Source organism: Chamaea fasciata, unplaced genomic scaffold (genome assembly GCF_029207755.1).
Source record: "Chamaea fasciata isolate MVZ Bird 193981 ecotype frontalis unplaced genomic scaffold, bChaFas1.0.hap1 SCAF_9, whole genome shotgun sequence".
Taxonomy (NCBI): Eukaryota; Metazoa; Chordata; class Aves; order Passeriformes; family Sylviidae; genus Chamaea; species Chamaea fasciata.
In genome coordinates, this window is record NW_027094094.1 from 3,879,379 (window position 1) to 3,951,253 (window position 71,875).

At 43.9% G+C, this 71,875-nt stretch overlaps 1 protein-coding gene across 1 annotated transcript; it reads right to left on the reverse strand.

Moving 5' to 3' along the window:
• Positions 1-1,501: 1,501 nt before the first annotated feature.
• On the reverse strand, positions 1,502-12,094 carry GPR26 (G protein-coupled receptor 26). The gene is made up of 3 exons (XM_066190553.1): positions 11,427-12,094; positions 6,791-6,904; positions 1,502-1,733 (listed from the first exon to the last, which is right to left on the reverse strand). The coding sequence occupies exons 1-3, from the start codon at positions 12,092-12,094 to the stop codon at positions 1,502-1,504; spliced, it is 1,014 nt and encodes a 337-aa protein (XP_066046650.1).
• Positions 12,095-71,875: the final 59,781 nt, after the last annotated feature.

Here is a 71,875-nt window from a genome sequence, read left to right on the forward strand (position 1 = left end):
GATTTTATTGTAATTATGGTATTTTTAATAACTGAAATTTAGAATTAAGGTGAAAATTTTTGTTTACATGATATCTGATAATCTTCAGATGATAACTGAGGTGTTACCTCACATTCACTGACTTTGGGGTGAAGCCCCTCACTGAGTCTCTAGCCTGGGCTGTAATTCAGAGGCCAGAAAATTCAACAGTAGACATTTTTTGCAACATACCAAGCCCTTTTCTTGCATGAGAGAAGGTGGCAACTAAAAAGCAATCCCCCGTTTTTTACAACTTGAGGCCTTGTTCCCTCGGAGTGGCATTGACAGTTTGAATATGAGCAGGGATAAATGGCAGGACAGCCAGTTGTGTCAGCTGTTATTGAAGCTGCCATTGCATTCACGAAGCCTAATTAACCAAGCCTATTTTAAAATCCGGGCAGCCATGTGAGTGCATGGTAAATGTTAATAATGTTCCTGTGCAGAACTGCAGTCCAGAGCTATAAAGATTTGTACTGACACCTCCAGAGATTTGCACATTCAGATGTGGATTCAGATTATTGGCTCCACTTTCATGGTGGAGAGGGAGGCCTATTATTTGTGCTCCACTTGCTTTGGAAATTCTACTTGAAACTCAGATTTAGGCTCATCTTTCTTTTAAGTAGGGAAAAAAACCCATGATTAATAACTCCTCAGAAAAAGAGATTTGTTATTTTTCCTCCTGGGCACAGGGCCCAGATCTGCAGCTTTGGGTAAAATCCAGCTACTCAGAGCTCAGATATATGGGAGGCAGGCAGGAGGCATCCTGACCTTTCCACCCTGTCTACCATTTGTATTTTCCTGAAATTTAATGGGGAGAATATTAGTGGGATTCTATGTTAATAACTTTTAAAATTTAGAGAAGACATGGCTGAATGCAGTACACTCCAAAAGTGGTTTTTCTCTTCCTTCAATTCTATGGGATTCTCCGTAAAATATATATCAGGAGAGACTGGACTGCGATGGGTGCTGGATGAATATTTAGATTTTTTTTTAAGCTTTTTCCATTAGGATGTTTTCTACACACTTCTCAAGCCACTAGGGTGGGGTGGTTTTTGTAAAGCCACACTGGCAGCTACATCAGAGGGAGCTTCACCTGCAGCCAGTGACAAACACAGCACAAATATCCCTGTGCAGCTTTTTAGAATAATCTCACATCAGCAGCGGTTTGCTCCCGTTACTTCCATGAATTCCTCTGCTGAGGACTTAGTTTTTTATCTCTAGATAAAGCAGCTGCTGATGGAAATCAATGGGAGATTTGTACTTGTGGAGCCTGCAGGACCACGGATCAATAATGCTCTTCCAGCCAGAGGGAGGAGGTCCAGAGCAGCCTGCATGGCACGTGGGCTGCTGGAGGGATACTGGGCTTCACCCTGCCCCACAGCTGCCTCCCAAAACCTGCACAGCTGAGGAGAGCTGCTGGGGATGGGCCAGTTGCTGCTGTTTCACAAATAGAAAGCACTTTGCAGGTCCCATACCAGGCTCCTCACTCGTTGAGCTGCGGAAGGTTCCGGCCGTGCGCCTCGCCCGCCAGCGCCGAGGAGTTGATGGAGCTCCTCTTGAGGACCTTGTTTATGATGTCCTTCCACGTCTTCTTGTACTGGTGCCGCAGCAAAGAGTACACAAAAGGGTCTGAGACAGCTTTGCTGTAAGCTAAGCACTTGGAAATGATCCCCCAGTGGGCGTTGATGTGGACCACGGAGGATAATTCGACAAGTCTGGGGAGAGAGGGAGGGTGAAAGGGTGAACATTAAAAATTACATTAACCCGCCCCCAAAACCCTCAAATTACTGCTGGGCAATTGAAACAAAGCTAAAGAAAAGAAAGCCCTGCTCGTGAAAATGTGTGTGTTGTCCTCCTCTGATAAATTTTATAGACTGCAAATGTAAACTTGAGGCCTGTTTGCCAAAGTGCCATTGCTTGGTCCTGTGGGACTCAAATTCCTCTTCTATGAGCAACCTGAAAACCCGACATCAGTCTGAACTCGTGGTTCTAGGTCCCCTCTAGAGCATCTGAATCACCTCACCAGGGCTACCCAGCTCTCTTGGCCAGTCCAGCTCCTAGAGAAAGTTTGCTGCCTTTTTGCCCGAGTTTGCCCGAGTTGTGAAGGCACACAAGGAAAATTCATCACTCAGAAATGGCCTATCATACCTGGAATTAAAAAACAGTTCAAAGGGCAAGGATTCACTTTTGCAACGAATTTAGCAAGACAAAAGTTTTAAATCTTAGGGGAGGGGGAGAGGGAAGAGCTTCATATACTCCTTCATATGCTCCTCATAGCTACACTAGCCCAGATAGTTCACTGTGTACTGAGGGAGCATTTTTCACAGGGAAATATTGATAACTCCCCATGTCTTTGAGCAGCATCAAAGGGCAGCTCTGTTCAATATGCCTCTATAGCTGTTAGAAACTATTGATTTTTATAGAGGTCAAACAGCCACATGTACTGTTACAGAGCCCCACATGGCAGATCAGAGCTTTGCTGGACCTGTCTGCAGCAGCAGATGTTCTTAAATCTGCCTGGGAAATCTGCTTCAGTTGCTCACATTTCTCCAGACAAAGCACCACTTCCTAGGAGCATTCTGAAGGGTGGCTCCTGCAGCAGCAATGACAATAATGTTGGTACTTCAAGCAATTTAGAGATGAGGATTTTTTTTTTTTCCTCCGTCATTTTATTCCCATTCCGTAGCTTTTCACTACAACGTATTATTTAAAATAATGCTGGCAGGTGTCACAGTCCAGTTAGTGTGAGGGACACTTCAGGTGACCAGGGAATGTCACATGAAAATACTTGGGAATTTTTTGTGCCAGACCACTGGTACTGCTTGGAGGTCCCAAAGAACCCTCATCTGTCCCATTTCTCTCCCATCACAACTCAAAACATACTCTTTCAACCTCTGCTTGTAATTCATGGTTGTTATTTTTCCTACAAAGATCAGAACTGAGACATCATTTTCATCTGCTGGAGTTTCCAGGTGGTCTCATCTGGTGTGTTCTCTATAATAAAATGCAACTTATGGCATCCACGTTAATGTGTTCTAAAACGAGAATTGACAATTTGGAAATTAATCATCTACTGAGTCATATTTGCTTTGTAATCTACCATGAACCATCCTTGTTGTTCTCCACTTCATTTATTTGATGCATACTTCACATTTTGGATTTCATCGTGTTGAATTTCCTTTGGATGATTTATTTCTGCTGAGTGCTTTACAGATGTGAATTCGATTATGTGTAATTAAATTCAGTGGATGCCTTGAAAAACCAAAATATGACAAATTTATGTCTGAGGCTCTGTCAGTCAGTTCTATGAGACATTAACAATCTCCATTTAAAGCACATCAAACAGACACTTCAGGGTTGCAAGCTTAGACTTGCTAATTTTACCTTCATTGACTGATCAAATGGAAAGCCCACACTTTTATTAACAAAATCTTAAATATTTTCCTCGCGTTCTGCAAGCTTCCTTGGCATTTACACATTTTTCAATTCTCATGTATTATTTTTTACAGTAAATTACATTTGCTGTTATCAAGCAGCAAACACAGACATGTAGCCAAACCCTGAGCTATGCATTTCCATTTCATGTACAAACAATTAAATGCCAGCCTTTCAAGGCATATCACAGACTTTATTGCCTTTGAAAGGTTTTGTTTCTCATTTGTGAGGGAAATTATATGCACAGCTTCCATTTTCATGAAATGTTTCAGCCTAAAAGAAGACATTTTCAGTGAAGGAACATTAATATTTCAGTGCTACCTGTAAATTAAATTTTACAGTATCAACTACATAATTCCCTGGCTTGCTTTCATAAGCCTCTCTTCTGCTGTCTGATCTTCAAACCCTTTTTTATTTCAAAGCTGTAAGCTCTTTTTTCTGTGAAATTTTGTTCATATTTTAGAAACTTACAACTCTGTAGAGTGTGCCATTTCACACGGCTGTCCAATTATTTTTTTTCCCCTTCAGTAAACAAAGGAGAATGCCATGTTGAAGAGTGTGACCTTGATCTCTACACACATAAGGCACACTGGAAATCCTTTATTTACCTGTGCAGTTAATCACTACACTAAAACATTTTACAGAATGTGTGCCCACCCAACTGGGACGCTGAAGAACCCAAATTACAGAGGAATTCTGAGCTTCTTGTGTGACCAAGCAGGATCTGCATATGCAAAGGGAAAACAACAGCTTAAAACCAGGGTTTGCTTACCCCCTATCCCCCAGAGATGATACAACAGAATTTTAATCATCTTTTGCCTCTTGCACCATCCTCTTCTGTAACCTGAGGGCTTGGGACTATGAACTTCTGCCTGCTATTACTTCAGGATTTTTAATTTAAGGCCAATTTCCTCACACATTGACAGCACTTATTAACTTACATGAGCAAAGTTCTGTATATCATTATGAAACGCCTGGAGTTGGAAATGGATATTAGAAACTTGTATGACTTACCTTCATTTTTCTTATGAAAAAGCAGCTTGGAGAAAAGAGGTTTGGAACGAGTATATTTAATTGCACAATGATGAATTTAGCAAAGGAAGAGATGTGTGCCGGTAGATTATTTTACAAAACAAGAGATAAGATATGCCTGGAAATATATAATATGGGGGATTACACCTGTCATGCTGGTAAACTGGATCAAAGACAATCAGATTCTGATACACTACTCAAGGTCATCCACCGAACTAATTAGAAGGGTGTTTTCTTGATAAATGAAGTGCCTAATCTGATTTTTACCTCAGTGTGATCTGGAAAACTCTGGTTTACCCAGAGAAGCATTTATCTGTCTGGGGTCATGAGCACAACTCCTTCACCCGTTCACGGAATATTTTTAGAGTGGAAACAGGAAGATGTTATAGTAAAACCTTGTGATTTGCTGCTGTCAGCCCCCAGTTCAGGGAGTACTTCAAAGCCTGTTTAATTGAAATACATTGCTGATTAGGAGAGGCTGAGCAAGGCACTCCCTCTCCTGACTTCTGTCCACAGCTTGAACTCTGATTGATCGTGTCTCTCTTGAGAATGCAAAGCACTGGATGTAGTCCAGAAATTACTCCTTGCTCACACAATTAAAATCAAATTCTCCCGATCCCCTCAGTGTCCACAGGCTCAGCCCTGTGTGTGAGGCCCGGGGAAGGCAGGGATGAGTGTCCTGGAACACCCAGCCCTGCCAGTGTCCAGCAAGGTCTGTCAGGGAGCTCAAGAGGGAATTCCCCTTAGCCTGCCCTGCTGTGATCCTTTTACACAGGTCAGAATTTAAAAGGCCAGGAATGTGGAAGACTTCACCCCTCCTGACATGTCTGACCAGCTCTCACCCTACCCCAAAACATCCTCATGCATCCAGGGCCCTGCATTCTTCCTCTCCCCACCATCACCCACCGTGGAGAAGCTGTTCCTCAGCAGGGGAACATTAAAGTGATCCTTGTGCAGACTGAAGGGAGGAGGCTCAGGGTTTTTCTACCCCCTCTTCTGCATCTTAAGGCTACTAGGACACAAACTGGGATGCCACGGAATGAGGAGGAGGTGGGGAGGTGGTGCCTGAGTGCTGAGATGCCTTTGGAGGAGCACAAAAATACTCCTGACAGCTCTGGTTAGAGCACTTGGTGTCACTCGGGATGAGCCGCCAGCTATTCTGTGACTGGGAGGGTTTTCATTAAGTTCAGGAATCCAACATGAAATGAAAATCAGCCATTTGCAAAAAACCAAATATTTTGATATCTTCAGCTTGAGAATTAAGGCTGAATGTCCTTAATTACAAGTCCTTTCATACCATTTAAGTGCCTGGCTTGCAGTGGTGTCTTGTGGCCACTAAGTGAAAGTGAAGGTAATTCTGGTAAATTACTTCGATTTTCTAATTCTGGAAATTCAGGTTATTACACTGAACTGGAAAAGCTCAGGCTTGGCCAAATGTTTGGTTATATTGACTGTTAATCCAGATTTTTCAATGATTTTTTCCAGGTGGATCTGAGTTTGACTGAGGTCAGCCCCACTAATTTCTAATTAACAGTATTGGAATAGGAAATCCCTGAATTTTTTTTACTTTCTCTGTTGTGCATAGCAGCATCTCAGTTTTTCCAAAATCCTATAACAAGGAATGCAAGCTGTAAATTTCCTTTAACAACTAGATAATTTTTTCTAGACGTACTCACTTTCTTTTTATTTCATAGGAGTAATTTAGTGTTTCCCACTGGAGCCATTTCCAAAGATAAGCTGGTGGATAGACATCTACCATAAATCACGAGAAGATTTTTCAGCTATGAGCCAGCACAGCTTTGATATTCGGTATTTATGACTAATAAACCCTACCCATTCAGACAAAACTCTTGTTTAAGTCTGTGGACCGTGTTCTCAGCCCAACTGAATCTTGTTGACCAAATTTTTACAGTCTGAGATATTCAGGACAGTGTTTTCCTGGAGAACAATCCCTGGACTGGGAAGTCAATCAGAGCAGTAGATGATCAAAAAAAAAAAACCAAGTTGCAAAACGTTATGGGTTGACTTCCTAAATCCCTCCCATGCAAGCAGCACGTTGAGTGGGCTGAGTGAGCAGAGTCTGACCCTCAGACTGCACCAGGGCTGAGGGGAGGAGCATTGTGACATTTTACACCATTTGTTAGGATGCATTTACATCACAGCTCAGTAAAGGAAACCTCTGTCACAGGAGCGGAAACGGCGCATCAAACTTTCACAGGAGACTGGAATCCTGTTGTGGCTCAGAGCACCCTACTCCCCCAGGAGTTAGGAGTCCACCTTTCCCGGGATGCAGGCTCACACTCACCTTGTGATTACATAAGGTGCAAAGCAAAGTATGAAAGTACCAATGAAGGTGCTTATTTTCTTCGTTGCCCGCTGCCTCCGCCTCCTTTGCTCCTCGAGACAACGCTCCCGCACACTGTGTGACAATTCAACACAAACAAGGACATCAGTCAGAACACCAGGCAACAATCTGCAGTGGCTTCACCGTGGAATGATGGAGAACAATCTCTTTTAATCGCACAAACCAGTAACAAATGCATTTTAATGGGACAATACCAAATATTGATGCTCATCGTGCCCTCCACAAAGTTACAGATAGGTGGTCGTATATTTCTGTGCACACATCCCCATTTTATCAACTGATCTATAGAAAAATTGGTGGAATTCATCCTTGAATTCAGTTTGCAGCTCCTTTTCGAACTACTGTAAGCTGTATTTGCAGGCAAGATGATACTCAGAGATTTGGAAAATATCCAGAGTGGGATAGGGCAGCATGCTTCCTCCCTAGAAACAGCAATTCCAACACCACTGCCTTGGAGAGGAGAAACTTCCCAGCAAGAAAACCAATGAAACAATAAAATCATAATGGGATGAAGAACACTCTGAACCTTCAGGCCAACATGGGAGCCGTCACTGTATCCCACAGCTGTGAGCTGTGTGGCCACAAACATCCCATCAGATCTGCAGGGCTGCTGTGCTGAATGCTCCACAAAGCTGGAATTGTTCCAAAAATCCTGGGATATCCTCATTCCTCACCTCAAACCAGCCCTGTTTCTAACTAAACAAGTGCAAATTAGTCACACCTTGGGGTTTTTTCCTACCTATGGTATTTTAGGACAGGAGCTTTTCCTTTGAGTTTTCTGTTGGTGGTCTCGGCAACCAGAGAGCTCTGAATCCCCTCGGTGTGCCAGCAAGGAGCACAGGACTGAGCAAAAAATCCCTGAAATCAGCACATTTGTTGGTGAAAACAGTGATTAATGTGAAAGCTCATCCTCTTCCTCTGTCTGTATGAGTGACTCCTGTGCTCCCTATGATTTCTGAGGGAAGTGGGTGAGTTCCTGTCCACTCCAGGCAGGTGGATTGGGCAGCACTGGTATCTCCCACAGTGCCAGGACTGCCTGGACCTCAATAAACCCCTTTGGAAAGGGCGCAGCAAAGCCAGACTGCCATCCTGAACCCCTCTCCATGCACACGGCGGAGCTGCCGCGTGCTGACTCCTTGCACAGATCTCACAGGCACTTCTCAGGCAAACTGAACGGGCTGGCCCATGTCCTGTACTTCTATTTTTATTTCTTTAAAACCCAACTGTTTGGCATTGGCCTTTCCATTTGTGTTGTAAATTTTTAATTGATGACTCAGGCTCCACACTCTCACTGCTCTGAGGCTCATGGCCGTACCCTTACATTATTTACTTCATCTGTAAATGTTTTATCAACATCCAAGCACTTCTTATGTCCTGAGGATCACAGTGTGCTTCAGTGATCTCTGTGGCAATGAGTTCCTTTGGCTGTGTCAAAGCAAAAGTGTTTTTTTTCTAAATTTGGTCTTCCATGGCCAGGCCCCAGAGCAGCTATCAGGATGTGATGAAATAAATACTGGAGGAAAAGTTTGTTCTTCTAACAAATTGTCTTTCTCTTAAAGAATATGACACATTTAAAGGTGTTACATGTTCTATATGTGAGTTATTTGCAGCTAGAAATGACAGCTGAGAAGGGGAAAAAACAATTCACCTTTTCAAGGGAACGTATGTACTTTCAATTCTGCAAGAGCTGGGGAACTTGGGGTATTTTAATGTGCAGAAAAATGATCTGAGAATTACATAAGCTTTGTTTAAGACTTGTGTTCTTAAATTCATAATACCCCAAGCCCATGGCAATACAGGAAAGTGAATCTCCAAAACAGGTTCAATCCAGGTGCTGTTAGGAAGGAGAAAGTGCTGGATTTTTTGTCTCTGTTTCCCCAGTTACATCTTTTCCTTTCTGGCCCATGCAAAGCTGTCTCTCACTCCTGGAGCTCACCCACGACTGTCCTGGTAGACTCAAACCCATTTCTTTTGTTCAGACTTTCCAGATGTATCCAATAAAAACCACATCAGAGAAGAAGGCATTTTATCTCACTCCTTCATGCAGACAGTGTACACAGAGGAATATTTTGTTTTTGCACACACCTTCATGCGCTAAGATAAGACACATGTGAGTTCTAGCAGTGACATCAGTAATAGAAAGGGATTATTGACTAAGCTTTCATTTAAAGGTTTTAATATCCTGGGAAGGCAGAGCTATATCCCTTTGAAGGTTTGGTATTTTAAACAAAGTTTATGAGATGTTGGACCTTAAGATGTGTAGAGCTGGATCCACCAAAAAGATAGTATAGATAATTTGAATTAAGAAATACATGGGTTAAGCACTTAAGTGAAGTTTTGCCCAAATCTCCCACAATACCCAAGATATTTTGGTCTTAAGAACAAAGAAAAAGCAGGGTCCACTAGAGAAGCCACGGCTAACTTGAAATGCCACGTGCCCGAAGCATTCACACAAATTTGTAGGGTATTTGGAGGTTTCCTTTGTGCTCGTCTTGAATGATCTTCAGGAGATCACTCGTGTCTTTGTAAGTCACAGGTAATAAAGCCATCTGTCACAAGGCCTGTCACTAGACCCCCCCTGCGGGTGGATTCTGAGTCACAGGAAGCAGAAAATTGTCTGTACGCATTTCCCAGCGTGGAAACCGGACCCTGCAAAGAGCCAGAGGAGTCAGAGCGGTTCAAAGCGGGATTGCAAACTTTGTTCTCTCCTTTGGACTCTCCCAGCAGCCACGGCTGTGCTGCCAGGCACTACAGTGCACCCTGAAATTGCCTGTTACATAATGCAAACGATGCCTTTGCTCTGTCAGACGTTTCTGAGCATCGCTGACTCCCCCAGCAGAGCTGCAGCCCCTGTGCAGCTCTCACAGGAGGGAAGGTGACCTGAGATCTGCCCCTTTCAGCAGCAGGAACTGGGTAAAGCAGCCCCTCCAGGGGTCAAATCAGCCACCAGTTCTCTTGGGTAGAAAAGAAACTAAAACTCTCCTTTCTTAGAGAGAGGCATCAGAATAACCTGATGCCAGAGGTAAAAGTGGTGCGGGGTGCTCACAGCAAAGTGCCTGCACAGCTCTGTCTCCACCGATGAAAGGAAGCATCATTCCCACAGCCCCACTGAATCCAACACCCTCAAATCAACCTCAACCAGGAAAAAATGCAGAGGAGGAGAAGCAACGCTGGGATTTTTGCCCTTTTACTAAACTTTGCTGTGCACTCCAGGCATACTTTTAGCATTAGGCAAAACGAATGGAGTTTCAAAGAGCACTGGTGGGTTTATGGCACTTTCCTGGGAGTAACCACCACATCTCCTCATGCTGCAGGAACTAAGGCAGTGGAGGCACAGTTCATCAACCAGACAGCCCGTAGGGCAGGAGGGTGTTTTTTCCTCACTGTGACTTGGTGAACAAAGGAAGATTTATACCTGTATTTCTCAAGAGCAGCAACAAGACTTGCCCAAAGTTCTGCTCTGCATTCTTGGTCGAGAGACAGCTCTAATATCTTAACAGGAGAGTTCTGAGCAAACGTTTCTGTTCCTCTGAAATGACTTATTTGTCTTAGCCTCAGGCATCCCCAAAGCATGACCTGTGTTTGAGGACAGCCACATGTGCTGTGAGCCCTGCAGCTCTGCTCCTGTCTGCCTGCAAATGGAGAGGCTGGTGGAGCAAAGGGGAGCAGGGGTGGTCAGACGGGATGTGTGGCGTGGGACTGCCCTCTCTGTCTGCTCTCTGCTCTCCTCTCTTCCAGGCAGATTTCTTCCCTGTATCACACACCAAGCCTGCATCCCATCCAGATCTATACATCGATTATTCATGCAAGATTTAAGGCTTGTGCATAATCCCTGGCGTGACTTCTGCACACATTCCTCTCCCTGTTTGGTTCTTGCCCTCCAGCCCACAATCCTGCCAGTCCCTGGGGACTTTTCTCCTCTCCTCTTGAGGCACAAGGGATTTGCCTAACTTTGAAATGAGCTTTATACATCTCTTGTTTGTCACATTAACATTGCTACTGAATTCTCTCTCACTTAGGGTTTAAGTACAGGCATTCGAGCACATGAATTTTGCAGATGTAATTCCCTTAAGGATTCTGCCTTCAGGAATGATAAAGTTACAGAGAGAGCAGCAATGGGGAAAGTGCTGGGAAAAGGAGCAGCAGGCAGCGCTCAGCTCCCCTTCCAAACTCCAAGTGACATGTGCAGCCTCCTCCCTCCCAGGGATCCAGCAACGAGCTTTGGGCTGACAGTGCCCAAAATATGCAAAGCGATCGGCCACTAAATGCACCTTCAGAGACGAAGGGCAGTGACCTGATCGCTGTCTCAAAGGAAGTGCATGCTTAGCCAAAATTGCCTGCTCTTTTGCTCTCCCTCCCAAAACAAGTCCTTAAGCCCAACAAAAAAATTAGTTCAGCAATCAGAGAATTAAACACAAGAGAAAAGAAACACGCAGAATAGAAGCTGAGAGGCTGCTTGTTTTCTCCCCCTCCCTTTCCCCTGCTGTGAGACAGATCAGTCTCTATTTACCACAACACGGAGCCCCCTCCTCACTCCTACTGCCGCGAGCAGTGGCTGAGCTCAGGGGAAGCTTACCTGGGGTGGATGTCCACAAGCAGCACCAGGGTCTGCATGGTGATCACGTCGATCCGCTTGCAGTGGAACCGTGCCACCTTCAGCACTTTGAGATACGTGAAGCACAGGACCACGAGAGACAGGAGGAAGCTGAGGGCGTGAAAGACCCCAGTGAAAATCACAAACTGTGTCCTATCCTCCGGTCTCTTGCTGTAGAGCGTGCAGGAGGCGTAGAGGTGATGGAAACCCACCCAGGAGAGAGAAGCTGCCACTATGGGGAAAGACGCCGAGTGCAACCACGTGTAGCTGAGGATGAGAGCGGCGTCTCGGAACCTCATTTTGGAGTGGTAACTCAGAGGGAAGACCACGGCAATCCACCTGTCAATGCTCAAAGCTGCCATGCTCAGCATGGAGTTGGTGGTGAGGAAAGTCTCCAGGAAGCCCACGGCGTGGCAGACCTGATCTCCCGCCGGCTGACTTTTGTAAATGATCCCGGCCAAGGTCAGGGGCATGCTGGAGACGGCCATCAACAGGTTGCAGAAGGTGAGGTTGAGGATGAACAATCCCGGGACCTGCTTGCGGATGTCGGCGCTGTACAGGAAGCACATCAGCACCAGCACGTTGGCTAGCAGGGCCACGAGCATCAGCACCACCACCACGAAAGCCAGCAGCAGCTCCCAGATGCTCATGGTGCATGGTCAGGTCACAGCAGGGACATCTCGGAAACTGCTCCCCGCCGGCACCGGGGGACCACGGTGCGAGGTGCCCCCGCCTCGCCCTCCTCCCCGGCCCGCCCGCTCCCCTGCATGCCCTCCCTGTTCTTAGAGGAGCTACAGATTTCTCCTCCAACCTCCCCCTCCTCGCTGCTCCTTTCCACGTCAACGCTCCTTCCCGAGACGTGCACGAAAAGCACTGGGAATGCCCATCAAACTGCAAAGGAGGGCTTAAAAAAATATCAGCAGGACTGAACCACTGTGTGCCGTCGGTCCGTTCTGAGGAGGGCACGTTGTTCTGAGGAGCTGCTCTCCTGAGATCCCTAATTGTCAGCCCCAAGCTTGCAAGCAATCCACCGAGTGAATTGTGCTCTCTTTCTCCCCTTGCTTTTCTGCCTCTCTCTCCCCCTCTCTCTGTCTTTCTCTCCCCTCCCCTCTCCTCCAACCCTCACTCCCTTCCAGGCTGAATGTAACCTGCTTTTTATGATCACAGATAAAAACCCCATTAATGGATTAAAGCATGCACACTGCTGGTGATTCGCAAACGTGATTATGTCATCCCTGCTCCACAACCCCTCCCCTTCTCCCTGCGACCGTGACTAGACTTTCCTCAAGAGAAATCCCATGCCTTCATTTAATTGATTTAGCCATTAATTTGCGAACAAGCCTTGTAGCAGAATTCCTGCGCTCCAGCGTGTTCCCTACATTTCGGTGCATCCCTCGCAGTGCCGCTGCTTGCTCTCAGCCAGGGCAGCGGCTTTGTTTTCTCATCATTAGCTGTGCTTAAAGAGATGAGGGGGAAATGGATAGATTCTGCTACTTCTCTGGAGCTCTCATTAGGCTACGGGAATGGTTTTACTGCTCGGGTTCAGCTCTTTGCAGTTCGTCGTCTCTGAACACCACGCGGAGGAGGAAACTGATTGCTTCCCCTCCTGCTTTAAAAGCAGCGGAATCAAAGCCCAGATGCCAGAGCCACACGCACAAGGTCGCGGAGCAGGTGAGGGGCAGAGGCAGCATCGTGCTGCAGGTACCTTTATCCACTCAGCCTTTCTCGTCTCCAAGAGTTTCTCCTTCCTCCTAATCAAAGCCTCCCTCCCGGTGAGGGTGAGCACCCCGTGAGATCAAAACTAAAAAGCAGCTTGGCAAAGGAAACGGGAATGAGTCTGACTTGCACATAATTAGGCGTCAAAATTAAGTTTGTTTTAAAGGACGGAGCTGTTTTCTCATCGCTTTTCCTGTCTCTTTAAATCAGTTTTAACTGTGGAGGCTGCGAGTTTGTGAGCAATCAGGACAGCTTTCCGATCAAGGCAGCCAAGCTTTAATCCCTGCACAATAAGAAGGCAAAAGATACCCTGCAGCACACAGTTCTTGGGGCTCAGTAAGTGCCTCTGCACGTGTAGGAGAGCTCGATGCTCGGGCAGTTTTCCCTCGGAGCCCTCTGGAGCTGAGCATCTCCACGAGCAGCAGCTGTTCCCTGAAGCTCAGGAGCAGAGCTGGCACCCTGCTCGCTGCCAGAGCTTGGCATGTTGGAGAAAAACCTCTTTCACTTCAGCTTTTGGTTTGTTTCGTTTTCAAAAGCCAGGCTTTAAAGGGCTGATGGAGCCATCAAAGGAGCAGCTCAGGGTGCAGAGCCCAGGTGTGTCGCTCAGCCCCGGCAGCTCCCTGTCCCCAGAACACGACTCCTCATGCTGAGGGGATGAGGAGAGAACTGCAGTGCCTGTCTCTTTTCCAAAGTCAGTGAAGTGTTGGGGTGACCATCCCTGGAAGTGTTCCAAAAACGTGTGGATGTGGCATTTGAGGACGCGGCTTAGTGGTGAACCTGGTGGTGGTGTTGGGTTGATGGCTGGGCTTGATGACCTTAGAGGGATTTTCCAACCTTGGATTCTATGAGAAAAGCCTAAAAGTGACCCCTTCTTTAAATACAAGGGGTTGTTACCCTCTTGGAAGAGGTGAACTAAGGAAATGAGGGAGAAGATGAAGGTTTTGCTGCTGCTTCACAGCACCAGAACCTCAGCAAGTCTCCTCCTTGGGTAGGAGGCAACAGCCCAGCTGAGAGGGGTGTCTAAGGGACAGCCAGGGACAGCTTAAAGCCTTAAAGCTCAGTAGGCAAAGGCAGCTGCAGGACCACAGGAAGGTGATGTGTGAGCTGGGAACCACTGTGAAGAAAAATGTGGGAAAACTTGCTAGGAAGAACAGGGGGGAAAGAATGGGAAATCCTAGTGGTACATGTTTGTGAGGCAGGAACTCTGTGACAGTGGCAAAAGGGAAACTCACCCCCACTTGGCATCAAGGTGATTCCTGACCCTTCTTCCCGCACTCAGCCTCCTCCTGGGCTCAGATGAACCCTGCAATTCCCCAGCTGCACAAGGACTGGGGAGTTCAGGCTTTTCCCCGCCTTCAGTGCACGAGGCCGTGGGTTTATCAGGGAGGTTTCCTGACACAGCATGCTGTTATCCCTTCAGTGAGCTGTGGTGCCTCCAGGATTGAAAAGCTCTGCTCCTGAGTAATTCCCTGCTGTGATGGGAGTCTGGCATCAGTGTCAAGCCTGGGTGAACAGTGGGGAAGGAAATTCATGCCCGGAGAAAAAGGATTAGGGATGACAGTGGGGAAAAGAGGATTCTCCCTAAGCGATAGATGCGAAATAATGGGAGGCAGAATGAGAGACTCCAGTGAAGCTGTGATGGAATATGGAAGGAAAATCCACAATCAAGGGGGAAACCTTTGTAGATATCAGGAGGAAGCTGAAGTTTTCTCTCAGTGAGTAATTTGACTCTTGCTGTGTATTTTGTATTCTGAAGGCCCAAGTGATTTACATAACTAATTCCCCTGTCGCTAATCCCTGCAGCACAGGGGGTTTGCTGAACACTTCTGGGTTTATTTATCATGTGTACCCGAGGGAGCACGATGGACACATGAAACGGCTTCGTTTTATACAAACCAGGAGGAAAGAATCTGCTGGGCATCTGCTGAGGGCTAACCCCAGCTGGCAGCTGAGCACTGCTCAGTCACTGCCCCTTTCCCAGGGGATGGAATCCCGGGACAGAACTGTGGGATGGGATCACAGAGTCGTTTGGGTTAGAACACACTCCAAGACCATCGAGTCCAAGGAAGACAAGGAAGTTCGTTAGGCACTCGTGTGGGTCAACTTTGGTTTCTCTTCAGCCAGTACTGTGCAAACCCTTGACAGGCTTGCTTGATGGAGACTTGATGGAGACAAGCCACAGGCCTGTCCCTTTTTGGGGTGTCAGAGGTGATCTTCACACCTCCCCTGTCACCTTCCCTGACCAAAAATTAATTTACTTCATCCCCTACTCTCCCTAGCCCCAGATAATGAGCATCACCCAGTGGATTCTTCCCTGGCTCCTTCCTCTCCAACTGGTCCTGTGTGTGGCACACTGGGATTAACTGGGAGTTCCTGGCCAGCCAGATGGTTTCTCACGGGCCATGACTCTGGGGATGTGGGGGGAGAAACCCTCCACTGCTTCACCTCACAGCCCTGGAGCTGAGTGTGCCAGGACAGCTCCACAGCTGCTCCCCAGAGCCCTCCTGGTGAATTATTCACGCTCGGGCTGTCGCCGCTCCTCTGCTTCATGGAATTAAAGAAACATCAGGCACATGGCTGGTGCTCCTGGCACTTCTGCCTGCTGGATGGGCTTTTAAGGACTCTTAGGGCAGCTGAGGAAATCAAATCGAGCCAGGAAGAGCAGAAAGCCGTGGGAAGCTTGTGAGGCAGGGAGGTTTGTGGGCGGATGTGTGTGTAGGTGGATGGCAGAGCTCTCTCCTTCTCTGAGCTCCTTTGGAGCCAGGTGAGAGTTTCCTTCCTGGGGACCAATTAGGGGACGAGCAGTAACTCATGCCCTAACTCAAGCTCAGTGACTTGGTCTCTCTGTGTCATTCTGACAAATGCAGGATGTTAAATGACATATCCCAGCACGGGCTCTGGTTCATAATTCACATTTTAGAATCACTCCCTATCAGCACCATCAGTGATGCAGATATTGAGTCACACTTCATCTTCATATGGAGCTCTGTTAGAACAGCATTCTTTTAAAGGAGACAGTGCGTGGATGTACCTGCTTTATTTGGTTTACCTCAAAGACAAAAAGGGGGGCTCGAAATAGAGCTTGGGCATTAGATTTTAATTGCACTGCCATTTCTTACCCCAGGAAATATTTATTAACAAAAAATAATTAGCTACATTTTAATGCTTTTAAAGATATAAGAGACCTCTGGTTTGGTTTTCTGATATTTTTTTTTTTTTTTTGTTCTCAATCTATTTTTTCTCCTCGCCTCTTGCTTAATGCTAATGAATAAAAGAGTAACTAATGGGAAAATTAACATCTTTGAGGGATGCTGGAAAACTCCAATTAAACAAACAAAATTCCAGCTTATTTAAATGAAATTAAATTAGTGTATCCATAATATTACAGCCTGTAGAATTATTCAGCACACACCAACATCCTTCCTGTTTCAAACTTTTCTAGAAAGAATGATTTCCAGCCTCCAGGAAGTATTGAAATATTATTATGGAATCTTAGAGTGGTTTGGGTTGGAAGGGAGCTTAAAGATCATCCAGTGCCAGCCCCTGCCATGGGCAGGAACACCTTCCACTGTCCCAAATGCTCCAAGCCCTGTCCAACCTGGCCTTGGAAACTGTCAGGAATCCAGGGGCAGCCACAGCTTCTCTGGGCACCCCCTGCCAGTTTCCCATTTCCCTTTCTCTCTGGGATGCTTTTTGCAGAAGCTGAGAGAGAATTGTCTTTGCAATCAGAGCTGCCTTGTAAATTGACGCAGCAGCCTGAGCTTTGCTTTGCCTTGGGATTCTTGCTCTTGTTCAGGGGACTTGGAAAGGGCTTGAAGTGATTTAGGGACCTGTATCCAAGTGGGAAGGTGATGGGACTGGGAGGTTTTTATTCAGGGAAAGGAATTAAGCTCGGGGTGGCTTCTCATAATGCCACCTATGATGTGCTGTCACTCTGGGATTTACTCTGTCCTGGGTAAAGCACTGGATATTTGAAATGTCGGGAAGAAGGAAGCCAGTTGCTAATTTAAAGACCCCAAATATTTTTGGCTGTCTGAAAACAGGTAAAGCAAACTAATTCCCAATTTTTTAGGAGGAAAGGCAGGACTGAATTTGCTAGATGCTACATTTTATATTGGCCATATATGTGATATAAGTGATATAAGTGACACCTGTCACATCCACACTGCTCGAGATAGAACTTGTTCTCTTTACCCTGTACTCCTTCAAAATGTCAGAGCAGAAATCACTTTTGTCACACTTGCTCTTTTTAGATGTGTGGTATTTCAATTTCCTCTTGTTTTAAACTGGGCTGGCTCCTTCTCACTCAGCAAAGATGAAAATAGAGGCTTGAACAGAAGGCTTTCAAAATGATACGTAGATGTCAGTGCCTGCTTCTATATAAAAAGTCATACACGAGCATGCACCCTTGTAAACTGCCATTTAGCAATTAGGTATTTTATTTTTCAGAGTTTCCTCTACTATTGCAATTTGATGTAGGCATTCTTATCTATCCACTTATTTGCATGACATGCCCATTATTAATCTTGTTATCTTGCAATTGCAATATATGATTTTTGCATCTTAGTTGGTTTGGGGTTTGGTTTGTTCAGGGTTTGTTGTTTTTTTTTTTAAACTCAACAGAATAGCATTTCTGCTCTTTCTAATAAGTTCTGCAGGGGAGGAGGTTATGATACATATGGGGATGATCTAACCAAATATGTCTGCTTTATTAACGAAGGATATTTGGATCTTTGCCGCAGGCTGGGCAGAAGAGTTTGGGTTCAAAAATACATTTCATTTCCATGAGCATACACATTTTTTTGCAGAGCTTGGTTTTGCTTTGCCTCCCTTACTCTCCTGGGATTTTGGACTTCAGGGCTCAGCTCCTTGTGTGTCACCTGCAAATTCTGCACAACTAATTTAAACATACTGGGAAGCTTATTAATGTTATTCTAGCTCAGGAAGGGAGACATCCAATTCATTCTCTCAGAGACTAAAAGACTCATTGCAAAGCAGTCTATTAAAGGCTTAAATTATGTCCCTGTAACAGCTCTTTCGGGGTTGTGATTCCCTTGGATCTGTGATATATTGACAAGGTTTTATAAGGCTTTTTTCACCAGCAGCTTTTCTACAAGTCCAGTAGGTTTAAGGACTTTGCAATTCTAATTTTAATTATTGATTTAACTGGCTTACCGTGGTAATGAAGGAATTATGCAATCCCTTCAATAAACTCAGCAGCCTTTAAAAAATACATAAGTTATTTCCAGGCCACAGAATGGGAAGCACTATTAATGAGGTGTGGCCTGCCCTTGCCATCCGTTTGGCTTTTTCATTTTAAAATGTTATTGCTGTAAAAGGGTTTTGGTTAGAACCTGTAAATCTCAGTCAATATTTTACAAGCAAAATAGAATCATAGGATGATTTGGGCTGGAAGGGGCATTAAAGATCATCTCATTCCACTCCCCTGCCATGGGCAGGGACACCTTCCCTTATCCCAGGTTGTTCCAAGCCCCGTTCAACCTGGCCTTGGACGCTTCCAGGGATGGGGCGTCCACAGCTTCTGTGAGTACATGGAGGGCAAAAGGAAGTGAATACTCACCACACTTGTTTTCTGTGTCCATCAACCATAAACAGCAGGTTCTGAGAGGGGCACTGGAAATCTCCAGAAATGCAGCTGTGCTGGCATTTCCTCGTAATCCAGGAAGATGGATCAGTGGCTGCTCTTTGAAAACATCTTGTCTTCTTGTATCAAATCGTTAAGATCACAATAAACTGGAAGAACAAATTCTGAGATCCTTTATTGACCCCAAACAGGACTTTAGCTCTGAGATATCCCATCTGTAGCTCCACCAGTTGCCTCCTGCAGCAAACGTGACATTCATTTTATGGCAGGTTCATGTGTGATGACTCTCCTTGGGCCTGGAGCAGAGCACATCCCATAAAGAAATACAAATGCAAAACTGCTGAGTTATGTTAAATTCCACAAGGGTTAATTTTTTTCTTTTTCTTTTCTTTTCTTTTTTTCTTTTTTTTTTTTCATTTAGTAGCTCAACCCAAAGAGTTCTGAAGTCTAGTTTCAGGACTTTCATCCTTTGTCAAGATGCAGCTGCTTCAGTGTTTGTGTTCAAGGGCTCAGCAACATCCCTCATCTCTCTACTGGTGTAGAACACAGGGATAAAACCCGTCTAAAACAGTCCCAGCCTTTCAGTCAACTCTAACTCTGCCTTGTCATCTCCTTTAATTTTTTTTTTTTTCAGTGCAATAAATGTTCAAAATAACCCAAATAATGAAATAGGAAATATTGGCCACTTTCTAAGGTTTTTCTCAGTCATTGGTCCACGGAGGTTACCTGGAGTGAAAGAAAACTCAGACAGAGACAGAACCAGCCTGGTGTCCAAGCCCAGCAAGCTCCTGATGGAAAAATCTGGAAAACTACCCAGTCCACAGCAGTACTGTGCATTTATGAGCTGGAAATGAACAGGGATACCTCCAGCTTATTTTTACCAAGGACTCCTGACCTGTCTCGAGTGAGTTCTTCCCATGGAAAAAGTTGATTGAATCCACACTCATGTAGACTGTTTCCATGTCTACTGGCTAATCCATTTGTCTTTTTAAAATGTTGTCCTGATAAAGGTTCAGAGAAATCATGAGAAAAGAAGAAAAGCAAACGCACGGGAAGATATGAGATTTGTGGAAGGAGCAAGTGAGGACAGAGACTTAGAAGTGAGCTGTTATATCCTTTATATCATACTATTCTAGATTTTTTTTTACTTTTCTTATATTAAATTTCACCTGATAGCTGAGATTCTAGCCACAAAACCTAATTATAAGGCAGAAAAGAAGAAAGTGGTGAAATTTTGTCTATGTCCTTAATCACTCTCTGATTTTTATCAAGCCAAGGCATAATAAACATCACCTGCAATTATCTCCCACGCAGAAAGATGACTTCCTTTTGTCAGGAATATCTGTCAGCCAGACCCAGGAGCCCTGGGTTTTTATTACTTGGGGCTCCAGGAACACCTGCATTTTCTTGGCAGGCTCTGGAGATGAAAATGCTTTAACAGTGTTCATGTTAAGAATTTCCTCTGCAGTCCTGAGTGCCTCGTTCATCTGGTAGCTGCAAAGAGGGAAAAATTAAAGGAGGTGCTGACTGATTTCTTTTCCCAGTGTTGAGGATCTCCTGCTCTTCATCACAAGTTCCAGCTTTATTAAATTAACCCTAAGTCCCCACCTTTGTTATTTGTGTGAAAGTCAAACCCCTTAAAGATTTGGACAGAAAGCTACAAATGGGGATTTTCTTTCCTTACAAAATGATGATCTTTTTCTCTCATGTCAAAGAAAAAGTTAATTATCACTAACAAAAGGGGATTTTGAATTTCCATTTGAAATCAGTGTAATTCAATTAGCTGAAAGGAGATATTTCTCCTCATCCTCTGGCCCTAGGAGGTGAGGAAGCAGCGCAGGAGGAGCATCCCTACATCTGGAAGCACAGGAGATGTCCCTCAGCCCCGCAGCCAGATGACGCTGGAGCTTCTTTTTACTCCCAGGTACACTGTTTGAAATGGAAGCAATGACTTCAAAAGTGGCTTCAAGTGCAGAGAAATTGAGAAATCTTATTGCAAATCTCTACAATATTTCCTCATTTTCACACAGTGCCGTTGCCTTGGATTTCCAGCTGCCATCGTCCCTCCCCTCTGGACTTTGGCTTCTCCCCCTCTTTGATTCCAGCTGTGTAAGGTCACGCTGGATTTTCAATTTATTTTCTTCTAATCTTTCCTGCAAACCTTCTGACATTTCTTCCCTGTTAATGAAGGGAAGCAACCAAAACTCAAACCTCTGCTACTTTCCTTCACTTTTTCCCCTCATCAGGGCTCTTTAACATCTGACAAAGTCTGGCTTGGGTGCTGACTTAAGGGAAGGGAAGAACATTCCAATGAGTGATATTGGAGAGCGCACACAGAGAATTAAAAAGTTCAATCCAATTAGTAGAAACTGCGTGTCTGACCCTCAGGAAATCCCCCAACACACCCTGGCAGGGCGTTGAACCCTTTCAGATCGTGACATCACAGAATGGTTTGGGTTGGGAAGGATCTTTAAAGGTCATCTCTTTCCCTATGTGCTACATGCAGGTGGCAGCAGGATTGAAAGGGCAGAAAACCCAAATGCTTTGATTTCTTTAAGCTGAGCGATTTCTGCCCATGATTTTCATGGAGTCCTTGGAATGATTTTCAGAAAGAAATCTTGCGGGAATTTGCCCATTTTAGGGACAAGTAAAACCTGCCTTAAAAAGGTTTGTTGGGTTGTTGCAACCAGAGAAGATGAGAAAGCAATATTGAAACAAACTTGGGGGCTTTATCAACAAACAGCTTGCTTGGTCTAATGAAGTGTAATTCCAGACACAGCCAATCTCCCTTTGCAGCAGGGACACCCAAACTCTGTATTCCCAGGCTTCCCAAAGAAAGATAAAAGCTCATATTTATCCACTGAGCCAGGAATCAGCTAAAATCAATATTTTTATTTCAAAGTGTGCTTTGGGATTTGTTTTTTTTTTCTTTATAAACCTCGCAGGATGAGGCCTGCACTGCCAAGCCCCAGCTTTAAGATGATTTTTTCTGACAAGACATGCATCACTGAGAATATTCGCCTGTAATGGAAGTGATGGCCCAGGTTTGTGGCACCGTGAACACAAACCCGCACTGACAGAGGCTCAGGGAAAAGCTCTGTGTCCCACATGTGTGTTCCTCAAAAGCGATTTTGCCTCGGTGACACCGCACGAGGGTTTAGCCCACAACAAATTCGAGCCAAACTGTGATTTTCCAGCATTTAATGGAATAGTCTGAGCTGTGGTGGCACAGGGTGTGAAATCCCTGGTGTGGATGAGGATCCTGGGTGTGGCAGTGAGTATTTACTGCCTTTCTTGGCTCATGAGGTGTAGGGGCTGTAACTGGTGAAATCCTTTTTCCATCCCAGAAAGGACTGGAGGCTCTTTACAGCCTTAACTTTCTCCCAGCTGTCCACAGAGATCCCAGAATGAGGAAGGAGGTAAAACCCCCCTCAATTCTCCATCCCTTAGCTGATAACAGGAAAGGACTTATAATCTTGTTCTTTCTTCTTCCACCTCTCTCCTTCCTGAACATGAGAATAACCCTGGCTGCTGTAATTGCTCTTGGAAAATTACTGCAGATAGACAGAAATACAGGTAGAAATACAGATAAATCCATTAATATTCCAGGATATTACCTTTATCCACCAAAGGACAGGATTAATTGCTGTGCAATTTTATTAAGCACTGTGTTGGATGACTTTCACCATAGAAAACTGTATTATAACGGGGCTGAAACACAGCACAGGACCCACAATAAAAATTCCAAGAGGCAATGTGTTATCCAAACAGAACTTTATATATTTTAAGGGGTTCTGGTAGCGAAGTGCTTCGTCTCATTTCCTTAATTTTTTAATTGTCCCACTGTAGGATGCTGTACTTGGCATGCAGAGAGCCAAGGAGGCATTTTCTGATAATTTGATTTGGAGAGTAGCATGGAATTTCTATTCTCATTGCCCAGCTCCCGGGTCAGGAGTATCTTATCAGCTCCAAGACAAATTAAGAGAAGGGGTTTGCCTGTAAGGGCATTAAAGGAGCACGGATTCTGAGAAGGATTGGGTTTGTGTGAACATCTGTAGGCAGAGGTGGGTGTGGACTTGGGAAAGTGGGAACTGGGAATAGTGACACTCCTTACAAAAACCATGCTCAGACTTCCAGCCATCCCAGCAAAATATGACTTAACTCTATCCTTGGGTGACTTGGGCTCTCTCTTGATTGCAACCACCCTGTTTATCTGCTGCTGTCTCTACCAGAGGAAACTGCTTTAAAATATCACTAAATTCTCCTTTGGTGTTTGACTGAATTTATATGGAAAGAGCTTCATTGGGATTTTTTTTTTTAATAACAATATCCTTGTTCTGTTTTCTCTAAAACTGCTCCTCCTGAGTTGGCTGCCTCTGTTAGCCCTGAGCATTTCGTTCCCAGATGAGTGTGGCAGCATTTGCTTCTTTCCTCAATGCAGCAGCCTAAAAGGCACAAGCAAAACGTGGGCTTTTCTAATAGGATCTGAAAAGCTGCACTTTCTGGGTTAAGGTTGCTTTTTCTCTAAAGAAAAAAAATTTCATAGGTAAGAAAGAAAAAGGCTTTCTGAGCTGAAACACTGAAGAAAGTGTTCAGGAACAGTTAATCCCCCAAAAGATATTTCTTGAGCAATTCTGGCAAGGATTGACAGAAAAGGCTATTACTTATGTGTCTTGCTCTTATTTGCAGCATGGGCAGGAGTTGTCAGGACACAAGCCTACTGCATTTCAATATTTTAGGTCATTCCTTATGCTGGATCCAGGATTATTTCTCATTCATGGCACTTCTATCCCCTGCTCATTATTTGGTTTAGACATCCATCCCTATTACACACAGTATTTAAGGCCTGACCCTGAGCTGGCTGGAGTAAAGACTTATGTAAAGGTAAGTGGGAAGAATTTGAGGGCTTTTTATTAACCCTTGTTAAGCCTTTCAGCAAACAGGGGGAAACTTCCCAAACAGCCAAAAATAATTGGCTTTAGTTGCCTTCCTGCATTAATTGGGAAAGACTGAGTACTTCCCAAAGTGGCAGGACACAAATCAAGTTATGAAACTCAAATATTTAATATATTTATACCAAGTAAAATAATAATAAAAAAGTAAACCCAACAGTCAGTGTGCAGTCCATCATACAGGACATTGAGGTTTGTGTGATCTCAATCACCCTGAAGTAGAGAAACATGGAGTAAGAGACAATTTTCTCTTGATGGGATTGAAAAATGAGTGACAATTCAGCCCTGTGAGTGCCTGATTTAAAGGCTTCGCCCTCTCCCAACACACCTCTGTCAGCAAAGTGTCTGCCAGCCTAAAGGGTTTCCTCCAATCAATTTTTACATTAGTTGTTGATAATTGAAAATCTTCGGCGTGTCTGTGGCCATCTCTCCATCTTTTCATTCTTCAGGGGAAAATGAGGAGCTCTTCTCTCAGACTGGGTCCTTGTGAGTGTCAGATCTGCTCCAAGGAGTGTCCTGTGACCATGGCCAACCGTGTCCAAGGTGTGATAAACACCCTGATCACCTTGGAATTTAATGTGGAGAATGAAATTCGGCAAGATGCTCTCTGTCTTCGCTGAGTCAATGCATTCAGGCATAGGGAAGTAAGACCAATATAAATTTGAAGGCCAGGCTGAGGCCCCTTTTAGTTGTTTGACCTCTTATTCCTAAGAAATGTCCCAAGAAAAGCACATTAATCCTTTCTGTGAGCTATGACACATTTCAGAATGGGGGCAGTTCTGTTCTCCTGCTTTGATTTTATTTATTGCACCAACAGGCAGAATTATATGCAGTCAGATTTCTTGACACCCTAATTCTTAAAAAATTAGTTTCTGCTCATAGACATGAAGAAACTTCCTAAGCAGCCATCATTTCTTTAACAGATAGATTTTTACATTTGTGTGGCCCTTGTCCTAAGCATGACTTTAAGTGAAATAAAAAGAAATAAAAGTACTAGGTAAGATTTATTACAATCTATACAGATAATTAAGCTAGTTAATTATACATATTCAGCTTCTTATCAGAAAATTATCAGCCTGGAAATAAATATTCTGTAGCCAAGGTAATCACTCAGTATTTAATAAACTGTGTAGGCATCTCCTGCCATTAGAATTCATTGGCAGTGGAATTTCAAGGAGCATTTTGGATATGGGCTGATACACACCCAAGTGGTTTGTGCAATACAGACACGCAAGGAAAATTTTCCAGCTCTAAGGAATAAAAGGATTAGGAAGCCATGACAAATGGTCCTAAATTGGGTAGAAGTCCCAAACATCATCTCCAGTGTAATGCAGGCTTAGCCAGCAGACTGGTTTAGAAACCACTCTCTCTTCTCTTATCAACATCCCAAAGACGTTCGCCTCCCTCCTGCTGCTCTGCCCTTTCCTTGCAGCTGCCATAACATTAGAAAACTGATTTTCAGTGTGATTTATCTCCTATTCTTGAAGAATCACAGTGATATCAGCTTGGTGCCCGTGAATCATCGTGAGTCTAGGGAAACAACATTCAGATGTTGTGGGCACCCCATGTCAGACCAGACTGCAATCCAGAGTTTTGATTTCGTTTAACAAGTCCAAATTACACACTTTGACTTGGGCCCATCCAAGCCTTTTGCTTCCATTATAAAAGTTAAAACCAAATGTTTTGCTGTATCCATGCTGCCTTCAACTTTCCATTCTGCAAATCACTCAGCTTGCTGACTTCTCAGCTGGACTTAGGCAGAAAAACGTCAGGCTTTACCACCGAGTGGAAAAAGAGCTGGGGAAAAAAAATTGCTTATGCTAAACCTAATTGGCAGCAGGGAATAATATCAGATTTCTGAAAAAAATGTTTATGTATGACAGCTCTTGCTGCTTAACTGGCAGAGAGGTTGAAAAATGCAGCTGGATGAGCTGTGTTAGAGTTTTCAGTTTGACAAACCGGGCACATTTTAGCAGGTTCTGCTGCAGTGGGACAAGGGGTGATGGTTTGGAACTGAGATCAGTTCAGATCAGATTTAAGGAAGATCTTTTTTAACAATGAGGGTGAAGAGGCCCTGGCACAGGGTGCCCAGAGAAGCTGTAGCTGCCCCTGGATCCCTACAAGTGATCGGGACCGGGTTTGGTGGGTTTGGAGCCACCTGGGACAGTGGAAGGTGTCCCTGCCCATGGCAGGGGTGGCACTGGATGGGATTTAAGGTCCTTTCCCACCCAAACCCTTCTATAATTCTTTGTTTCTCTGTGTCCCAAACTCCTGGCTTTCCTGAATAAAGTGGCACTGGTTGACACAGATGCTGGATGAGCAGCAGGGAGGTGACTGAGGACCCAAATCTTTCCCAGTGCTTCCACAATTCTGCTGAATAACCAGAAGAAGCTTTCCATGGGCCAGCTGCAGCTCCCCCAGCACAGCTGATGAGCACACATGTCCTCATGCAAAGGCTTCTGCTACTTAAGGAGAGCTCAGCTGTACACAGAAGGATCCCCCTGTGCCACTGCATTTTCCTGCCTCTTCAGTTCATGGGAGGATTCCAAATGGCAGCACCTCTGTGGTCTGTCAAACCTCACCGTGGTCTCGTTCCATATGGAAGTAGTCGAATGTGTTGAATGCAATTGAATTCATGTTTAAATTAGAATGAGGAGTAATTGACAGTGCAAATCTGGGAGATATTTCAGACAGAAAAGAAGTGGTGAGTTTTGCTTTCCCATAAACTTCCTAGGAGCTTTAATGTCACTGTGCTCTAGGAGACTTCGGGTAAAATGTTATGTTTGATTCTCAAAAACCAACATGAAAATGGTATTTGGAAGTGGGAATGTTTTTGTTTTCATACTGAAATCCTCAGCAAACACTATCCTCTCCTCCTCAGATTTGTGTGACAAGTTTCACTGGCTCAAATCAAATGTGTTTATTTCCAGAGAAACCTTTCAAGAAAATTCTTTTGAAATGAGTTGACTTTGTTTGTTATCCTACATTTTTTCATTTTTCATTAACTCGACTTTTAACAGCTGGTGTTTAATGAATAATTACACAGTAATGAAAAATACATCTTGCATTTAAAGAAAGCTTTATGCAGATTTGCTAATCAATTTAGACACTGTATCTTATTTGTTTATAGTACATCTCCCAACTGGAGTGTAATTATCAAACTTTGCATCTATATTTAACTGTCTAAATTGAAGGAAATAAATCAGAGTTGAAGCAACTAATTGTCAGTGTTACCAACCAATTAGCATTCTGAAAGATTATTCTGTTAAAGCTTTTCCATCCAGTATAACTCATCTTAAACACCTCTGGGGTTTGGTGTTCTGTCCATACTCTCCAGGTATTTTTCAGCTCTAGAAGCAAATTGTGGAAGAATAGGACTAAGAAGTCCCTTCAGCTATGAACATGAAATTTTTATGCAAATATGAGAAATTACAGATTAATTCTCGGTCTCTTATTTCTTCTAACACTTGAGATGGGTTGGAAGGATTGAACATTGTTATAACTTCTTTTTTAAAAAAACAGATATTGTACTTGATCCAAAAAACTGTTAGAAAAAAATACTGCAAGCATGTTTTGTTTTTTGATTTACAGCAAAAAGGAAGAAAGAAAAAGAACTTGCATTGTTGCTGTTCTAAACTGTGTTGCTGATATCCTACATGACATGGAAAAGCACTTTTAAAAGGTCATTTAGCACATTAAATAAATGTAACTGGATGAATGTCTGCACCAAGAAATCCGGACAAATTCAGCAGCATGTTCTAAAGAGCAATAAGCTCTTGCTCCCTGGTTATCAAATGAATTTAAATAAAAATAACTGAAAGATTGGGTTTTCTTCCTGTGGTCTGCTGTACTTGAAACTACCTTACCTTCCATATAAGGGGGATTTACAGTCCCTTAAAGTGTTCTAAGGAAGAAAGACTAAAAAGAAAGAAGGAAAAGCTCCTGCTGTAACATCAAATGGGACGCAGCAGCTGGGTACAGATATGGAAATCAATGAATATCTGGAATGACAATAACAGTTGACCTAATGTAATCTTACTCAAAATACAAATATGCAGATTAAATGAGCCACAAATGTGACATTTCTCAACGTCTCCAGGAATGCAGCGTTTCTCAGTAAAACCAGATTTTTCTCAGAATACGAATTCAGAAGAACTCAAAATTCCAGGATTGCCTGGAAAAGATGAAGAGATGTGCTAAGGCTGTGCACCAACCACCAGGCATGGACATCACTGATCCATCACAGACTCAGGGGGTTATTACTGCCCCTCTGAGCAACAGTGATGCCCACGAGGGGTTGGATCCAAAGGAAAGCACCAGACTGCCCAAATCCCAGAAATCACTGCTGTTGGGCTCTTCCCCGCTCCCTCTCCTGGGGATGTGCTGGGTTTTCCGGGTGGTAAAAGTTTGGGCAGCAAGCAGCAGGCATTGAAAAGCATTGCCCAGGAGGCCCTGGGCTTGCTGCCCATGAGGGAGGATTGCTGCTGCACATCAGCTCCTTGTCTTCTTTCCCATGGCAGGGAGCACAGTGGGACTTTTGGGGTGTCCTGTGCAGGGCCAGGAGCTGGACTTGATCCTTGTGGGTCCCTTCCAACCCTGGATATCCCGTAACTCTCTGATTTCCCTGGATCCTCCTGCATCACTGCACTCTCAGACGATCAAAAGCCAATTTTGACCTCTTACTGCTGTGTAAAACATGGAAAATCCGGACCATGTCACTTTTAAAGCATGTGTGTGAAATAGTCTTGAGGTCAGCAACTTTGGAGCTGCCTGCAGGGTATTTCCAAGAAGTGGGAAGGTGTTAGGGAAACGCTGTGCTCCACTCAGCTCCTGTAGCACAGGACAGGTATTTTTGTGCTATCAAATAAAATCACTCCATACAAGCTAAATAAATCCTGTGTGTGCAGCATGAATATAGGATGTGGTGGGTAGAAATCCCTTTTCTCATTTACGAGTCTCTACTTTTGGCTGAAGACAGTTGCAGTGCAGTAGGAGTGGCTGCTGTGGGACAACTGGGGACAGAGCAACCCAGAGAGATCAGGATTGTTCCAGATGGATTTGGATATAGAAATAGGAGGGGAGATGTGGTAATTGCAAGTGGTGAACCTCTTGGCTGCCTGTTTCCCTGGTTTTTCCCTCAGGGAAAAGTCACCCTAGGAAGGAAGTCTAACAGTTTGTGGCACTCTGCCTACAGGGAGCAACTTCTGGAGATGGGAAAATGTCAGCCCTTGCAAAGGAATCGTTAACTCTTCTCCAGGAGGGAGGAGTGTTAATTGCTAATGAGAGCAGGGCTCTGAGCTAACCTCACAGTCCATTTTGCTTGTACTATCTTTTGAAGATTTGCTAAAGGCTCTTCTGCCAGCTCTGCAAGCGCGGAGCCTCTGGTCAGGATGGGTGAGAAGTGCTGGAAGTCTCCCTGTCTGACCCTGGGTGAGGTCAAACCCAGTCCCCAGGAGCCTCCCTGGGGCAAACCTGGCCTCCAGCTCTGCAGAAGACCAAGGGGAGACGTGCCAGCCCCACCAGCTGAAATGAGATGCCCACCGAGATATTGAGTGGGTGCTGTTGGCTTTAGCCAGGCATTTTTCCCCTCCCAGACTCATCCCACTTGGTGTTTATTCGCTCCATGCTCTGGTGCTACACCTTGGTTATGCAAAGAGAGCACAGAAAAGGAGAAATCTAATGGGAAGGTACCCCTGCCCATGGCAGGGGCTTGGAACTGGGTGATCCTTAAGGTCCCTTCCAACACCAGCCACTCTGTGGTTCCATGGTAGGATCTGATCCTGTGGAAGAAAGATTAAAAAGAAAGCCTGGCACACAGGCTCACCTACTCACACAAAGGATGGAAAAGCCCTTTGTGGCCTCAGAACACAGAGGTGCCTCACTTGTTGTTCTTGGTCCTTGGGAATGCGTGCAGGGGTTAAAAGGAGAAGTAGGCCATGATTTATTTGCTGCTTGTATTTGTGGAGAGCCACAGACTTCAGTGTGCACGATCAACTCTGTCAGGCTTGTTGGATCGTGAAATCCAGATAACATCCCAGCAAGAGCCATGAAAACAACTCAAACTGTGCTGTGATTTGGTTGTCCCATGAGGACTATGTGAGAGTACAACCCCTGTGCTCAGGGGACACAACAGCAGGGCGGGATCTGCTCTCCAAACCCAAATTTAAACCCAGACCCAAACCCAAACCCAAGCCAAGTGCAGAGGCAGTAAATCAACCCAGAGCCAACGGAAAGGATGTAATGAGGCATGAACCCCAAAATCTGGTCATTCTCTGTGAGCACTCTGGCAAAATCACCGTGCAGCCAGCCAGCCGGCTGAGGTGATGTGGGAGAGATTTTGAGAGGTGTGTTAGTAAGCTCTAATCAATATTGTTTTAAATCTACCAGGTTAAACATTTCTGCACAAAGCTTATTTTGTTCATACATCCTCCTCACTCAGAAACATATTTTAAGCAGACACACTCCATTTTTAAAGGCTTCTGTAATAATTTATGTGCCACAAAAGGGGGAGATTGCCAAGAGAGTGAATCATTTTATCTTGGTTGGAAATGTTATAAGGTAAGTGTGAAGTTATGAAGTATTATAACCCTGTTATGTGTCAGGAGCTCGATGCAGGATGAGATTTAATGGGAAATGGTGCTAATACCGTGGTAATTGCCAAAATAGATGAAAGGCTTAGAGCTGGCTGCAGCAGGAGCAGAGGGGAAGCCTGTCAGAGGGGAATCAGACACACAAATCCCACTGAAATGCAGCGGATTTAGGATGTCTGATTCTGCTGCAGCTCCAATAAAAATCCCAGCCTCAGCAGAGAGGGCGGTGATGGATCTTTTACTCTGGCAAGGTGTGGGATTTGGGGCTGGTGCTGCTGCCGTGGGGGCTGTGACAGCTCTGATTCCTGCAGGAATCTGGAGAAGCTGCTGGGGAAATGCCAGAGGTGACCAAAAGTTTGCTTTCCTGCAGAGCCCGCTTTGGGATGGGAAGGAGCAGCTTCCCAGAAGTTATCTGAGCTCCTCAGAAGTTATCTGAGCACAGGTGTCATAACCCAGCCCCTGAAGGAGGCAGCAAGAGGCTCAGGGAGAGCAAAGGGCTTTAATGGTGAGGGCAGCATCTCCTTGCCTTGATTCTCCCTCACCTCTGTTTCGTTTAGGGAAAATTTTTTTTTTCCACTGAGATTGTTAAGGAAAATATTTGGAGTCCTGAGCTGTCGGGGGGAAAGCCATAATCATCAGGAAATCCCTCAAAGCAGAGGATCTCTCATCTTTCATCCAGGGTTCCAGAGCAAGGAAAAAGCCTCCTAACTGCAGGGGACACCCCAGGGAATTGGCCCTTACCCCAGATTGCTGACAGCTGGTGACATCCATGCCCATCCTAAAAAAGGCTTGGTGTTGCTTAGCTTATTTTTCTCTCATGCTTTCACTCAATTCCATCAGGTTCTGTGGGCAAAGAGGGCTGCAAGATGATATTTAATGACCTAAATGCAGGCACCTAGTGCCATTCTCACCCCTGAGGGTGACTGAGACCTCCTTTGGGGCTGTGGAAGGGTCAGGGGACAGCTCAGGTGGCTGCAGAGGCAGCTTGGAAGGACTGAAACAGCACAAGTGCTTATTTTGGGCGCCCAAATTGCTCCCATAGTTTGAAAATAAAATTAAAAAATGGTAATTTTTGCAAGGAGAAGACTCTTGCTGAGTTACCAAGGCAATGCCAACCCCCTGAATAACTCCGGAAGCAGCAGCAGCAGCAGTGCAGGATAAAGCTCACAAGTTCCTCAGCCAGGAGAGGGACAGATCCCCGTGCCCATCTAAAAGCACGCATGGGGATTTTTTAAATGTGGGGGGGGGTTGTTTGTTTGTTTGTTTTATCTTTCGTGTGTGTGTGATTTTGTTTGTTTTGATTTTGGGGGAGTTTTAGGTTTTGGTTTTTTTTTTTTTTTTGGTTGGTTGGTTGGTTTTTGGTGGTTTTCTTTTTGGTGTTTTTTTGGGATTTTTTTTTTTAATTTTGTTGTTGCTGTTGTTTGTTTTGTTTTGTTTAAATCCATTACAACGTCCAAGCTGAATACCCAGCAGTGTGGTGATGCTGTCAGGTTTTTAAGAACACACTATGCCAGCTCTTTCAGGAATGTATCCCAGCATTTTTATTATTATTTAATAAGCTCCTTCAGCCAGAGCATTCACAATTAAATAAACCAACAGATCGAGGGCAGAAACAATCCCCTTAAAAGGATGTGCTCCATTTGCTCTGGTCAGGTGTTGCTAAGAATAGAAATATCATGGAGTGAATCAAAGTGCAGCAGGAAGGGTGAATGCTCGAGTGCACAGGGCAGAGGATTCCCAGCTGGACAGACACTGGAATCACATCCTCTGCAATTAACTGGGGAAGGGAGGAAGCAGCCCTGGGACGGCCTCCCCCAGCAGCAGGGCTTGATCAGCATTTCCAGAGCCTGTCTTTGGGGAAGGGAGAATTCCCTTGGAGGAATCACCTCTCACAGGTGTGACAGTTCTGGCTTCCTTTTTTCCTTGCTAAGGTCAGGATTATTACACAGGAAACGTAGGTTTTGAGTTCAGACTTGGATGTTTATTATTTCTCATCTATTTACAGACTCAGTAGCCATGAGCTCCAACTAGCAAGTTAGAGAATGCAGGTAAAATGGAGTTCTTCTCTTTCCAAGGTTATTTAAGTGATAATCACCCAATAACGAGATGACATCTATATTATTTATATTTCTGACCCAATAATGACCACCCAAGGCCTGGAATGTGGACCTTTTTCACCCAGTTACAGTAAACCACCCAAACCCGTGAAGAAGAAGGAAGGAGAAGGTGAAGAAGAAGGCCTTAGACCTAACTCCCAAAGTCCTCCATCTTGCCCTATATATTACTATATACTAAAATCCCAAATCTAAGTTTTTCACCCTGTGAGATCACACAACACTGTTCAAACTACACACCCACAACCCCAGTGCCATCACTCAACCTCGGGAGCCTTTTCCACAACCTCAAGTCAAATGCGGTGCTTGCTTGAGGGTCAGCGCCTTTTAACACAGAAAGCCTGAAACTTTCAGTTTCCAGGGTTCCCACAGACAGGAACAGTATTTGTTCATCAGCAAATGTGGGTTTCACAAGCTCAGCTGGCTGCCCTGAGCTCGGGCAGCTTCAGGAGAGCCTTCCTGGCAGGGCTCTGTGCTTGCCGGGGATGCCAGCCGCTCCTTCCTGCTGCTGGCTCTTTTCCACGGATTTGCTCACTCTTTTCCATCCCAGTTAGCTCTCCGTAGCCTGGAGGAAGTGAACTAGATTCTCTTTCTGGGGCATCATCAAAAGAAATGTTTACGGGACGGCAGACAGTCACATCTGTGTGAATCTGGTGGCAGCACATGTGCGCTCTGCTGTGGCTGGCAGAGATTTGGTTTTCCCTGAGAGCACAGGAGGGAAAAAAAGCATCCAGTGTCCCTCACCCCAAGCCCAGCACCACTGCACAAGCCCTGGCCAAGCATCAGCAGTTTCTGCTTGGAAACAAAAGCATTTGAACTGGGACTAATTAAAGTTTATAAATCCCAGGGTACTATTTAAATCATGTTTCGAAACAATCTTCCTCTGAAACACTCTTCATCAGTCTTCCTCCATCAGCTGCCAGATTATCAGCTGCTGTGTGAAAGAGAAGTTTGTATCTCCTTGGAACAGATGTGTCAGCCAGAATATTAAAATATTCAGAGTAATATCCAGTTAACATGCATATTTCCTGAGGCAGAAAATATTTTTCCTGTTTCATAAGGCACCAAATCGACTCTCAGCAATCAAACTTCACTGACAGAAATAAGACTTCATTTTCCATCGCTTGATTTCCAAATACAGTTTTCCAAACAATCGCTCCTTTTGAGCAGATATGATGCCTAACAACAACTCAGTTCAATGCCGTGCCGGGTAAAGCCAGGCTGGCTCAGTGCTGGAACAATCACATGGAAACAACTCCTCTTTTCTGAAATTCCCACCCAAACAGGCCAAAGAAATAGGCACAGAAGTGGAAGCATTCACTCATATTTATAGGTTTGAATCACATCAAAGCTGTATTTTTCCTTATGCACCCCCTGGGTTTAATAATAATTTTAATGAGCTTATCTTTCACAATATTTGACTTTATATCAAAAAGTCAAATTTGAGTCATATTTGACTTTTTATCAGTAAGACTTTGGTTGAGGCTGAGGGACATGATCAGCTTCCAGGTGGTGCCAGAAACTGTTCCCTCCTGTGGGGTGAAGCAATGATCAGGGATTCACAGACACACATCCCAGGGGAGTTAGACACTGGATTTCCACATTTAGAAAGGTTATCACTAATTAATGCCAAGGGCAGTAAGTCTATGACCTCTGGAGGTCTCCACCCAAGGCTGGTGACACAGAGGGGGTCACAGGACACACCACCAGCACAGCCTTTCCACGTGGCGTGTGTGAGAGACCTGGGAACTGAGCAGCCACATCTTCTCCTCTGGGGATAAACAGGGGGAAATATGGGAATCAGTCCGCTGGAAAAGGAGGCAGGTAAATGTGTCATAGAGGAGGGGCAGTGAAACTATTAGGTGGGGAAAAGTCACCTTAGCAGACAAACCTTAGGCTTTGCTAGGATCCCATGTTTTCACCTCTTCGACTTTCCTCCCACCAAGAAATCCATTGGTCTTTGCACATGAAGGTTTATTTTGCTTCTAACTCAGCTGGAGTGTAAGCATTCCAAAAGGGTTTATTTCCATGTGCTCAGCGTTAGAACGTAATTCCTCTCACCAGGATTTTTTGTTTGCTTTGTGTTTTGTTTTATTTATTGAAATTATGGGCGGTTTATTCCACCTGTGCTTTATTGGGAGAGCAGCACTGCTAACTGAGAGCCTGTTTCCACTTTTACCGGAAAGGCTTTTCTGAATATTACCTTTGGATTGGCAAATTTTCAGTAATTTGCACTCTCGGCAACACATTGCTATGAAAATTGGATTTGGGCAATGGGCACTCCCTGAGCTCCTTTACTTTCAGTGTAATGGCTTTAGCTGGAAGTTGAGCATACATCATCCTCCCAGCCACTGCTTTCTGCTCAGCACCAGCTGCAGATTTGGGGTCCCAATCTTTTAACCCTTATTCATGGAAAAATACCATCACTTTGATTGACCTGAAGAGCTTGAGAGTTTAAGCCTCCTTTAAGAGACTGCTGTGAAAATTAGGGAATAATTTCATTGTGCTAAGGTCACAATATGACCCAAATTATTTTTTTTTTAATTACTGCTCCATGGTACAAACCACTGAATTACTTTTTTGGGTTTTATTTCTGTCCTCGAGCCTCGGATTTGTATCTCTTAAAAGTATCCAGATATGTGAAAGACAGTTTCAGGTAAAAAAGAAAAAAGATAGAAAAAGGAATGGTGGATGTTGATTTCAAATCCTAAAAGGAGGGATAAATGTAAAACACTTTCACCATTCCCACACCACCAAAAACCCAGGAATAGAGCTCCTCATGGATCCCGTGCTGTCACTAAAGGAAAGATCAAAGAGACATGTCTGTCTTACCTGAACCCATTTAAAAGTGGAATTTATCTCTTTAGGCAGCTGAAAGAAGGAAATTGCTGCAAATGTCATTTTTTCAGCTGTGCCCGCCTTTGGATGGGGTGATATTATTGATGCTCCAAGTCATGGAGCCTGAGGATCCAGGACAACTAGTTCAGCTTTTCAAGTCTCTCACAGCAGTGAGATGCTTTCTGCCTTAGATTTAATAAGATTAATTAATCTCGGTAGTCATCCCTCAGGACATATTTGTTAGGAAAAACAAAGAAAAATAACTATGTCCACTTCTGTGGGGAAAGTTCTTCCTGTAAACAAACACACTTGCAAGTAACAGAACTTAATTACTTCTCCCAAAGCCTCTGAAATCCTTGCTTTATCCTTCTGCATAAAGACTCGCTGCTTACAGTAATTTGCAAGAGCTCTGAAGACCTAATTCTGCACACTCCAATTAATAATATTCTAGAGAGACAGAAGATATAAACAGTTTTTCTAAATTAATACTCATGCTTCTCTTCAAGCTTTTAATCAAAGAAGACAGCATGACACCTCCTGAGGCTTGTATGCCATTGTGTTGCCAGTAACATTATATTGTTCTAGTCAAAATGTGTTTTATTCCCCTATTCTCATGGTGTTTTCAGCTCCTTATAAATTGCTTCTACTTATTAGTTTTGTCTGTGGTTGGTCTTCAGCTGGGGAGGATGATTTGGCTTTGGAATGGGGTTTTATCCTATGTATTTTTTCATCGCTGTTGTAAATTATTTTTTATCAAGGATCTATTTCGTGTGCAATTCCAGGGTAAAATGCCTGCTTTATTTATATCCCTGTGGATATTGTTGTAGCCACGTGTCTTGGTTTGGAAAGACAAGTGTCTGCTAAGGAGAGCAGGAGCCTCCCTTGGAGATGTGAAGCCCCTCCCTCCAAATTGTTATAGTTTTGAAATTAAGGGGCTCTCAGGCAAAGATACGGGAATAAGAATAACAGCTCTTTAATATGAAAATTAAAATGAAAATGTAGTAGCGCAAAAGACCCAAAGAAACAAAAAGGAAAACTGACAGAGTCAGAACACAGCCTGACACCCTGTTGGTCAGGGTGTTGGGAGCAGCCCAATCCAGTCCTTCTGCAGTGACAGATGTGGTTCTGTTGGAGCAGAGATGATCCTGTAGAAGGGTGGAGTTTCCCTCTGAAGGTCCAGTGCTGGTGAGATGGGTCCGATCTTCCTCTGGGAATCCAGTGCAAACAGGCTGCTTCTGGTGTGTTAAATCTCGGATTATATCCAGGTAGGAATGGTTGGCTCCTCCCCCCGGGTGGAGCATCTCCCCATGGGATGATGGAATTGTATCAGCCACACAGTGAGCCTGGATGGCCCATGGACAGCAGATATCCCCTGGAGGGCGGATGGGTCCTGGAAGAGATAAAGAACACTGCCCCACCTGGTTTTAACGGATTATATACTTCTCGTTACATCTTTCATTGCAACCTAAAACACCACGGAGGGCCCAGGAAGCTGGAATTTCCCCAGGACTTTGCACGTGGCTTTTGACACAGGTGTGCGTCCAGGAGACCCTCAGTGCCAGCAGTGTTTGTGGGAGGTACCAGCGGGGGCTCCCACAGACTCCTCCAGAAGGTGTTATTAACACTTTCCCAGGTTTTCTCCATACTGCTGTGACAAATCTCACATCCCTGGGGTGGATGTGGTGGTAGACAGGGGCTGCAATCCAAAAGTCATTTCATTCCTCATCAGGACAAAACTTTGCCATCAACATGCCCATGACAACAGAAGCCACGCTGCTGGATACACCATTCCTTAGAGCTTCAGGCCAGCAGCCTTCCCAAAGGATGAAATATCCTCCCAGTTGCCTTGGACTCCCAGAAATCTCAGGAATGTAGGGTGGTATCTCAGCAGGTACCAATATTAGCAAAGGAGGAGCTGAAACCATGTCTTCATCATAGCAGGTATTGTCAATTTCGAGAGATTCCTGGCTCACAAGAATTTGAAATCTATTCAGGGGCACAGATGAAGATTTTTGAGGGAATCCTGTCAAAAAACCCCCAAAAAACCCCAAAAACCAAACAAAAACCCCCAGTGCTTTGCCATATCAGTGATCACAAACAGGAGCTCTTGGTCCTGGAGTCAGGTGTTCAGAGTTAACCCAAGTGGGGTTGCTCTTGCCTTGCTTTCTGTTTCATGAGGACATTTTGGTCACAAAGATCCTCAGTGGGCTTGAGGGCTGGCATTGGCACATTTTATTTTGTTTCTCTGTAGTTATACACAAGTCCGTATATATATAAATACTCACAAAAGCACATATATATGTATATAATCTCTCTCTCTATATATATGTATGTGTATATGTACATCAATTCACACACAAGCACAATGTCAGCTGTGTGCATCTTCTAAAAACATAATTTATCTGCTTACCTGAATAAAACCAACATTTTCCTCCGGGCTACCTTTGCAATCCCTCCTATACAGTCTTCATGAATATCTCTACAAGTGACCTTTTTTATTCATGAGAATATTTTTAGGGAAAAAAAAAAAAAGCTGATAAACTCTTGGTATTACTGTGAGTTTTCATGATTATTTCCCCAGAAAGTGTTTCTAGGGGTTCATTGAGAGCTCAAGTGGCAGGGAAGTAAAAATATGTGCAATTTGGCTTCTCAGTGAGGAATTACTGAGAGGAGTCCCCAGAAGACACTGAAGTTGAAAGCAGACAAACCCTTAAAAAAATTACAAGGGACACATAAAGGATGGACCAAAGACATTGTCCCGGTTCTTCTGCTTCATCTCACAGAGTCAAACACACAATGAGTCTATCTCAGAAATGTGAAGATCCTACAGCCTTGATATTTGTGCTCTGAAGCTTAAATATCTCTCTTACCCAAGAAAAATGTCAGGGGCACAGAGAAATAAATTATTTCCTTTGTGTTTTAGGCAGCTATGGGTTGCTCTTCTGGAATTTTTCCTCTTGTAAAGTTATACAAAGCTTTCAAGAAAATAAATAGTGAGCTGGTGATTTGTATTTTCCTGAGGTAGATTAATTAATTTGGTTTAAATTAGCCTGAGCTAATTCCCTGGCTATTGTTTTCTCCTAAATACACAATATACAATTTATTTTGACAAGTGTAGTGGGTGATGCACAAGGAAACTGATTTTTTGGGGGGGCTGCTGCTTTTTGGCCTAAGCAGAAGAATATTTAGCTCGTAGGGATGGGAACCTTCACACAGTCCCACCAGTTCTTTTCTCTCTGAAGGAAAGGGTTTATTTTCATGCTTTTACTGAGTACATTTAAATGAATACAATTATTCTAAAGGCACTGAAAACTGAGCATTTCAAAAGATTCTTGTGATTTTAAGCATATGACCTGGTTTTATTCCTGTTTTTAAGAAGAAAAATAATCACATTAATTCAGGTTAGAAAAAGAGATGTCTGCTCTTATAGAAAAGATAACAGGAAGTATAAACTTTCAAACGGTTGGTGAAAAGTTAAAATGGAGAATAACAAACATTTCAGTCCACAGTGTTACTTGTTGAGTGATATTAAGTGTACTCTTACCCGGCTCTGTTTGCTCTCACTCTCTCCACTGTGGCCTCCGTTTTCAACAACATCCTCTTGCATTTGCAAGTCTTAGAAGACCCATGCAGGCTGAATTGCTTTGCCTCTAGAAGGTAAAGCTGCTTTTCTCACCAACAAAAAGAAAACTCTTCCCCCTTAAGTTATTGATTTCCACTCACTAAATTCAAAGCTATCTTGTTATTCAAGTGGACTCTTTGAGATTTTGCTCCCAGGAGCAATTAAAAATATAAAACCCCGTGACACTCCCCAGCTAAACTCAGATCAAAAGCAGTGGTGGAAATAAAATTTACATATTTTTCACTGGGCTTTGCGTTCTTCTAGGTTGCTCTGTGTTAAAGATGATGCTTTGATAGACTAAATTAATTTTCTCCCAATTTTTTACTGACCACAGTTTGCCCTAATTTTGACAGCAGGAGAAGAGTTTCATTTCCTGTTGCTGTAGAAGAGGATGAGGAGCAGAGAGGTCCATAAGGAAACTCTGGTGTCACAAGCCCTGCCACTCTTGGATCATTCTGTTCAAGGGCATTTTCTTCCCAGCACAGACAGAAATGAAAGAGAATAAAAGCTTTGCCTTCCAACCTGAAGTTTTTTGCTCTCTGTCTCCCTGCTCTGACTGTAGCAATGCAAGGTTGATTTCTGGCTGCCTTTGGTTTTGAAGGGTAAGAAGAGTTCAAAAGGACACAAACACTTTAATTCTGTCCTGCTCCTGCCTTTCCCAACATCAAGATGAAAATCAAAAAGGAGGACTTAGAGGAAAAGATTAAAAGTGAAAAGGATAAAGAAATCACCAAGCAAACTGCGCAGCCTTCCACTGCCTAGAGGTGCCACAGGAGAGCCAGAGAGAGACTATTTACAAGGTCAGGAGGTGACAGGACACAGGGAATGGCTTAAGACTGTAAAAGGGCAGGTTTAGATTTGATTTTAGGAAGGAATTGTTCCCTGTGAGGGTGGGGAGGCCCTGGCACAGGGTGTCCAGAGCAGTTGTGGCTGCCCCTGGATCCCTGGAAGTGTCCAAGGCCAGGTTGGACACTGGGGCTTGGAGCAGCCTGGGACAGTGGGAGGTGTCCCTGCCCATGGCAGGGGGTGGAGCTGGATGAGCTTTAAGCTCCCTTCCCACCCAAACCAGTCTATAATTCTATTCTTCTATGATCCCATTTATTTTAAAATAACATACCAATCACATAATACTGACTCGGTTCTTGAGGAAAGTACATATCTTCACTGACACAAATAAAATTTTTTAAAAACTGTAATAAAATGCATTTTGGAGCTTAAAAAAAAAAGTGGACAGAATTTTTTTCTGGGTGGAGGAATACTTTGTCTTGAATTTATAATAATGATGGATGGATGTTTTTCCTGAAGAAAATGAAGTTATTGGGACAAAAATAGAAGCCAACATCATACTTGGATTCAGTATAATGCAGGGAGAGGCTGAACCGTTGCTAATAATATCTAACTTTTGCACAACAATTAAACCACCATTACTATTGAATGCAGAGATGAAGAAGAAATAAGAAATAGCTGAAAGAATCAATCTATTTAAGGTTGCTTGCTTTAGATGCCCATGCACGAGGCAATCACCCCATGGGCAGAGTTACCTGAGGCATGGTTACTGCTGTGCCTCCAAAGAAAACACCACAAAAAAGCTCCTGTATATTTATCTTTTCTCCTTTATATTGCACCTCTGGAAAATTTTAAGGGAAGACACTGATACTCTCTTTAAAAAAAAAAAAAAAGAGCTGTCACGGGAGTGGTTCAAACCTCTTTTCACTGTTTTAGTTTTTAATGAAATATATGAAAAAAATGACAGAAAAACTCTGGGCTTCATAAATGGTTTGGGGGGAGGTCGGGGGGGTGTTTAAAGAATCCAAAAGATGAAGTGATTAACCAAAGACAAGCTTTCCTCTCCAAAAGCAGGAGCTGAGTGTGTGGATGCTGTTGGGACTCTCCTGGGATGGGTGGCTTTGCTCCAGGGATGGCAGGAGCTGCAGAGGAGCCATCCCAGCACTGCCACAGCCTCTCTGGGGCTCCAGCACAAAGGCAAACCAGGGCACATCCCTACAAATATTTCTAGACAAGAAACCCAGCAACGATTAAACTGAAACACCTCTAAACGTCACCGACCGGGACAATTTGTTTAATTTCATTTTTCCCAGCACAAAGCTGTCCCTTTGACAGAGACACAAATGCAGGTGTGTGAAAGCCACCAACATCTCTGCTGCAGCTGGCCTGGATCATGCCCAGCCCGTGGAACTCAGAGATCACAACTCCATGGAATTGTTCTCACTGTAGCATTTTCCGAGAGCTGGGTTGCTTCTCCAGCTCACCTGACAGAAAGTCTGCATGCCGGAGTTTATAATTAAGCAGCCATTATTCTCTACTGCTTGATAATTGCCATATGCTCCTAAATGCTGTTTCTTCCCCCATCTATTGCAAATCTGACTATGTTGGATTTTTCCACACAGGCAGAAGTCCCCTGTGATTAACCCACTTCTCTCTAAAGATATTCTTTGAGCCTCTGAGGGACCCCAAGTGCCTGAGGGACACGGCTATCTTCAATAAGGTTTAATTTCATTTAATTTCATTTTTAAAGCATCTCTGACCTTTTTCAACACACAGACCATAAAAATACTTTCCCACATGGATATCTCAAATGACATGTCCACCTAGGTTTGCTAATAAAGCTGCACTGCTCTGTTCCTGCTGGCCCCTGGCTATATTAGCTGTCTGCTTGCCTTATTTGTGAGTTATAAATAGCCAAGGACTGCATACTCACTGTCTGGTTACATTGAACAAAGCGTGATTTTAATCCTCTCCAACAAGGCCTGTCTCCTGACACAGGTCTGTCCTGAATGCTCAGTCTTACCTGTTTTCCTTTATTTTTGCAGTTCTTACATAGCTGGGAGATTCTCAAGCAAAATTTCCCTGCTGTAAAATATCCCAACAATTAGCAGAGCCACTGAGGGGTATTTTTCCAATGTTAACAAGCTGTTTGCTGCAAAGGATTCCTCCACATCATTTGTTATTTTCTGATTTGGTGATATTTTATATGCTCAAACAGCACAAATGAAAGACATCAATTTGTGAGCTGCTCTTCCTGGGTGAGCAAGTACCAAGAGGTCGTGAAATCTTCTCCAGGCCCTGCTGGACAAATCTGCTGCAAACCAAAGGCAACAGGCAGTCACTTCCAAAAGCCTCCCAGCCCCGGGCCAGAAATGCTTTTCAGGTGGGCTTGATGCCTTAAGTTTTAGCTTTCATATTTTCAGGTTCTGTGCTGCCCAGGGGTGCAGTTCTGATCCTCACATTCAGCGTCAGTCAGCTCTGCACAGAGCAGGGAGACAAAGAAAACCCTTTTCCTGCTGAAGACCAAGGACAACTTTCAGGCCCCAAAGCATCAACAAGGGTGGCTGAAGAAGGAAAACAAGAAGGATGGGACTTCACAACCCAAAGCTGTAATAGGACAATTAAACCCCAATATTTAAATGGACCAAAACTTAGAAAAGTTTGAGACCTCATGATCAGTTACCTATTTTGTGACCATTTTGGGTCCACCTTGGGTGTAACCCTGGCCAGGCTCTTGTCCTGCCCAAGGTGCATCCTTTAAGGCCTTTTAATAAATACCTACTTTATTCTCGAGCTCTGTCCAGTCTCTGTTTTAGGTCAGCCTTCCCAAGGCATCAAACTAAGGCAGAGAGAGCTGAAAGCTGCACTCAGCACAGGATTAAATTTCCTGAACAAGGGTTTAGGTGGAATTTGGCCCCTAAAATCTAAGGCTGCAAGCTGCAAATCCCCTCCTCCCAGAGCTCCCACCAGACCTGGGCATCTCCCTGGATGACCAGAGAGGTCTCTGGGGTGGTGGACGCAGGGGCTGCTCCTGCTTTCTCAGCATCTCAGTTTGTGCTAAAGCTCACTGAGTGCTGCTGTGCTGGAGCACTTCCAGGGCACACCTGAGCTCTGTGGGTCACACCCCACTTGCAGTCTGAGGAAAAGGTCACTCCACTCTTTTAAGGGCAGGAAAACCCAGCAGGCCTCAGTGGTTGCTGAAGTACTGGGCAGGGAGGCCCAAAACCTGCCTCTCCTGTACCCTCATTTCAGGAAATTAAGTTGAAATGGCTCAATGTTGGGTCTTCCCAAAGAAGAGAATGAGTTTCCCAAACTCTCTGTTTCTCTTAACAGGTTCCCAGGTGGGTTATCTGGTGTCCACCACCTTCCTGAAAAGTGGGCAAGAGGTGCTTGAGTTTTTGTCACGGAAAGGCTTCCTTGGGACATCTCATCCTCAGGTGCCAAATCCAAAATCCAGACTGCAGTGCCTCCCATCCTTCAGGATTACAGTTTAGGGAGGTTCATGGAATCACAGAATATCCTGAGCTGGAAGGGACCCACAGGGATCATCCAGTCCAGCTCCTGTCCCTGCACTGACACCCCAACAATCCCACCCTGGGCATCCCTGGGAGCTTTGTCCAAACTCCTGGAGCTCTGGCAGCCTCGGGGCTGTGCCCATTCCCTGGGGAGCCTGGGCAGTGCCAGCACCCTCTGGGGGAAGAACCTTTCCCTGACCTCCAACCTAAACCTCCCTGACACAGCTCCGGCTGTTCCCTGGGTCCTGTCACTGGTCACCAGAGAGAAGTTGACACCCCAAGCACCATCCTGCCCTTGTCCAGGTGGGACACCTGGTGGGAGATGCCACCCCAAAGGACTGACAGGACCAAAAACAAACCAGAGAAGGGGCAGGAATCTTCAGAACGAATTACAGGCATGATTAGTGTGTGAAATGAGTTCAAATGAGCACGTTCCTCAAAGGAATTACAGCCTCTGGGGAAATAATTTAAATGTCCATGATGAGCAATATCTCACTCCCTGACTCTGTTGACTTCCCTCTTCCCTTCTCTGCAGTTACAGTGAGGGTGAGATAGATCAGCTCAAAATTTCCATGTGTTTAGACTGGCAGTTTTATCACTTTTCTTGAGGCTGCTGCAGCATTTGTGTTTTGTTCAGCCACACTTGGAGCAACCTCACTCAGAGGATCTCCATGAAAGCTTTTCCATGTATTTGTGTGCTCGGCTGCAATCACAACTCACCAGTATTTCCAAGGCAAGGCGTGTGCTGAGTGCAAGACAGATCTGCTGGACTCCAAAATTGTCTCATACACGAATAAATGAGATTTTTGGCTGTGTAAAGAAGCTATCCACTGGGGGGTTTTTTTGGCGTGAAAATTTATGGGGGTTGTGCTGTCTGCAAATGTCTTTCCCTATCCCCGTGTACTGCAACAGCCAGTGACACAGCAAAATGCAGTTCCTACTAATGCAGGCTGCTCCCTCATTCCCAGCATTATGCCATTATGTCCCATGTTAACATGAAAATAGGATTTCTTTTTTTCTCAGAGGTGTTAATGGAAAAGTTAAGTTTGTTGCTTCTTCCCATTTCCCAGAATCCCAGACTGGTTTGGGTTGGAAGGGACTTTAAAGACCACCTTGTCCCACCCCCTGCCATGGGCAGAGACACCTTCCACTGGACCAGGTGGCTCAGGGCCACATCCAGCCTTTCCTTACCTTGCTTTATTTATCTTTCTTTATTTATTTGATCCATTCCTCAGAAATAATGGTTTCAGATGTCATTTCCCATGACTAGCTTCTTCATTTTCTCTGCTGTCAGTTGTTGCAGACAGTTTGCGTTTATGTAGCAGTTTGATGAAGTAATTTCCATTTTCATACCCTCGTTCACTTTATTAATTTATTTTGTTGCTGCAGTGCTTGTTTTCTTTATCTCTGAAAAGAAAGGAAGCAGAACTTCCATTAAGTTTGGGCCTTATGTGGATTATCTGCAAGCTCTAAAATATCCTTCCTGCATGATAATCCGGCTTCTTTCCTTTTCATGGTTACATGCTATAACAAGCTTTTGCTGCTCGTACTAAAATCCTTCCCAAAGCCTTTTAAAAAAAAATTAACTTTTGTCACTTCTCATTTTATTCCCTTCCTTAATGACATGGAGCATATGGCCACTTTTCTGATTATTCTTTTGTTTTTCCATTCCTTGTAAACTATGATTTTTTTACCCCCCAGTACTGCTTTCTAACACAGTTAATCCCCGGGTTAGGCTTGGTGCCTCATCAGGATGTTCTGCCATTTTTTAAAAAAATGTTAATTCGGATGTGGTTATTTGTGGACCTGTAACTGAAAAACTCATTAAAATCACCAAGTTATTGTGTTTAATTTCAGCAACTTGCTTATTGAAGCGTGTCCCTCAGAAAATAAAGAAAATGTGCTTAGAGGCAGTTTTGACCAAAAGAAATTATGCTTTATGCATTTATTATTTTTTAATTGTCTAATCCAGGTTTACCTTCCCAGAAAGGACTTCTGGGCCTTGCACAACCCAGCACATACCAAAATGATGCCAACAGCACAAAAAATTTCCCCTCACAGCCACGCTGGGAGGTTGGGCTGGATTTCCTCCGTCACATCCAGAAAATCCTCCTTGCCTTTAATCTCTCCAAGTGTCTTTTTATTGTTATTGTTGCTACTACTATTATTATTATTATTATTATCACTCTCAGCATCACCATTGGTAATTATTTCCCCCTCATTTTCAGCTTTTCAGTTGGTTGATTAAAGCCCACAAAGGCAGCTGTGTTGCTCCTGGAAATGCCATTTCCCATCTCTGTCCACATTGGGCTCCATATGGTGCCACTTCCCAAGGACCCTGCCAGGATCCCGGGTGATACAAACGAGCCTTGGTCTGCACAGAGTTTCCACTTCATCCTTGATAATCCCAGGCCTCATTTCCCACCCACATTTTCCGCAGGGTGCTTCATCACTGTGGAATTATATTTTTAAACATGTTTTGCAGTGCACTCTAAATTTAGGTAACTTGAGAAGCTTCTTAAGAAGCTCGGCTTACAGGGTCAATATGATCAGACAAAAGGTTCTATACACTTTATAACATCTTTCATCTGAAGAGTTTTTTTACCTATTGACAGGTAGGTAGGTTTTTTAGCTACCCAGGAGCAGGTGAAAAGGACAAACAGAAAGAAAAGTAATGACAACACCCTGCTTTAGTGACACTGGAGGGGAACTCCCACAGGGATCTCCTCTGCAGGTTATTGGACACAAATATTTGATATTATAAGTGTTTTCTGGCTCAGGTTTCTACTGCTGTGAGGTTCCTCACCCAGGGATGTTCCCAAAATAAAATTTCCTGCCTAAAGCCTCTATTCCTATCTCTCTTGATGTTTTTGTGTGAAGACAAGTCATGGTTTCTTTTTGTTTTCCACCACTTGTCTGTACAGCTTTGGAAATTAAGCTGCTGCAGGGTCTTCACATGGACCTGGAGGTGCTGCTGAAATCCTGCCTTGGAAGATATCTAAGGGGGTTGGAATTAAATGAGCTTTGGGATCCTTTCCAACCCAGGCCATTCTATAATTCTATGATTCCATGATTCTGTGATTGGGAAAGAGGGATCCTCTGTAGTAGCCCCATATATTATCTACTTGTCACCCACTTGCTGAGAAAAAAACGCAATAAAAGTTCATAATGGACATCTGAACTCAGGAGCAGCTTCCCAGGGCTTGAAACTGCCTAATTAAGGTCAATAATAGCAGAGAGTGTCTGCAAATGTCCGAGAAGATTTGGAAATGACACAGAGTAATAGTAACAGGGAGAATAATCAGCATGTGACTATCTGGGTTAATTGACATTCCCTTGAATGACAGAGATGCCAGGACTGATTGGTCTGATTTCTTTTCTTTCAGCAGACATGAAATTAAGGAGGACAGAATTGGCTAAACAAGTCTTGCCACCAGAGGTAAAACCTTTGAGCTGCAGGAGGAGGCTCTACCTCTCAGCACATCACTTTGGGGGGTTTTAAAGCTTCTCCAACCATTACCTGCTGTTGTGGGGTGGGGAAAAGCCCAGCAGGTTAATGCAGGGTGGCATCCATCCTGTTTAATGTGGTTTTCATGTGCCTGTGGCAAACATCATACTGGAGCAGGGAATGGGCACTCCAGATTGGAAGAAAATCTCAGCACTCACAAGGAAAAGTGGAATCATGACTCTTGCCTGTTGCTTTTGTTTTGTAGCAGTTTCTCTCAGGTCACCTTTGCGGGATCTCAAGAACGTGTTTTTTTTGTAAAAAAAAAAAGTCCTTTTTTTCCCACAGTTTGCCTGCAAAAAGAGACTTCATTTGATGTTCCGGGCATTGTTTAGGGTGTTCTCTATTTTCTGCCCTCTAGAAAGTCACTGAAGCCACTGCCATGTCACCTGCTGGGCCTGGGGACACATTTGTACAGCCATAGGAGAAGGTGTGTCTGACACGTGTCTCAAACCTCCCAGCTGGTCCTGACAGCACATCGTTAACTTTCACAACTGATCTCATCAAGAAATGATAGATATGCAAAGTCCCAGTGAATTATTTAATCAGGAAGCTATTGCATACAAATCACTGCTCAAGGGAAAGAGGCTGCCTCTGTGTTACAGGGGATTTCACTGACATCCTGTGTGGGTAAAGGAGATGGATGCTCCGTTGCTTTGGTCTGTTATAGCTGAGGAAAAAACTCAGAACACACACATGTTGTTACTAAAAAGAAAAAAAAAAAAAAAAAGCCTGGTTTCTATGAATTTTCTTTAGGAAGGATTTTTTTTTTTTTCCACCTGGAAATTCTCAGCCCAAGGTAGGACTCGTGAGGAGAATCAAGGAGTAGAGAAACAAGGTGTGACTTGACTTCTGTGCATAAACAAAGGTTTTGGATATTTGCTGGGGGAAGGAAAGCGTTAGCAGCTAGTCTGAATCAAGAAGAAAATTTTAAAAATTGTGTTGCATCACATCCAGAGGGCTGGAAAGGAGAGATCCATTGTGTGGGGTGTGTTAATGTATCCCACTCAGGGATGGTGGGACAGTTGTGAGCTGACACTGCAGCCCTTGCCTCTGCCACCATCAGCTCTTTTTCTCAAGAAAAGCCTCCAGTCTGCCACTAACCGTAGGATCTCGGTAATTTTAGCTGTAGGGTCCTGCTATATCCCAGCTGTCTGACTCTTTGGATGGGTGTATATTTACGGCCTCAGCCACTCAGTTCTAAAATATTCAAATTCCCTTCCCTTCGTTCCTGCTGGAATTTGCCAGAGAATTTCCTGATGATGAGAAATCTTCCTCAGTGCGTCGCAGGCATCACAAGTAATCAGAGGAACATTCATATGGTTATATCTCACTCCGTTATCCCCTCGTACCAGAGAAATAATTGCACAGAAGCCGTAAAGGGCAGACAAAAACCAGCGAGAGGCTGTAACCCCAGGAGCACAGCAGTCACTGCCGGGGGAATTGCTGTAAATCACCCACAAAAAATGAAAGCGGCTGGCAGGAGTTTTTCACAGTGTCGTGGTGAAGTACAAAGGACATTAAAAACAGGTATAATGCGGGTAATTTTGAAATCCCGTTACATTTATGATGAATTCTTAAAGTTTCTGCAACTCAAAGAGTTCTGCAAAGAGTTTGGCTTCCCCCGGGATGCAGGAGGAGCAGGGAGATGATTCCAGCCCGCTTTTCCCGGGATGCAGGAAGAGCCGGGAGATGATTCCAGCCCGTTTCTCCTGGGATGTAGGAGGACCGGGAGGTGATTCCAACCCGCTTTTCCCGGGATGTAGGAGGACCGGGAGGTGATTCCAGCCCGTTTCTCCCGGGATGGAGGATCAGGGCGGTGGTTCCAGCCCCTTTTCCCGGGATGAGGGACAGGGAGGTGATTCCAGCCCGCTTTTCCCGGGATGTAGGAGGACCGGGAGGTGATTCCAGCCCGTTTCTCCCGGGATGGAGGATCAGGGCGGTGGTTCCAGCCCCTTTTCCCGGGATGAGGGACAGGGAGGTGATTCTAGCCCGCTTTTCCCGGGATTCGGCAGGAGCGCAGCCCTCGGTTGCCCTCGCGTGGCGTTGACCGGGCAGGCGAGAGGGGACACGGAAAATGTGGGAATGGGGAGATGCTGGAGGGGCTGGAACTGGAAAACAGCTGCGAAATGTCAATGAACCCTTCAGAAAGTACTTGGGAGCTTTAAGCAGAGTCGGCTCGGAGGGACAAACTCTGGGATATCCCAGCAGTGAAGGCAGAACTCCAGGGATGCCCGGACAGAACTGGATCAAGCAGCAAATCCTTCATCTCTCCCAAACCATCACCCTGCTCCGAGGAGCCCGTGTGTCCGTGAAGAGCAGTGTGGCAGGGGCAGGGCAGGGATTGTCCCCTGTGCTGGCACTGCTGAGGGACCTCCAGTCCTGGAGACAATTTGGAACCCTCATGATAAGGAGTTGAGGGGCTGGAGAGTGTCCAGGGAAGGGAACAGAGGTGGGGAAGGGGCTGGAGCCCCAGGAGGGGCTGAGGGAGCTGGGCAAGGGGCTGAGCCTGGAGAAAAGGAGGCTCAGGGGGGACCCTGTGGCTCTGCACAGCTCCCTGCCAGGAGGGGACAGCCGGGTGACAGCGCGTTTCTAACAGGTGACAGGAGAAGAGGAAATGACCTCAAATTGTGACAGGAGAGGTTTCGTTTGGATATCAGGGAAAACTTCCTCACCAAAGTATTTGTCAAGCATTGGAACAGGCCCAGGGCAGGGGTGGAGTCCCCGTCCCTGGAGGGATGTGTAGATGTGGCGCTTGGGGACGTGGGTCAGTACTGGGGGAAAGGTTGGACTCACCTTTTTTTTCCCCCCTTGGTCTTTTCCAACCTAAATAACTCTAAATTCTCTGATTCCCTGTTAAGCACTGCAGCACAGGATCCTCAAAGCCTGGTTTCCAGAGCCTAAAAAGACACCCTCCTTACCACCACACCTCATTAAACATCACCAATTGCTAAGCAAACATTCCTAATTATCCAGTAAACCCTGCTGACATATTTCACACGAATAAAGCTATCAAAACCCTGGAAGGAAATCTCTCCTCTGACAGATGCCTGTGGGGTATCCAGGCACTGTCTGTGAAGTCTGGTGCACCTGTTTTACCCCTTGAAAACCATCTGATAAAATGAATTACCAGCCTCCTGTAAGCCTAGCAGCTGCCAGCACAGCAGCAAACACTCTCAAATTAATATTAGAGCTACAGGAAATTCATCTTCAGGGCTTCCAGCGCACTGAATCAACCCAGGGCTGTGTAAGGTGTCATTAGAGAGCAAAATGAACCTTCCCCATTCCGTTTGAATGGAATCTATGGAATGTATTGATTTAATATCTGTTTATACTGGACCTTGGGCACAGCTCAAACACTTTGGGCTTTGCAGATATATTAGGTCTGAATTTTCTCAACTGTTCTTGTAGCCAGAGTTGTATTCACTTGCACATGTATTTTACCTAAAGGGGTACCTATTCCCTCTATGAATTTTATCTAGGTAGCAGCAATTCATAAAGTAGTTGTCTTTAGATAAGTGAATGTATTTGCATTTTTTTAACCAATTAATAGGTAAAATTCTGGCCTCACTGAAGTCAGCATGAATTTTGCTAACAAGTCTCTCTTCTAAGGCAGAGCTATCATGTCTTTCAGCAACTATTCTGTTACTCTTAGACAGACAAGATTATTCTCATCTTATATAAAATATGTAACAGAAATTCATATTATTTGCCTTCATCCTGGAAATAATCCAGGTCAGGGTGGACATGGTTTGGAGCGACCTGGTCAGGTGGAAAGTGTCCCTGTCGGAGTTTCATAACCCTGCTTTCATTTGTGCATATTATCTCGTTACCTCCCTGCCTTAGACCCCTCCGTCCTGCTACTGGAAGCCTCCAAATAAAAACACTTGGAAAATTTTAGGAACATGAATATGAGTAAATACAGCTCAGCCTAAAAGGGAGTTGCTGTCTCGTGCAAGGTAAGGCTTTTCCACCACAAAGTCTATCCCAATTTTTCCCTCAGCCACAGCCCTGCCTCATTAGAGACAGGAATATCCCCCCAGTAACTTTACACTCACACTGTGTTTCCTTTTGTTGTGGCAGTCTCTTCCAATTCTTAGCCTTTGCTTTTCAGAATGTTCGTATCTTGAATGAAAAAATGAAGCAGCAACATAAATCAAACTAAAAATGCCGTGCACTTTCCCTTTTCAGATGCATCTGTCTGTTGTGAGTTTAGTGCTACTGATCTGGTAGTTACTTTAACTGCTGCTTGGTTTCAGCCCTGTTGATATATTGGTTATTTTTATATACGGGAGGCCATTTGTGTGACTGATTTTGCAATTCATGCTGCCTGCTGAAGGACATCCCTAAAAACAGACCTCAGAGATCTATTCTCAAGATGAAAGCAATTGGACAGAAGTACCTTTCTCAAAAGAGGGAACTCTATTACATTTTTTTCCCCCCCTGAATTGCTTGCTCAAGCCAATTGGTTGAGTGATTGGAAGAAATGAAACAGGGAGAAATTGATGGGATTCACATGTTAGCGTGCAGCATTAAAGCCATTTCTTATCCCGAGCAAATGGGGAGTGTTGGATCAAATTCCAGCATACGGCCCAAATACAGTCCAAGGGAGAAAATGATTATGCTTATCATGTCAGCATGGGGTTGGGGAAGGTGAAAACAAGAGCATCAAAAAAAGCACAACCAAATTGCTCAGGGTTGTTATTTCAGGTTGCCAGCTGCTCAGGCTCCCAGCCCATGGAATAGAGATGCTGCAATAACTACAATTCCACAGGTACCTTGCATTTTAGGGGTCAATATTTAAAAAAAAAAAAAAAAATTCAGGAGCCATGAAGGAAAATATCAAAGGCAGGCAAGAGAAAGAGGCTTTGGTAAGGAGGTTTGTACAGCTTTGCTGTTTCATGCCCTCCTAAGGTTTAAAGATGTGACAAAAGGACATCCTGACTCAGTGAAATCATAGGTTTAAATATATATAATCTGCATGGTAAGGACCTACAGTTACAATTCCTCAAGGTGCTCGTCCAGGTGTACAAGTGCTTGCCAAAAATCCAGGCTGAGCACCTCTGGGACTTGCACACCTCACTGATCTTGGTCTGTCCGAAGTTCTGGGGATGACAGGAGCTGTTCCTATGTGATGCTGAATATTTCTGGCCTTCCTTCTGAACAAATGCATCTGGGCAACATTTGTTGATATTATTACCTTCTGGAAGGCCAGAGCATCTTATAGTGAAAGGTTTCAGAGCAATCTCTCATCTTTTGATCAGTGACTCGGAGATTTCTTGAGTCAGTTAATAGAGATTACGTATTTAAATGACAATTTTTACTTTTTTTTTTTTAATATCAATCTACGCAAGCACTTTGAGGTCCTGGTCCAAGACTGACCACCCACAGGAAAGGGTATCCCCCCTTTTTTAGTTTAATCTTGCCTTCTGTTTCCATCAGATGCTCCCTAGTTGCTTAGAGAGGTCAGAAATCACAGATTGCTCTGCTCTCCCAGGTGACATATAAATACTTCTGTTTTAATTTCTGTTCAGCTCAGTGACTGCAGTTATTTCTGTCAGATGTGGACCAAAGTAAACAATCCTGCAACAATTTAGATATTGCAGTTGTTCTCCAAATCATAAAAAAAGAAAAGATCCCTGTTTATGCCACCCATCTGGGCACACATGGCACAACATCTGCAGCTCTGAGGGAAGGGCATTGGTTCTGAAAGGCAAAATGCCATCCCAAAAAGGCTCTTTTATGTTGTTTTCCTAATTTTCACACAGAGCTGGGTCCATAAAACAAGAGTGGGCTATTCAGATTGAAGGATTTGCACTGGGAGGTGTCCAAGGAAGGACTGGAGGTGGCGCTCTGTGCTCTGGGCTGGGTGACAAGGTGGGGACCAGGCACAGCTTGGACTTGGTGATCTCAGAGGACTTTTTCACCCTAAATGGTTCTGTGATTCTATGAAAATTCCAGCTTGTGTCCATCACAGTGGGTTAGACCCAATGGCCTGGTACTCAGCAGTGCCTTGAATCTTCTTTTGAAAAGAAAAGGATTCGCTGCTAGCAAAAAGGAAAATTATACAAAATTTACATAAAGAAACAAAACACAAACTCTGCCATCAGTTACAGAATCCATTTCTTCCCTCTCCCCCCCCCAAAAAAAAAAGAAAAAAAAGAAAGCTCTGTGAGGTGAATATTCAGCATCATTTTGCACTAAAATAAAGGTTGATGTGATTCCCCCAGCAAACTGATTGGTTTATCAAGTACCTGGTTTAAGCAACAGGTATTGTATGGCAGTCGTTGTGTATTTTTGACACTGTGCCATTTTTGCTCAGTTATCTACACTTCCTTAAGAGAAGAAGGGATTTTCCTTCAAAATACAGCTTGAAGAGAACATACAAACACACAAGATTAAGTCCCTTTGCATTTTATTGTGAAATCAAACAGATACATGGATTATTCTGCTTTGGGGTGGGGAAGGGAAGCCAGGCTGGGTTGGTTCTCACAAGGCATCCCTGACATTTTGCTTGAAAACTGCCGGTCACAAAAAACTAGACCTAAGTTCCAGATCTGACATTTGCACATTTTCTCAGTGCAGAACTTGCTTTCTCAGGGTCACACGTCACAGCCCCCAGGGCGGGGAGATGTTTGGAGTAGGCTGAGCCAGATGGGGAAACCTCCCGTGGCAGCTGCAGCAGATGGGAACTCAGGAGAGAGATCCCACAGAGACCCTCCATCTCAAACTTCCCTCGCTTGCCAGGAGCTCTGGATTTCTGAGGCCTGAGCAGATGGGCTGTACAGCTTTCAGACACAGCAGCTATTGGGGTTTGAGAAAGAGGTGGGCAAGTTAAAGTTGGTGTGATGGAGATCTGTCCATGGCTGGGATAATCCCAGCCCTAAGAGCTCACCAGGTGCCAGTATCCCGCAGGAAACTCCTCAAGTGCCAATTTTAATCCGGGTGCAGAATTCAACTGGTGCACGTTTTAAATCTAACCCAAATTGCACTGAAATAATTTGGCATTCCTGTGTGTTTCCATGTGCTCTGGAGAGTTTATTCCCAGAACTGCTGCCCAGCTTTGCCCTGTTCCCAGAGCAGCAATTCCCTTCCACCTGGGCAAAGCTGTGCTGCAACTCCACCTCTTTTACCAGTGCCACACATTTACCATTACACACATATTCCAAGTGCTGGAGGTGTTATAAAAAAACAGTAACTGTGGAATAAAAATCTCTCCAAAACTTGGACTGGTTTGGGTTAAAGGGACCTGAAATCCCATCCAGTGCCACCCCTGCCATGGGCAGGGACACCTTCCACTGTCCCAGGTTGCTCCAAGCCCCGTCCAGCCTGGCCTTGGACACTTCCAGGGATCCAGGGGCAGCCACAGGGAGCAATTCCTTCCCTATTTCCCATGCAACCCTGCCCTCTGGCAGTAGGAAGCCGTTCCCCGTGTCCTGCCACTACATTTGCAGTAATTCATTTTTTAAGCGGATTAGCCTCGTACTAAAAGAAAACGAAACAAAATAACCACAAAAGGAAAACAAAAACCAAACAAACAATAAAGTAGAATAAAAACAAAGAGAAACAAACAAACAAAACTGAAAAAAAAAAATTATTTTTTCTTCCCGAGCTCAGCGCTCCCTCGCATCCCCGGTGCGGCGGCATCCCCGGCACTGCTCCCTCCTGTCTCTAGAGGGCTGCCTTAAACCACAGAAAAGTGCCCGAATAGCCGCTTTTTCAGCGCTTTCCTTCCACCTCCCATCCCAATTTCTGCATCGTCATCAGCAGCTCCTCGGCATGAATCCCTGTCACCAGCCTGGAGAAAACCTCCTTTAGAAGGAGACTCGCCTGCAGCTCTGATCTTTGGGTTGTCCAGCGCTGCACAAATGTCCCGGGCACTGGAGGGTCACGGCAAATCTTGGCCGGGTGAATTTTGGCTCAAACGAGTGCAAAAGTGCAGGTTTATTATCTGGCTGGGGTTCATTCCACAGCCACCTCGCTGAGAAGGGTTAAATCTGGGACTCTGGGCAGTTTTAGCAACTTAAATGCAGCTCTGAATGCGTTTCTAATGCTCAGAAATCAGAGTTAAAATGAAGACCTCTACTCTGTGTCTTTGTCCAAAGTGATGCTGCAATTTACGCCACTGCACGATAAAACAGAAAGCAAATGAATTGCATAAAAGTGAATATTTCACTTCCACATGCCACATTTTAAAACTTGAAGTGACAGCTTGTATTTTTAATTGCTCCTTTTTTTGGATAGTGGATCTCCTGAAGAATGTAAGTTTCAAGAGTTCAGTGTTTAAAAAAAATGGAATATAAATGAAACTGTGTCATCGGTAAGGGCCTTTACTCCTGAAGCAGTTTGTGTTGAAAACAGCCTTGTTTTGTAAATCTGCTGATCAAAAAGAACCTGCTCAGTTTTAAAATAAAACAGAGTCGGCACTTTTTCAATTATGGGGAAAGCACAGAGGAAGCTTTTTAATAATTTGCGGCCAACCCCAGACTCTAAATATCAGATCAGTACCTGAGCTGATCCAAAGGGAAAGCAGAACAAACTGCTGCGCTTGTGGGGAAAACAAATAATTAATCCAAACTTTGAAGATATTTGGAGGGTCATCTCGAGGTAATAACGGTGTTTAGCAGCAGGGAGGGGCTCAGAGCCCTTGGCCCCCTCAGCTTTGGCTGGTTGCCCTCAGCGAAGGTCCGGCTGTGTCCTGCAGCATCCAGCCCCAGCCCTGTTTACACCAGGACCTCCTGCACTCCAGGAGGATTCAGATCCCATGGGATCCCAAACAGGGGCCCCCCACACTCACAGAGGTGCCACCCACCCCTCTGTGCACCCACAGAATCACAGTGGGCTCAGCTCAAGAGGCCCAAAGACCCCCTACAAGCTTGTGAGTAAGAAAAGCACCCTGGGAGCCTTTGCCTCATGGCTGCATTCAGATTCCTCGAGGATAAACCCCTTATTCCTCTCCTTTGCCCTCCTTCTTTCCACCATGCAGCATTTTGCTCCTACTGGGTCAAGCGTTTTCTCTCAGAGTACATTGAATTAAAGTTTTTTCTTCCTGTGGGTGCTCCCCAGCCCCACCTGAGCCAAGACCCTGGGGCAGGATTATCCTCAGAGCCTGACCGTCCCCTCATCCCTGGGGGCCACCCGCCAAGGACCAAGGACAGGGTGAATCTCACCCGTGCTCCCTCCCCAGGGGTTTAATCTCAGGTTTAATCTCAGAGTCATGAGGCACAAGCGGCACTGTGGAAACCCTTGAAGGATCTTCTAGAAAAAAGGCAATGGTTGAACAATAAATTCACACGTGCCAGGTAAATATTTTATACACTAGAGATGCAAGCAGATTAAATTAATTTCCAACTCTTCCATTTATTACGTAGCATTTCACCAAGTACCGTGGATGGATGGTTTACAAGGGGTAAAGAGGTTGCATTTACTAAGCTGCTGTGAAAATTGTATACGGGAATCAAATGCATTTCCTGGCTTAACTGAACATGAGATACAATTTCTCTAAGTACTGTCACCAGTGTTAAAAATATGTGATGGGATATATCAGTAAGAAGCATCTTCAAAGAGGATTAAAGGTTCAGATGGTTTTTTTCTTTTGTTCGAGGCAATAATATATTGAATTCTTTTGGACTAATTAAGCTTGAAACTGATCCAGCTTGCTGGTTTTTTTTTTTTCTTTTTTTTTTCTTTTTGGGTACAATGCTTCTTACAGTTTATAGCTAATTGGCAGGTGAGCAAGATAAGTAGCACTGAACACCACTTGATGCTGTTACAGCCTAAGGGAGATGGGCAGCCTGTTGTACAGGAAGAGGCTGTTCGACACACACAGAAGATGAACATAATGAATTTTCACCTGAGGAGATAATGCAATGACTTAACCCCCCACAAGAAAGAAGACCTCGGTGTTCCAGGAAATTTCTTCTTGAGGAAGTGTTTCGGAGATGACAGCAAAGCTTCTTTGTGGCCACCTAACCACTAAAAAGCCTGTAGGTTGCTTTGCTTCTTGGTTGAAATTACAGAATCAGAGCACTTGACTTGCATTCAGGCTTTGCTAATCCCCGTGGAGCTTTATCTCCTGTTTGTCATTAGCTGGCTGCACTGACAGCCTCTCCTGCCCGCCCTCCCTAACCAAAACAGCAACAAAAACTCCTTTGCATCAAAGAGAATTCTCTTTCAACTTTGATCACATATCTCTCGCAGCTCAAGCCTGTTGCTAAGAGAAACTGCGGTGGTGAGGAATGGGCGAGTCATTATTATAATTACTCTTGTTAAACCCCAGTGAGAACAAGCCTCTCCCAGCGCTCAGGGAATTATCCAGCAGTGCAGGTTTTAATTGATAGAGTTCCTGACAGCCCTGCCGGGCTGGAGCTGCAGGAGAACCCAGCCACAACATCAGCACGTGGGGCAGGAGCTGGTGCTGCCACACTGGACTGGATCCCCTCTGCCAGGTGAGGGGATGTGCACGGCTCTGGCTGCCAGCACTGGGGGTTTATTCCATCAGAACACTTTCTGCCGGGAGCTCAGGGCCAGCACAAAAGCCTGTGCTAAAATATCTGCTGTGCTGGTGCCCCTCAGCCTGACCCAACGGCACAGAGCTGATGGTCGGGGCAGGAGCAGAAAATGTCTCACTTCATGGAAAATTAGGACCCGACTCTTCTGCCTGTCACTTGTGCCACAGACCCAGCCACATTCCCTGACTGACACTAGTTATGAGTCTGGAATCTTTTATGGAATCTAAAATATGCAATGAAAAGCACTAATAAATACCAAGCAGAGATGTGGTGCCTTATAAAGAGACAAGGTCGGCACTTTGACAGCTGACAGGTGTTGGACCAGGCTGTTATTTGGTTTAGAATGGGATGAGGGGATCTGGAGCACCTTCAGTGTAGTTTTGCACATCACCTCTGCCACTTCAGAAATTTTAGTTATAGAGTTTAGTTCTAAAGGAAAAAGAATGATAAGATACACGCATGCTAAAGCAAAAGACCTTTTCCTTTCATTCCTTGGCATGTAAGGAAAGCTGCAGCATACACCCCATGATCTGCTGGAGGTGTCATGAAAAATACAAATACATCAGCTGCTGAGATGGCAATGCAAGAGCTGTCATAAATACACATGCAGTGGTGTTGAGAATATCTGCACTCATTTCAAGAATATCTGCACTCATTTCAACACAACGCTTCCCAAAGTGCCTCGGTATTTCAGAGAGATGCTTGCTCTGAAGCAGCAGCGCTAAATAAAAGTGTTTTTTAATTTTTCAGGCAGTACAAATAGTGCGATTTATCTTTCAGGTGGAAGGAAGAAAGGAGAGGACTATCTTTTTCACATCCTGTGCGAAAGGTAAAAGGTATCCCAACAAGGCTCCAGGTGACACGGCTTTTACATGGATCACTGCTTAGTCATTCATCCAGCATGGCTGCAAAATGTCAAGTGCAGGGCAAATACCTGCATATGTCAGACAGAAGCAGTTGCACTTCTGTCTTTAAGGCCTCTAAAGGATCAGAAGGAAAGGGTAAAACTGAAATAACTCTGACAAATACAGCAGAACTTCAATGTAAAAAGGAGAAGGGGACATTGAGGAAATGTCCTCAAATTGCACCAGGGGAGGCTTAGATTAGATATGAGGTAAAAATTCTTCAGAAAAAGCATTGCAACAGGTTTTTCAGGGGAGTGGAGTCTTCATTTCTGGAAGTGTTCAGAAAAGGTGTGGGAATGGCACTTGAACACAAGGTTTGGTGATGAACATGATGGTGAGGCTGATGGTGATGACCCCAGAGATCCTTCCCAGCCTTAACATTCTATGATTCTGTGATTCATTAATGTGGAATTCCAGCCTCAAACACTCAAAGGAATGGCAGGGAAATTTTTGCAGATGGCATCCATGGAGCAGCGTCTCTAGTACCTTCCTTGGCTTGGGTTTTTCCAAATCTGAGGTTAGGGGAATGGCAGGGAGGAGGAGGAGAAGCAACATCCCGCCCCAGGGGGAAAAAAAAAAAGGAAAAAAAACCAAAAAACCCAACCAAATAAACAAAAAACTCACAAAAAAAAACAACCAACAAACAAACAAAACCAAAAACCAAAAAAAACCACCCCAAAACAAAACAAAAAAACCCCACAGGTTTGTGTTTTTTTCTGTTTGTTTGTTTGTTTGTTTGTGGGTTTTTCTGGTTTTTTTTTTTTTTTTTTAATGTTGTGATTTTTTAAAAAAAATTTTTGAAGATGTAGAGGAACTCCAGTGCTTTCCTTCCCCGAGTCTCCCAAACCTTTCAGAAATGCTGCCTGGGGGTTTTCTTTCCTATCTGGGAGCAGTGATGGGAGCAAGGGAATTGCAGCTGAGTGTTGTGTACACACAGAGACAGGATGAGCTTGAGCCATTTTCTTCTGCCTCCCATCAGTCAGAGCCTGAGACACTGAACTTTACCCCCAGCTAAAAATAAGTCTTCTCTTTGCCAAGAAAGAGAAGGTTTGGAAGCTTTGTAGAACTGGAAGACTTGGAGATACTTTAAAATATACTTTATACTAATTCTGCTTTGGTTTCACAGCACTTCTGGAGTCAATCAAAAAAACAGGGCAGGGAAGACTGGAAGTTTGAACCCAGCTATCTTCTAGGAGTTACAGCTATTGATTACAATTGCACTGACTACCAGACCATTTAATCTAATGAAATTGTTCTCGAGTGACACCACTGCAATTGAGAAGAAAGTGTAGCCAACTTGGAAGGAAAGTTTAAAAGTGTTAGAAGATGCAATAGTTAGATTTCAGAGCACATTGTTAGCACATGGTATGCACTGATTGTTTTGTACTTCGTTGTATTCCTCTAGAAATTGTGTTATTTCACCAGGACTAATTCAAGAGAAGAATAGAGCATTAATTTTCCTACTATATCTATGACTGAATTCCCATACAATGAATCTATAAAACTAGATCCTAAAGGAGAGTCAAAACCAAATTATTTATTGAGAGGCAAATACAGCTCTCAAAATCTCTTAGATCATTCTGTTACTTGTGGCTTAATATGAAGAAGGAGAGTTAATTATTTATACCATTCATGGGATTCACCAAATGAGAGTTGCAAGACGAGATGGAGTCATAAATTAATGCTTTGTAAATATTGTTCTTTACTCAAAGCCAAAAGGAAAGGTGTTTGTGGGACGGAGCAGCACTGAAACCCAGGAGGTCAAACTCCTTCTGGAGAGCTTCCCATCACTCAGAGACGCTTATGGAAAGGGCTGCACTGTGTTCTGGGTTTCCCCACACCCTTGTCTGATCCTAAATAGAACATCATGTCTGGGCTTTGTCTCAATTCCAAAAAAAAAAGTTATTGGAGTTTGAGTTTGGCTGCTGAAAGAGCTCTGCATGTGTGAAGACATTGTCTTGTCATTGTCTAGTCCTGACACAAACCCAGAATCTCTGTATCAGTTCTGTGGGTTTATTCTTAAATTAACTTGTCGCTGCTTAACTCATTTTTATCTGCCATTGGACCCCAAAAAGAGAGAAATTACTCATTTCCACAAGCTTAGATTTAAGCTACCTTTTCAAATTAGGTAATTTTGATTAATTGCTTCAGCTAGCAAGGGTCTTCAGAGTCAGCTGTAGAGAAGGAACTTTTCTAGTCAAGACAAAGCTGCAAAAGAGAACAGAATGGTTTGGGTTGGAAGGGAACTTAAAATCCATCAGTTCAAACCCCCCTGCTATGGTCAGGAACACCTTCCACTAGACCAGATTGCTCAAGACTGTCCTCAGACAGTCCTTCGATGATTTTAAATTACACTGTAATATTTCACGGCGTTTCCCAGTGAAGGATCTGTTTAGAAGAGGCTGAAGGCAGATCTGCGATGGAACCGAGGGCTGCTGCCCTCACCAGGCTCCCTCTGAGCCCTGGGAAACACCTGCAAACTCCTTCCCTGCGGCCACAGCAGCTTCAACTTCTGCCTCTGTTACTTCTCAAGTTTATTTCGTCTTCTTCCCCATTTAAGCCCTGAAATTCTGTCCCAGCCATCTTTTGTAACTGCAGCCACCGGGTCTTCCTTTGAAACTCTTGGGTTACCCATTGCCTCAGACCTTCAGCCACTTCACACTTTCGACGCAGCACTTAATTGTGAGTGTTAATTGATGAACTACAACTGGCTGGAGCGTGAGAGCTCTGCTATTGTGCCAGACAAAAGAATTCAGGTAACTGCAGGCTCCTCTCACTTTACATGCAAATAGTGCCCGAGCTCTGGGAGACGCAGAGGTGAATTATTGACGGGGAAGGGGCACCTGCCTGCCTTGAGCAGGTCTTGGCATCCAAGCCCGGACAGGAAACGCTGGGAAGTAAACCAGGGATGAACAAGCCTTTGGTTAAATCGCAGACAAAAATCCCCTTGGCCAGTGGAAGGTTAAATAACAGGGATAAAGTGAGTCACTCCATCTGCTGCCCTCCCCCCCCACCCCATCCCCACGCTGCAAGTTTAATAAGCCAAAATCAAAACCATCTAAGGCCTGGAGCTTTCTAAGATTTAAGACTTTAAAATGTGAAGCACCTCATTATGTGTGCCTATTTTCAATAAAAAAAACGGGGAGATAACTGGTGTCACGTCAATGTCTTATCAGTGGTATTTGTTTGACTTCTATTTCGAAAGTGCACTGCTTGCTTTTCCTGGTGCTGGAATCAAACTCTTCTGAATTGTACAGTATAAGGAGAGATATCAGTTTTCACCTAAGAACTTTCAAAAGGAGACCAGTCTGTGCCTCACTCTGCAGAAATAAAGAACTATTGTACAGTAGAGAGTATAACACTTGCAACATGGCCAATTGACTTCCTTCCTATTAATCAACTACTCTGTTTACCTTCTTATACAAACCATTTCAAAACCATTAAAACTAAGAGGATTAGCATCACATTTCTGGCAAAAAGCACCTTAATTTCAGCAAATGCTACTTTCACTCTCTGAGGAGATTTTGAGGAAGAAAAAAAAAGAAAAACCCTTGAAAGAATTGGATTCTTTACCGTGGCAAATTCACCGAAACAGGAATAAATTATATCTCCCATGTAAAAAAAAAAAAAAAAGGCGAAGGGAGGGGGGTGAAATGAGGGCTAGAGGAGTACAATTCTCTCAATCCAGTGAGAGAGGGAGCTGGAAAAGAATTAAATTACCAAGAATGAAAAAATTTCAAAGCAATCCTGAAACATGAGTTAAGTCCTGACAATTTGAATCAATTGTTCTGTCCTGGCTGTGTACGAGCAGTTCCTACTTTTGTAGCCTTGATTTCGGAAATGGTTGGGAATGGTTCACTTGGTCTGCAAATGATACTGCAGCCAAAAGTTCAAGGCCCAAATTCCCATTTTCCTGTGCTCTGGGAATTTGTCTGGCACAGACAAGGAGGGGCCATTTATGCCAATTTAATTTTATTTCGCTTCCACTCTTGGCTGTAAAAGTTTTGCACGGAATTAAATGAGGGAAAAAATATTGTTCCCAGTAAATTCCCATCTCCTGAACACCACGCAGCATCAGTTTAAATGTTTGCAGCCATGCATTTTACTTTGTTAAATGGGAGGTTTAAGAGATGAAACAACAAAACACACGCCTGAGAAAAAAAATGAACCATAAAAGCACATTAAGTTAATATATAGAAACTTAACACCTAAAGGGCACAAACACAAAAAACTCCAAGAAAATTATGTATAAGTTAATATAATGGAAAAAAATTACCTCTGAAAAGGAGAATATCAGTAGAGAATTTAAATATTTCCAGGAACTTGTCATAGAGCATCCCATGGAATGAGAGCACCTGGGGAAGTCTTAATCCAATAAATCATATTAAATACCAAGAATTCCAGACAGGGTAAATAATGATGCCAAGGATGTTGCAGAGATCCGCACACAGGGCTGGGATACGGGGTGAAGGAATACCTCCAGAAACATCATCAAGAGACACTCTGGGATGTCCCAGAATGGCAGAAAGGACAGACAAGGATGGATTCAGGGGTCTAAATTGTGTGTGCAAAGGTACCGCAGGTTAGGTATATTAGATGATTTTTATGTTCCTTCCCTAATATTTTCTACCAACAGATTTTCTATTTGCCCAGTAAATGTCCAAAGAAACACCTAAAATCCCTCCTATCAAAAAATATACTGATTTAGAGCCCTTTAGCTAATTCATGTCACTATTTTTTCAATACTGTTACTAAATTCTACATTTCTGCCATTTGTTCATAGTATTGAAAAACGACTTTTTTTCCCCACTTTCATTCCATAGTTTGAGCCTGCTGAGCAGAGCAGAGCAGAGAGTAAGAGGCATGTTTTGCTTTCTTCGTGGCTTCTCTGAAAAACAATAGATTGGTGAATGAAGGGAAGAATACATAGATTTTTTTTTTCCGACTACAGAGCATTGAAGTTTTTAAAAGCAGCACACTTTCAGGATAGGAACCATATTGAAAAAAAGTTTTAAAATAATAATAATAATAATAATAATAATAGAATATAATAATATAATAATTTTAAATAATAAAATATTTTCATTTTGGCCTTTGTTTTCTCCCCAGCTAGCTCTCTATAACTCATGCTCAGAAATAAGACAACAGTGACTCCAAAGGGAAGTTGCAGTTTGATGTTAGAGGACACCAGTTAAAATTCCACTGAATTTCAAAGCCTGTCCTTCTGGTTGTATTCCGGTGATGCATCCAGTGCAGCTCCCACAGTTAATATATGGGGATTGCTCTGAGATTGCTGGTTTGGGATCAGACTTTTTGAGGCACATAATTTTTCAGGCAGACCTTGATGATCAGTCTCTGGGGTCTGATGCTGATGGTCCCATCTCTGTGACAAGATAAATGCTCCTTTATAACTCTTGTCACACCGTCGAGCTGGCATCAGGAAATGAAGATAAAACTTTTTTGCTGGCAGTGCAGTGTTATAGGGCTGCAGGACTAAACTCCTCACTGCTGCAAAAGGTTTAACTTTGCCAGGGATTTTGTGCTGAGCACAAACCTCACCAAATGGGAGCTTGGAGGAATGATGTTGGTGTTTCTGGATCTTGGGGAAAAGCATTAAAAATGAACTGCTCATCTCCTATTGCTAAAAAAATCAACCTTATTTGATTGTTGATTTTATATATATATATATATCAACATAGAGTCTTAATTCCAATTTATTCTGAAGAGTTTGAATAAAGTAGAAGAGTCCCATCCTGGAATTTCTAAATTTAAAAAAAGTCTTACAAAATGGAATGTCTACCTCTGCTAGAGAAAAAGCTTCTGATAAGACATGGGTTTGGTTCACAGAATTATAGAATGGCTTGGAAGGACCTCTAAAGGTCATCAAGTCCAACCCTGGTTATTATCAGAACGCTTTCCTGAGCAGTGATGCACAAAATATTTGCACAGAGGGCATGGAAATAACATTTTCCACTGAGCAGGTCTCTTCTCATAACCAGGTTGCAGCAAACAGATCTTGAATATTGTTTTCCCATTGCAATGAGAGCTATAGAAATCCTAGAAATACAATTGAAGAAAATAGTTGTACACTCAGGAGGATGATAAGCAAAAAGCAATGGTCTAGGCAGTGATCCATGCCCTACTCCCTAGCTCCAGTCCATCCTGTAGCTTCCTCTGGTATAAAAATACTGAGGATTTTACAAGCAACATCTTTCCAAAGTATCTTCTTTCTTGAGACCTAAATTTCTTGCCACTTTTTTAGAAACACAAACGTGGAGCAAGAGTTTCTCCTTTCTGCACTACCACAAAGAAAAAAAAAAAAAAAAAGGGAATTTCATCTGTCCCGTGGGCCTTTTCATAGATGTCCCTGTTTTTCTTCTACAACAAAAGCTAAGCTCCAGTCACACAAAGCTGGGCTGCATCTGGTGAGCAGAACGTGGATAATGCTCCCTAAACTGTGGGTTTAGCCCTGATAAAGAGAATTATAGGACAGCCTGGGTTGGAAGAGACCATAAAACTCATACAGGGCCACCCCTGCCGTGGGCAGGGACACCTTCCCCTGTCCCAGGTTGCTCCAAGGAAAGTGTTTACAGCAAAGCTGCAAGGTGGAAAAGGAGAAACAAACCCAGCTTTAAAGTCTTGGTTTTGTCAGAGGAGTTAAAGGCCATTAAGCTCAGTCTTTTTTGAGCTGGCTAAGAGAAAAGCAGGGTAGATTCCGTGAGATATACTGTATATTAAAAGGTTCCCGATTTTTTCCAAATGATAACCTGCTGAAGGAAATGATGTCCTCTGCCACAGTACCTGCTTGTCTAATTGCAAACCATGCAACCTTATCCCCCCCGAGATTTCCAGATAAAAAAACCCCACTGTCATCACCTCCACCCTCCCTGTCTCCTCTCTCTCTGCACAGCAGGTAAGACAAGAAACAGGGGCTGGAGGATTTAAATAGAGGGAGTACATTTGAGAAACAGGACAATTACAGACACCAGCACGGACACGTGTGCAGCAGCAATGTTACAAGTTAGTGACAGCAGCCTTTTCAACTGAGTACCAGCAAAATAAATAACAAATGTGGCTCTGGAGGAATACCATAGCCCTGAGTACTTCAATTAAAGCAATCAATGAAAGCGCCCATCTGGATAAAGTTTTGAAAGTGACTTGTTTAAAAAAAAATAGCAATAAGCAAGGTCCAAAATTCAATGTTTCCTTGGCAGTTTGGATAAGAGTGGGAGAAGAAGGAGAGGCACAACCATGAGTAAAGGTTCCCTTGTTTATACATTTCTCCTGACACTGCAAGAGGTTATTTCAATCCCTAAGAAGGCTGAGTCAAACCCTGTCCTGGTGCTGATGCTTCTTTGTGCACAGCAGGTGTAGGGAGTGAACCTGCTAAGCTGTGCTAAGCTTTCCTGTGAGGAATGCAAACCTCAGAAAAGGCTCTGGAAATGATGTCCACTAATGGGGAAGCTGCACTGGAGCTGTCTGCTCCTAAAGGACTGACCCCACAGAAGGGACCCACGCTGGAGCAGATCCTGAGAAACTTCCCATGAAAAGATTCACAATGGAGAAATCCATGGAGAACTGTTTTCCATGGGAGAGACCCCACTCTGCAGCAGAGGAAGAGTGTGAGGAACCCTTCCCTGAGGAGGAAGAAGCAGCAGAGACATGAACTGTCCAAAGCTCCCACTCCCTGTTCCCCTGAGAGTGAGGAGGGAAAGGAATCAGGAGTGAAGTTGAGCTCAGGGAGAAGGGAGGGGGTGGGAGAAGGTGTTTTGAAGAGTTGGGTTCATTTCTCATTATCCTACCCTGATCTGATTGGCAGTAAATTAAATTAATTTCTCCAAGTGGAGTCTTGGGGAGTGTTTTGCCCCTGACAGTAACTGCTGAATGATCTTTCCCTGCCTTTATCTCGCCCCATGAGCCTCTCATTATGTTTTTTCTCCCCTGTCCAGCTGAGGAGGGGAGCGATGGAGCAGCTTTGGTGGGAACCTGGTGTGCAGCCATGAGCACAGACTGCTCTGCCTCCCATCCCTGCACCATCAGGGCACTTCCACATCCATTCCCTGCTACCACAGGAAGGATGCAGGAGCTGTAATAGGGGGTGGAGATCTTGTAGTCTCATGAAAGGAGTGCATTAATTGAGCAAATTTTTATGGATGTGGAAGTCTAAATGACTTTTCTGCCTCTAGGCTTTCTGCACAGGATTGTATATTCAGGTGAATTAAATATATGAGTTAGGCTGGGTGAGCATTTAGCAAAACTAAAATCTTTAGCTAAATTTGCCACCCCTGACCTCTACACACATTTATTTGGTCTCATTTCAGAAAACCATCACTTTGCAGGGCCTAGCATCGGGTTAGGATGAGACAGGGTGAGGAAAACTGGACAAGGGAAAAAACCAGATATTTTTTCTGCTGCCTCTTGGTCTCCTCCTCTTTTCTGTAAAACAGTTTTTTTCGGGTGAGGAGCAAGGCAATCAAGGACTTAGCAGGGCTGGATAAATATATTTTCCTAGGTATCAGCAGCGAAGCAACAAACACCTAAACTTTCCTCCAAGCACAGACCCCGAGGAAGCTGATTCCAGACACAGGCAGTGGGGAGGAGTCTAACAGGGTCATGGTTAAGGGGTGGACCTGCCAGTGGCTGGACTTGACCTTAGAGGCTTTTTCCAACCTTAATTATTTCGGGATTCCATGGTATGTGACTTCACACAACTCAGTTCATCCTTTTTTCTTATCCCTTCTCAGTTGTTTTAAATAAAATGTAGTCTGGGACTGAGGATTTCTGTGGCCCTGGGACTGTAACAAGTGTGGCCCTGACCCCAGGCATGCAACCGACACACAGCTTATGAGCATTTCTTCTTTAGACTTGCCGGGGGAAATAATGAACCCACCTAATACTGAAAGATTTATCAGCTCATTTCAGCTTTCTCTAGATAACAAAGAAAGGAGTAGCACCACCCTGTAGGTGCTACTCTGACAGGAAAAAAAAAAAAAAAAAGAAAAAATTCTTTTTTTTTTTTTGAAAAAAGGACATTTGATCTGACCTGTTTTCTGGAGCAAAAGAAAAATATAGACAATTTCTCAGTGTGTTGCCCAAGAAGGTACAAATCCTGTCCAAACCCTGACTTCCCAAGCAAAAGGCTTGGAGGGTGAGGTATTAACATTTGCAGATGTGCACCTCCCTCATTATCTTACAGCCAGGCTCTCACAGTCTATTTAGTATCATTGGAGAGTTCACTGAGATGAAAATAATGACAAAAAATACTGTGACAAGATAAAGTACAGTGCTATAAAAATTCTCTACAGTGCTATAAAAATTAGATTCTTAGCAGAAAAGAGAATGAAGAGGTAATTTAGTAAAAGTGATGGATGAACCTCGGAAGGTTCAGAATTTTAGTTCAGTGCAGTTGGTTATTCAAACCTGGGAAATTCAGGAGAATTGTCACCCACTGTGACAGCCGGTCCCCTCTGGTTCTCACCACCTTAAAGATGATGAAAAGAACACAAAAAACAAGATGTGATTACAGTCTTTAGTCTATCTGGATTCCTGGTGGTAGTTAATCAACTCTTATTTGACCTGAGTTGGCTCTCACTTCTCCTGCAGTACATAGATTTCCACCAGGGCAAACGGAACCAGGTGCTGCAATGTGTGGCAGGACCTGCACAGCATCTAAGGTGGCCAAAGTAGCACTTCTAGTCTGTGTCTCATTTTATACAAAGCTATATTCATATTGTTTATACGATTAAAAAACCCTTTTTGGCTGCTTAGCAGCTTGGCAGTAAAAAAAAAAAAAAGAAAAAGAAAGAGAATACTTTGGTAGTGATAGGATGGTCTGGCATTGGTAGATAAAAGCAATTTCTTTTGATCCTCAAAGTGCTAAGAAGTTAATACCTTTATGGCCACTATAACTGAGGAAAAAATTAATCCCAGAGAAATGAAATGATGAACCACAGTCAACATAAGAATGGATGTGACAAACAGGAATCAAACTCAGATGTACCAAACCCAGGAGTTCATTTCCATAAGGGATATTGTAACTATTTTATTTCATGATGGGTTATGTTTGACACATCGGACCACATTTTCCCCAAGCACTTTTTATCAGCGGAAGGGTTTGGAGTACAGACCTTGAAGCCACACAAGCACTCACATCACCTGGCTGAACTGCTCAAGCCGAAAGTTACACAAATGCCGTGGAAAAAAAAAAAAAAAACTACTTCAATACTTCACTGAGCTCTTGCCTGACTGAGGACTTCTGCCTCTAAGCAACTAAAACCTGATATTTATCTCCACAAGGCCACATTTCCTGTGGTACTGTTGCTCAGAATTTCTTAATACCTTAAAATAAATAAATAAATAAATAAATAAATACATGCATATTTATATGTCTATTGAGATAATCAGTCTGGTCATGTACAAACCTGTTTACTTGGGTATTTCTTGGGTATTCACCTGGCCACTGAGAGGCTTTCCAGCTTCCCAGTGAAGGTAGAAGGTGGGATTTGTTTAGATATTTCATGTAACAGATGTGGAGCTGCAGTGCTGAACCCGAAACTGCAACACTCTTCATGTAGGATGGTTGTGGTTTGCCGTTGGCACCCAGCAGAACCCATGAAAAGCCTTTTTTTCTTTAGGCAAACACTTTGTGCCCTGCTCAGCTAGCTGACCATGCTAAATAATACCTTCCTGTTTCTCAGAGGATCTGTAAGCCATGATTATAACGAGTTTTATTTGCTATGGTCTTTAAAACCTAACCCTTGATAATTCTTTTAAACTGTATTTTAGTCTACCATGGTTGAAGAAACCTTGCATACATTGCTCACTGCTGGATGTACAGTGAGATTGTCATTTTTGAAGCAGATTAGGCAAGAACAGGGGGTGCCTGGCCTTCCCTCTCTCCATTCTGGGATTTGGCTCGGTGGAGGAGTTATTCAAGGCAGCTCTCCTCACCCCTTCAGAGAATGTTCTCTCCTTTTGTCATCTTCCCCTCACACTTTTCTGATTGGACACATTCTTTATGGGCTGTGATCTACTGTATTTTTGAATTGATTTTGTGTTCAGCTATTGTAAAGCATTCTTGTGGACCAGTACCTCCGGGTGATATATTTTTTTTCTTTACAGATCTTCTGACTTACCTTTTCCTCCCTGAGTTTCCTATTCTTTCCCTTTTGTTTTCCTATTTTTTCCATAGTGGAGTGGAACATTCAGCCAATCTCCTCAGGAAGTAAAACCTCATTAGAAAATGATAAGAACTAAAATGCATTCAATTTAATGAGACAATTACATTAATTTGCTTATGGCTAGTAATAAAGAATGAGAAAACCTTTTCATTTTGTGCCTTTTTTTTTCTTTTTTTCCTTCCCTGTGGTGCCACTGGCCTGAAATTTCATTCCCAGGACCCCTGATCAGAGCTCGCAGGCTTTCTGGGGACATGCTGCTGGTAACCAGCAGGAAGGTGGAAATGGATGGTTCTCCATCTGTACTTCCACTGCTCTCCCCAGGAAAAACTCCCATGGCAGAAAGGTGTAGGTCAGTTGGATGCTGATATAACGTCCCACAGATTACAAACAATGCAGGAGACAGCGATTTTAGGACCTATAATGTAAAAATCAGACAACACAACACGTTTGAGAAGTTGTCTTGATCCATTTTTTGTGGTCAGAACTGCCACTGACCTGTTACTCACAAGCAGGAAAGTGTTTATTAAGGGTTTTAGGCAAACAGGGATTTCAGCTGTTGATGGAATGAGAAAACAGAATTTGTACTCCGGGAAACTCACAATCTGCTTTAAGAAACGCGAGGACAGAAGCAACAGGAGGTGAGGCTGCTTCTACAGGGCTGTTTCAGCACCAGCATTAGCTCCTCCTCACACCTTGCATGCCTCATTGAAAGCATTATTAAAGACCATCAAACTGTACACTTTGCATTCAAACTGCCCATTTTGCTCTAGCCAAGAGGCAAAATCTTGGAGATTTGCAGTTATTGCCTTTAATTAATGAGGAATGGCAATGGGAAGTGACCCATTCAGAAGGATGAGGATGGGTAACTGCTGTCCCTGCCTCATCACAAGGACTTCTGGAAGGCTCTGGCTGCTCCATGGCTTGTCAGGGAGCACAAATGAAGACGTGGAAAATAGAAGAAAGAAAGGTGCAGACAGCCTTGTAGAAGACTCAAGTATTTAAGAAGCAGAATTTACACACATCCTGATGCTCCCCAGAGAGAGAGACATCTCTGCACGGTTATAGCATGGTTATTTTCCTGTGATCTTTGCTCTGCCTTGACTCAGAGCTGCTTGAGGGGACTCTCCACAGCCCAGCTTGGACCTACGCAGACAAAAATAGAGCCAGTAAATTTCTAGGTCACTTCTCTTCGGGAGCCTCAAGACTCTTTTGGATCCCTAATTACAGGCACAACCAGACCTGGCAGGTCTGTGTGTCGTGCAGGAGCTGGACTCTTTTGGCCGCTGTAATCCTTCTCATCAGAGGGAAAGCCTGCACCTCACCCACGAGGATGACGGAGCTGATGTTGCAAAACCTCTTTGCTCTCGGCCATCTAAAGATGAAGATCAGCGGTGAATCTGGACAGACAATGTGGATTTTATTGCTCTTGCGGCTGCATGTTGCTGTTGCTGAGGGGGCAGCTCTGTGCAGGCCTTTGAGTTGTGTATCCACTGCTCGGGTTTGGCCTGGGCACACAGCAGGCGCCGAGAACAGAGGCCACACTCTTTATCCCAGGATTTTTATCATTTTATTAGGTCCTATTTATTTTCAAGCATCTGTTCAACCTTTCATGCAAGATGAAAACAATAGCTTCAGCTGCTTTCTACCTGAGCACTGGAGGAGTTCAGGCTGATACTCACATCAAAGCGCTCGGCATATTTATCATTCCTGATTCCGTAATAAGCAGCGGCGTCTGACAGATGCACAAAAGCACCACAGTTTCCACTTGGACCTTACAATGGCAGCAATGACTTCAAACTAGGATTAAAGGCTCGCTCAGGAAATGCTGAGCATTTTCCTTGCTGAATAATTACCATCTCCTCACAGTTGAGTTGCTGGCAGTGCCACGCTGCACCCGGAGCTTGGGAGCTCAGGGGATGCTTTGGGAGCTACTGCTAAAGGTTGACTTTGGTGGGAACAGGAATACACCTATAATTTTTCTCCTATAATTCTTCTCCAGCACTTTACCAAGTGACACATAATCAGTCTGGTTTGGAATTTTTCAGATGTGATAAAGATGTATTTCCTTGCGGGCCTGCCCCAGTCTCATTCTAAGGAATAAGTCACTTTTTTTTTTCATTTACCAGAAAGCAAATCTTGCTCTGCAGTTAAAGCTTATGTTTAAGAGAAAAAACAAGCCATAAATAAAGCAAAAAACAGAATCTGAATTAATCTACGGGGGTGCAATTCCTCCATAGCTTGACTCAAGAATAACTTGCATCAGTGACAGCCCCAAAAGTAAGGAAGTGAGAATATGGAACAACTTGACATTATTTAATACATGGAAAAAGCTGTTAGAAGAAAATAATTTAGCTTACTGAGAGAGACACCTAATCACCCTTACAAGTGTGTCAGATGCCATTATTTTTTTCTTACCATTTTTGAACCATCACATAAATTTTTTATTGGAAGCACTGCCTTATGCTCTGTGAGAAATCAAGAGCATTGGCCATAAAACTCCAAACACAGCCGGTAACAAGAAAACTCAATGCTTATTGAGAAATTGCAATTCTATAATGGAAGATTTACTTGTAGGCAAAGACATTACATGTT

What these genes read in the sequence shown, in the direction of transcription:
- GPR26 (XM_066190553.1), bottom strand. Translation starts at nt 12,094, where the DNA reads ATGAGCATCTGGGAGCTGCTGCTGGCTTTCGTGGTGGTGGTGCTGATG. An exon ending in CTTGTGGACATCCACCCCAG is followed by an intron (nt 6,905 to 11,426) that starts GTAAGCTTCCCC and finishes ATTGTCACACAG; the next exon opens with TGTGCGGGAGCGTTGTCTCG. An exon ending in GCACCTTATGTAATCACAAG is followed by an intron (nt 1,734 to 6,790) that starts GTGAGTGTGAGC and finishes CTCTCTCCCCAG; the next exon opens with ACTTGTCGAATTATCCTCCG.